Here is a 64,612-nt window from a genome sequence, read left to right on the forward strand (position 1 = left end):
GTCCTTATGTCACCAATTTGTAAGCTAGATTGTAATATTGATGGGCTTGAAGAGCAATAATTTAGACTAGCTTTGAGGATATAAAAGGCTATTAAAGTAGCAGTTTGAATTTTAGATTTGAGAGCAGATGGACTGGAAATTCCTTTTCATGGAATTTTACTCTATTTATCAACTGCCTTGTGATATATTGAGCTAATATAACCAAAGTTTGTATGTATAAAACTAATGTGTTAATATATGACTAATTATACCTACCTATTGTGACTCTAAGATGATTATGTGATACCTCAATATAAACTATGACATATTGATATATTGTATTATTTATTATTATTGATGGTAAGTCATTTTTATTATTTTTTGGAGGGTTTTCTTTTTGGATAAGGTATTCTGTTGACCAAAATGGCATACTTTATGACAACTAATCTGGAAATGGTAAGTATAAATTCTGATTAATTTCTTGCTAGTTGGTACTGGTAGTAGAGCATTTGAGTAGGTATTAAACACATTTGAATAGTAACTGATAAAATACTGATAAGATATGTTCTTGAATTGTTCATTTCTTAAACTTCTAATCAATAATGTATATAGTTGATTTTAGAGAAAAAAGTGCAAATATTTATGACAGTTGTTAAATTCCTCATATATTTTGCAATAAATCATTGAATTACAAAGGTGAACATTAACACATGTATGGTATGCTATAAACATGAACATGTATGTTCTTTGTGATAAACAAGTCATGTCCACATTCCTTAAATTGAAAAATATATTGATCATAAGGTCAAGATGTTCAACATCAAGATACAAAAAATATACTCTCTTTGATCACAGGACTAAATTTTTCTACTTTACAGTTTTCAAACAGACAAAAAATAAATATTGCAAGCTTGAAAAGGTCAATTTCAGATACCTTTATCCCTTCTTAAAATTAGAATATGACTCCTATTTCCCCTATAATACAATGAACATGCCTTAGAAATTGAGACTGTCGTCACGTTTTTTCTCTCCTGCAGTTATTACAGACAGCATTATAATCTAAAATCAAATGGTCTAGTAAAGCAAACATTAAGATTACAATATTCCTGTAAAAAACATTCATACAAAACTATTGGAAACAATGAAATGTTCTTTAGAAATGAAATAATACTCTATATTAATAAGGTTGACAACTATCAATGTAGTTTAAAAGAAGAATAGTATTTGATGTCAATATTATAACGGTATATTGTATGTAATATGATTAAAACAGATACCATGATTCATAAAGGGATTGTTTTATCATTAGGTTAAGTGTTAAATGATGTCACTTCAGTTGGTAATGAAATGTATCTGATATCTATCTTAAAATCATGGTGACAAATGAATTCTTACTCATTTGATGTACTTTGATACATAATGGATGAGGTGTGCCAACTAAGCAGTTTCATCATACCATAACTATTTTAATTCTTCAGACAATTTTTTAAAGACTGAAAATATATGAAGAGTTTTTATGTTAGAGAATACTTATTAGAGACAAAACAATCATGCATGGTTTGAATCCAAACTTTCTGAAAATGGGCTACTTTACTGAGGTAATGGTGTATAGATTGGTTTTAAGTATATCTTTTATCATGGTTTATTGCTTTATGCCATTACTATTTAAATAAATGATGAGGTTTTATTGTTAAGAATATTCATGGTACCTTGCATGGTTTGAATCCAAATTTTCTGAATATGGGTTACTTTACTGTGTATTTATGATTGGTTTTAAATCTTTTATTGTGGGTTATTTATACCGATCAATATTATTTCAGTAAGAAGTATTATTCATAAGTACATGAATGACAATTTTTGTCTTATATCTTTGTATATTTCAGTCTATTGCTTCTTTTGGCAATTTGTATCTTAAAACTATCAAGCTAAATCTACAGCATTGGGAATTGTATTGATTTTAGATGAGATCCCTTTAATTTTGAAAATATTCTGCTGAAATGAAATGTCAGTTACATGGCATGAAATGACTCAAATTTGACATTTTCTAATGATTCTCTGATCACCAATAAAAAATGACGTCTGTTAATTTGTGGTTGTCCAAATGATTGGAGTAGTGATGTTTGGACAGGATAGGGTTATCACAGATGGTCAGAAGTTAAATCTAAACCAACATGTCAATCACTTATAGCAGTGGTATTAGTGGGACAAAAGACTGGTAAAATGGACAGACATGAGAGTGTGAAGCTGCTAATGGAACTTAGAGAATATTTGTTTCTGATGAGGTGCTATGTAACTTTCATTAGTTTACATTATGCAAGACCTAAACAAAAGTGATAAACAGTTCAATGGAATATGTGCTTGAGTTTTACTTAGGTAAGGTCACTCAGTTTTGTTTGACAAATTTTGACCTCTTTTGTATCATATGGAGTGATTAACAAATTTGATAAATTGATTGGTAAAAGAACATAACCTAGGCGACATACGTTGGAACATACACTTGTTGAATGAAATATTTGTTGCTCTATTGGACAAGTAATTATCCTCAGATTTTCCAGCTTGATTCCCCCATTGTCAGTTAACAAAGAACTTTAACCATTTAATTGGGCAAAGCTTGTGTGCTATGGGGAATACCAGAAGACTTTGCTTACTGCATGTGTTTAGCCTCATTATCACAGTAAGCAGGATGTTAGGACAGAGAGAAAATTACAGCAAAAGCAATTCTTATTCATATTCCATGTGCTTGAAATACCAGTTATGTATACAAAACGTATATAAACTCATTGTTTTCTTATACAGACTTACTGTGACGAGGACTGACTACTATCAATCATACCCAGCATTCTACCTTTGTATCCTCCTAAAACCAGGTTGGAACAATCCCAAAATAAGATTCAAGAGTTGTGCTAAAAACTGATCATAAAGACACCCACAGACTACATTACCTTGTTTGCTTTTACTGCTTAATAACTTTCATGTAAAACTCAGTTTAATCTTGCATGTCAGTCTATTTGTTAACAACATTGTTTAATTATTATGAAAGTAGTATTATCTGTAGTTTATTACATGTTGAGCTATAATAATGTATGATATGAGCTGTAATTATTTAAAAACATGCTATTAGACATGATATGGTTAGCTACAGGCTATAGCAATAGCTGAAGGTCTTGATATACTGGTTTTATCTGTACATGTAACTTGATGTTATCATGATATCACTACAGATTGAGATCTCATCTCATTTTGTGACACATCTAGATGAGAGAAATTAAAAAAATTTTAAAATTCATTTTAAAATCACTGTAGGCCTATTTGTATCATTATATAGGCCTACTTGTATCATTATATAGGCCTACTTGTATCCTACTTGTATCATTATATAGGCCTATTAATCTTTAATAACTTTCACATTGAGCTCCAGTTTGGGCTTCTAAAGACAGGTAAAGTATTGTGGTGCGCAATTAGTGAAACTGAGCAGCATTATCCTATGTTTTTGGCAATTTACGGCTATTAAGCAATCAATTATAACTTAAGTACATGAATATGAAAGATACCACAGTGGCTTTATATAAACTTTTTTTGATGAACACTAAATCAAAGTTTTCCATGTGAAAATTTTACACTCTTAAACTGATACTGAATATTGGGAAAGAAATGATAAATTGATCTGCTGTTATAAAATGATAATAATTACATATTTAACTCTGAATTTTTACCTGACTAGAAAAAAAAAAACAATTGATGAATCACTCATTAAATACAAAAAATAATCTTTTTGATTTTACTTTGCAACATATGACAAAAATAAAGTATTTCATTTAGTGTATTATGCCATGATCAAAATATTGCCTATAATTTAAAAGAAAATCTATAATAGCTTTAGAGTTTAATTGTTTCCAAGTGGTTTAGAACTGGAATCCGAAGGCTGGAGAGGAAACAAAGTGAAATAATTATAGACATCTTGACTACTTTTCTTACATGATCACATTACAAATTGATTCAACAATTTATATGATAATGAAAGCATTAAAATATTTATTAAGTCTTCACTTTGAACTTAATGTGTGTGTCTAGAAACTTTAATTTCATTTTGTCAGACATTTTATGGAAGGTTAAAGAAATCAATTCGAAATAAATTTGACTTAAGGCAGGTAGGAAATTATACATCCTTTTTAAATACTTTCAACAGAATTGTTATGTGCATTGAGAAATGTTTGTGTCAATTTTGTTTTCAACGAACATTTCTACTGCTATCTACTGGTGTTCAATTGACCAACAACATTCATTCTGCTCATTCAGAGTGTCTCATTCAACTCTTTGAGCTTTCAGTCAAACTTATATAAAACTTCATATACCCTGAACTCAAAGTAACATTACTTAATGTGCACACTTAATGTTATGTGACATCATTTGGTAATGGCTGCTACAGCATGATATCTATACATTGTGTTTCTGTATTAGGATTATATGACAGGCAGAGTAGCAGCTATTGTTAATGGCAATATTTCAGAGTACCAGTACTAAACTTGTGTTGTTTTTTTTACCAATATTCATGCATTGAATAAGAACATATGGTATAGTGACCAGGTTTGAGGTTTTTCTTCCAAACCATCTGTCTTGTATAACAGTAAAAGAAGAGTTTTCTAATGAATTAAGGAGAAATTATCCAGAGAGTAGAAATAAGGTTGAAATGGTTAATTAACTTTTCTCACAATTTGATCTTACTAATTGAATTAGTGATTTAAGTTGTAATGGTGGTTTTCTTTCCACATTGACATGTTATTTGAACCTATTACTCATTATGATCAATATTCTATCTCCTGAACCTAGGTCAGGATTTGATACAATGACCATATTAGTCTCTAGTCATACACCAGTGGGAGGTACTCCATTACTTGTTACCAATTTTACCTTTTTGAATAATGATTTTGAAGCTTACAGTGTTTCTGTACAACAAATGACATTTACACTGAATATTTAAATGTGAGTCAAACTTAATAACTTGGTTAGAGCAAGATTTATTGCTGAATATGTTATATGTCTACTTAATATTCAGGGTGGATGCAATTTATCTTGAATATGAGACAAATTTCTTGAAAATGCAGTATTCTGACTTGGATTCTTCAAGAAAAGCTATCTGCCTCTACAGGTCTGCCACATGCATATATTTACTGCTTGAGAGTGTTATAAAACTAATTATGTGTTTAGACATAGTGAAGGGGGGTAGATTTCATTTGGTCTCCAGCCATTTTGGGTTGACAGCTATCTGTAGCTAGTACAGGGGGAGCAAGTACGCAGGTACTCTGTATACAGAATGGCTAAAACATCAGACATCATGATAAAGATATTGTTGAAGCTCTACCAAACCAGTATAATTCTCGGTGACTCCTGCAGGTTTTCTTGAAAGATTTTTTAAATATTGTTGAGAAATACTCAATGAGAAATGTTGAAATTTGAAAAAAGGTTAATGGGACTAGTACTGTGATATAAAACAGTGTCTGGGATAAAAAGGGAAGAAATTTGACCTGATACGATGATATTCATCTGTTTTCTATGCTGATTGTCTAATTTGCTATTTCAGTTGACTACAATCATGATGTCTGAACAAATTATCTTCTGAAACCATGACATTTTCCTCACGTTACCATATTATCCAATATTTCTAGTGTATTAATATAAATTGGTTACTCAGTAGTTTTTGCATTTTACTGAGAGATTTTTAATCAGCTATGAATAAGGAATTAGTTCATGTCTGCCAACGATAGACAAATTGACCTAAAAAATAATATCAAACCTATTGGGCAGTGAATTGAAACAAATTTTTTTACATATAAAATATTGCAAATTGTCTGATAAGAAATATAGAAAATCATGGCCAATTTAGCTAATTTATACTTAAATGGCATGGGTTTTATCGAGTAGATAAGGCTTCAATAAGTATACTCTTTATCTAAATTATAGATTATGTTCAACTTGAAATATCTCTCTACAATTGATGCATGTGAAAATATTTGTTAATGGAAAATGTTTAACTGTATATCTTAATACCTTCTGATTTTTCAACCCAGTTTCACCCTGTCAGTGATGCAGGTAGGACAATAACCAGAGGCCCCATGTGCTACAGGCTGTGCACGTTGACAGTTGGAAATAAAAAAAAGAGCTGGCTTATGTCTTTGTCCTGTCAAAATTTTCCTCATTGCACCCTGCATGGCGTTGCTCGTCTTCATTAGCCCACATGGTGCAGAAAAGTAGGACATAAAACTCTATTCATTTCATTTCATTTAACTGTGTATTTAACTGCAAGTCAAACTGATGATTAAAACCCTCCTTCCCCAGCTTGCTATATTCGTTATGTTTGGTATAATAAGACTATATTAGTATATAAAAAAATCAGTACAAGCAAGACGATTCTGTCAATAAAAATTTTATCCAAAGAATGGCAAAATTGGGAGTAACTGTAGTATTTTAGTAGTAGTATAACGTTTCCACAATCCAATTAAAGTACAGATTATAAATTTCTAAAGTTTGTAGATCTTTTGTATTTCAACTATACCCTTTATCATATTGCAACACCTATACAGCATTGCATTTGAATTGAACTCTTTTTGCTTATTTTACACTGTAGCCTACTATTTCTGCTTTATCACATTATGGAATTACATGTATTTGAATGCAATTAAAAGTAGTAATTCAAGGAAAGAAATACTCTGATGAGAAGACATGACTGGTAAATAGAAGCTACTGGAACTACATGTCAATGAAATGTATAATAAGGAGAGGATGTTGTAGAATAGTAACTAAGTCTATTTAAATCAGTTGCTCATGAAATACTTCTGTTTCCTGAAATACAGATTCTGTTTTTTTCCTTGTTTGAATCTGAGATCTTTCCACAAACTAAATCAATCAAATTGGAAGGCTCAAGATAAAGAAATTGTGTACATATTTGATCATGGGTTGTGATTAGGTTTTTACGAAAAAGAAATCCTGAACAGAATGTTTTTTGATCGGCAATTTTTTGTGGTTAATGCATTTTGAATTAGTTGTAAAGTTGAACGATACATTTGGAATGATTAATCACTTCCTCTGATCACAATCTAATCCTATTCCCAATCATGTTTTCAGAAGATAAGATTCACTTCTAATTTTCCAGTTCTGCCTCTTCATTACATGTTCTAATAATATAATAGTAAACCAGAGGCTCGGTAAAGTCAATATTGTGCTCTATAGATCTCTGCTTGTTTTTCTCTTGATCAACTAAATGACAAAATTAATTTGTAAGTATTGTATGTTCTTCAAAGGCATTTTCTGAATACATTCTAAAGAATTTGTCACAGAATTGAAACTTAATGGATAACGTCCACCTAGGCAATGAAGTCATGATGTATTACTATGTTTAAAGCATATGCACCCAAAATATATTTATGCCTGTGTAAAAATATATTGTCCTTATCTGCTTTTTATTGGTCCAATGAAGATCGCAACACCATGCAGTGTGCAATGAAGCACAGTTTACCATAACAGTGATATCAGTCTACTCTATGACAATTGATTTTTCAAAGATTTTCGGAAACTAACAGATACTGAAAAGACATGTTAAAATCTGATCCTCCTCCTTTAAATTAGTACATTCAGTACATGTGAACTGATGTATTTAGAAGTGGGACTGCTGCTTAAACATATCAATTCTGTATCTATATGTTTTGCCTTCAAAGGGATTTTGTTGAATCTTCTTCTTGGCATTAAACAAGGTTTTTCCATCTTAATACCATTGATATGTCAATGTATTTGAAAACAAATTGATTTGGGAAGGTGTAATAGTGAAATTTTAATTGAAGTTTATTATTTTTCATGTGATGATTGAAATGTATTTTATTAAAGAAAATTATGGTTTGTTTGGAATTTTTAAAAAGTTATTAGAAATGTTTGGTTAAAAGTTTTTTTATTATCTATATCTAAGAGTCTCAAGTTCACTTAGTGCATTCTACTAAAATTGATTGGAAAATAAAGAATGCTGACTATTAATATTTTTGATTGATTTTCATAGACACCATTCTTTGATTATTTTACAAATTGTTACATAATAGATGACTCCATTAGGTTAATTATTGTCATTTTATGTGCTGTAAAGAAATTTTCCTGAAATTAATTGAAACAAATATATCTTGCGAAGACAAATAGAGGGGCATGGGCCAATGAAGTGTCTCTAACTGGTCTGAAATCAGTGGCAGTACCAAAGTTTCCGAAATAAATGGAATTTTGGGTTCCAGAAGCATATTAGACTGTGAAAGGTAGTTTGATATGACAAAGGTTACTTAAATTGAAAACAGACCTTCTCAACCTAATCTGGTGGTCCGAAGAATCCATAGATTAATATTATATCTAGTACAAAATATAATTCTGTTTTGTAGTAAGTCTATAATGTGTAAATAATGGTATTAAATCTATGAAAGAAAGTGTAGATTAATTAGTCCCCGAGTGTTAATGCGTCAATTAGAAGTTCTGATTATATTCTATATACCATACTAAGTGATGCGATTTGATGCTTGTATGATTCCTTCGTTGCGATTTCCATCAATACCAAGCAATCTAAAAGATAATGATTATCTCTAGTTGTACGATCAAATATAAAGAGCACCTTGTATTGATTAATGATCAATAATGCTCTCTTAATTGAAGGTTTGAAACAAACTTGATAAATAAATTAGAACGTACAAAAATAAGTTGTTTAATTAGAGAGACAGGCAAATCAAGTCAGAGTGTACTGGTAGATAGAAAATAAGATAACTGCTGATGAAGTGTAAAATTTACTGGGAAATATCAGATTACCACTAGTTAATTAGGATTAGAAAAAATTTATTTATATGGTTTTCTATTGAGGTAATTTTTTCTTTTCCTTCAAGCTGGATATTACTGTTACAGATCTATGTTATCTGTTTCCTAATTTTGATGGTGTCATGCAGTCTTGACTTTAACAGTCCTTGTATTGGGGAATATCCTCTTGATGACTTGATGTCTTGAACGTGTTTTCAATTGAAAGATTTTGTTGATTTCTCACTACTGTTTAGTGTCATTTTAACACCAACATTTGCAAGAAAGCTTTTATATAGGACAATTTGGCAGCAGACAGAACTATGTAGCATGGGATGAGCTCATTATCTTAACTCTTCATGTTCATGTTCATGTACCAAGTCCCAAATATCTAGATCTCCAGCTCTTACAGCTGGTACAGATATATGATATCACTGTCAAGCAATTAGTCATGTGAATTGCATCTGCAGTTGAACAAGCAAGTATCAAGAGCACTTGCAAAACATTTGTCAAGAGATCAAAGTTCTAAGCTTCCTAGATTGTTGTCACTTATTTTTCCTTGCCTAAATGACAACATTTTGTATTTGAAATTTAAACCCTGTATAAGAACCTTCTAGAATATTTTTTTAGATTTGAGTGGTGGTTAATAAGAGAAACCACTTATAACAAGTTTGGAGTAGAAGATATTCTAATGTCACTTACTGTACATTAAGTGTAATGGGGATGTTTTTTGTATGAGAATTCAGCTATTTTAAGTCTGAATAATATGATATGAGAATGTGACAGGATGTGATCTTATACACTTTACATTAGAGGTTTATCATCTGCTACTCTCAGGTTATGATGGTTTCAAGTTGTCTGTGTCTAAAAGGTGTTACTTTTGTTGGGTACTGTTGAATAGAAATTGTACTCACCAGTTGAGAGGAGGGCATTTCTATTTTAATATCTCTCTAAAAGATTTGAGCAGTTCATCAATAGGTACACTTAAATAATATATTTCGGTGAAGAATAATGTCAGATGGATGATTGAAGTATATCTTAGGAATGGTGCATCACTTTAATTAGGCTAATAAATAAAGACAATTTCATGCAATATGCAAAAAATAACAACCTGGCAGACATTGTCTTCAGTTTATTCTTTTTCGGTATACAATTGGTTAGAGATGGGGCATAGCCGATGGCACACCACCACCAATGTCTCAGTTTCAAATTCTCAAATTTTCAAATTCTGGTTCTCCTTGGAGTAACCACAGCCCAAAAATACTTCATGAGATACATGTAGACCTATCACTGCAGAGATAGCATAAGTTTATATGATTGTATTTAGTGGAGGCATGTAACTTTAGATTTAGTTTTCCTTCTGAAAAGTTAGCCTATAACCTTATTGTTTCCTGAAATGAGGATTTTGACATGAAATCAACAAGATCTTTTATAAGAGAAAGACATTAAACTGGTGTGTATTTGATACTCTATCTCTATAAGACATTAAATATTACATGGCTTTATAACACTATTATACAGATTCTCTGGTAAATCTCTAATGTTTTTGAAGTCTGTAAAATGCAATTTACTAAGATCAACATTTATTATATTTTTATAAAAGAATAAAGTGAAGCTTTACTAATGCTTTTGATATTAATAAAACTGGATTCCTTTATAAACCACAGAGGTTTAAAAAGATAGATTCACATTTTTAAAACATCATTGTTTTCTTAGGAAAGCTTAGACTTCTGCAGAAGATTTGTTAATTGTTCATAGATTTGTAAGTGCAATTCTTTTTTTCGACAAAGGATTTTCTTAAATTCTTAAAATATAACACTTTTGGATTTTTATAAAATTCATTAGTTGCAATGAATGTATTGCCATTATGTTTTATTTTGAATTTTGAATTTCATTTTGCGGCTCAGATCTTTAGTACTTGGTTTTATTTTTATGTATATGTAAAGACCATCTGTTAGTTTTTTAAAAGGTCAGAAACCCTTTAAAATGTGCTTTGTGCAACAAGGTTGAAACGTTAAGGATAAAATTATTAGGTCCTGATGCATTATAATGGATATTTTTAATTAAAGATTGATACTATGATTTCATATTCACTTATAGACCTTCTACTTTAAAATTTTTCTTCTCAATTTCATCTCCTTCAATTTTCCCCCACGAGGAAATTTGTTTATTTTAGATGAAGATATCCTTTGTCAATATTGAACCTTATGTGAAATGTCATATGTAATTTCTTCAAGTAATCCTAAAAACTGTTGACAATTTCTACCAGTATCACCAAGATTTAAAAAGGTCAGAAAAGTAAATCAGTACATGTGAAATGCAGATAAAAAAAATTAGATTTTTATCTTCTGAAATTCAGTGTTTTTACAATGAAAATTTTGCATACACTGTGTATATTTCACAACATACAATATATAATAGTGCATAATATTTGGTCTTTTGGCTTATATTCCTCTAAATAAATACATGTTTCAATGAACTGATTAATGTTTCCAGTAAGATTAAGATGAAGATATTCTAACAAAGATATTCTAACTGAATAAAACTTCAAAGTGTCGTCTGAATATCAGAGTTGATGATTCAGTTGACCTCTGAACAACAGTTTTTACAAAATCTGTTTTGCTTTTGAAAAGACTGATGATTTGTCAAGTAGAAAATACAAAAGGTTACAAAAACAACTTCAATCAGTAACTAAATACAGAATAGAATCACCATTTATATCTGTTATTTTCAATGTACCATCAAATAAGAGCTCGCAGAAATCTGATTAAAAGAAAATGAAATTGTATTTATGTATGTTTTAGTGCAATAAGAACTAGCAATAAGATTTAAATTTAGTAAGATAGATAGAGATAAAGATAAATGATGTCTGCAATTCTTCAGTTTTCTCATTTCAAGTCCATTCCAGATTTAATGATATTTTTGCTTCTCCTGAGAACTGAGGTTATTTCCATCTTCAATCAAAAGTTGAAAATTTCATAACCACTGACATTTCCATCTGTCTTGCTCGGATACAGGATGAAACATTATATGTCTGTGGTGAGATGTATAAACTTTTTAATGATAAATTTACCAAAAGAGAGAGAGTTGTTGTGATATTTTAGATGATCAGGTCAAAGTGATGACAGTTTTAATAAATCACTGGCAGAGAGTTGTAGGTGATGTTATGACAGTATTATAAAATTGTCTGCAGATAGTTATTGAGATATATGCCAGATGATGAGAACAATGTTGAGAAATCATCAGCACATGAGCATAGAGTTGTGGTTAATTTGAGAACATGACATCAAAGTAATGACAGATGTAATAAATTAGGTAAAGTGATGACAGTATTATGAAATCACCGTCGTCGAGAGTTATGGTGATGTGACAGTCACCAAAAGGGAGTTGTTGTGATGTTGTCACCAACAGGTAGTTGTGGCGATGATTCAGTCTCCAACAGGAAGTTTTTGTGATGTTTCAGTCACCAATAGGGAGTGGTTGTATTGTTTCAGTCACCAACAGGAAGTTGTGATGTTTCAGATGAAGAGGTCAAATTGATGACATTGTTATGAAATTGTCAGAGGAAAGTTGTGGTGATGTGCAAGTTGGAGATGGTTGAGATGAAGTTAAGGCAGTGTTCCCAAAACCCCAGTGGAATTGGTTATGTTTAAGATGATGAGGTCAGAGTGATGACAGTGTTATGAAATAACCAGCAGAAATGGTTATTTTTGAGATGATGAGGTTGCCAGCAAAATTGGTTATCTGTCAGATGATGAGGTCAAAGTGATGACATTTTTGTGAAATCACCAGAGACTGCACCAGATATCATATTTACTATAATTGACATCTTAGAATATCTCATTTTCTTATTTGATTTTCTTATCTGATTTATTCCCATAGGATCTGCTACAGAACTTCTCTTCAAGATATGGAAAGTGAAGAAAATCTTTCAGAAAGCTTCAACTTCTTTCATGTCATCATATTCATTTTGCTTACTGCTAGGACTAGTTTGCTATGTCCTTTTGAATTTCATATTCAAGATGTGTATTTTTGGCATTAGTTGATCAAGCATTTGATGCCTCCTGCAAAAAGATATACAAATAGTAAAATCAGTAACATTTTAAGACTATATTCATTTCGATACTTTTCTATTTACTTTTGATTAAATATAAGATATCGTTTGATCTTTATTTATTAATTGATTGGATTGAAATATAATTTCTTTTACAAATATTTAATTGTTGACATGGTCTTTACATCAACATTCTATATTCAATACTCATTATTAAGTACAGTTCTTAATCAGGGTTATTCAAGGCATACAGTAACCAGGAGTTTGGCTTTATCAGTTAAAACACAACTTCAACTCTTTATATCACTTTTCAGGGTGAAATTCTGACATGTTATTTGTATTAAATTAAATAAGAGCAATAATAATGTTCCTTTTCCAAATTATAAACATTACCATGTAGATGTTAAGAATGGCTTATTCCAGAAATCAATATCCCTTAAACATGACTAAAATAAAAAATCACCATTTTGAGTTGAAAATTGAAACCATGTTAAGGACTGAAAATCTTTTCAACTTCATAATGAGAATTTCTGATTCAATCCTGCAGAGTTGATGCTAAGCATGTTTTGAAGTGCAGGAAAATTAAGTTGAGCTAATGGCACGTCTTAAAGCTGGTGGTCAAAAGTTGACCATACACTTGATGTGCAGAGAATTAAATAATGTCTAATTCGAGGACAAGAGATTCTTGATGTGTGATTGGATAAAAAGACAGGTCAAAGGTTCATATTTGTAAATATGACTAGACTTTGTGTTGATTGAAAACTTCCAGGAAGAAAAACAAATACTCAGATTTTCAGGAACTCATTAGGGAAAGTTTCAGTTAATGAATGATATTGAAAAAGATGTTTGTGTTTTTCTGTTGTACAAATATTTAAATCAGGTTCATGTCTAGTAACCTGACTGAATGAAGTTGCTGATTGTTAAAGGAGCACTGCCTCAAATTTCAGATTTGAACAGAAATTTTTAATTTATATTTGAAGTTATTTGTTATATTTTTGGTGCTTTAAATAAACAGTGTGACATTAATGCAACTGTGTGATACTTTAACAACAATTCCACTGGCTAGATTGTAGGTTTTGGTTAATATGATGCTTATAGAATAGGTATTGTAGCCAGCGTCAGTTGTTGTTGTTCAACAAGAAGAGAGTTCATTATTATAATTTCTGTTGCAAGTCAGTTTAATAACTTTTTAGAAAATATTTTAGTGGAAATATCTGTTTTTAAGTAGGACAATACTGAAATAAAGGTTTGGAGCACATTTTCTGTTAAAGCTTTAAATAAATATTGATATAGGCCTATGTATCAATGAATCAAATTACATAAAAATATATTGTGTTAAATGATTATTTACAGCTGAGTCAATTTATCTTTCACACAATATCGTATCATTGACTAATTATGCACATATTTTGAACTTGTGCAATAAAATTAGCATATATCTCCTACTATAAAATATAAAGTAATGTTTGTCATCTCATCATGGTGTTCAGAAAATGCAATCTTGTACAGATAGTGATGTGATATTAACCTTCTATGAATGACATTTTTTCAGAGAAGTTGTAGACTGTTATTAATCAAGCCTTACACTATTATAGTACATTATAATTATTATATTTCAGTATGATAACAGTATGATTGATAACAGTATTATTAATGACAGTATATCAATGGTATAATTATAAATGAAGTCAATATGAAGTATATGGATATTAGATATCTCCTCATTTATCACCATTTTATTGCTACCACAATCTATGGTAAGTTCAAGGTTATTTCCTTTATAATTTATTAAATGTCCGTCTGTCTGCCTCCTAATCAAATTTTATTAGCACAATTTATATAAATATTTTCTGCCAGACATTTCACTGGTTACCTTTGAAATACTAATTTAAAGAGTAATAATTGAAGTGTCATCAGAATGTGGCTTGATTTTCAGAAAGGAATGGTCTTAAATTCTGGATATCTCTCACTACAGGAGACAGAAATTGTAGTGGAAAAAAAATTGAAATTTGCTGAAATTACTTGCCCCTATTTTGAATCTTGAATCTAACTGCCCCCTATTTGTACTCTTAGTGCCGATAGGCTGGATCGCCCTCTAACAACCTATTTTATTATTTACATGTAGACTCAATGTTCCAAGATTCAATCATTCTTTATGTATATAGCGTTCTCTTGAATTGAAAATAATATGTAGGTTCACAGAAATCATTACATTCTGCTCTCTAACACTGGATTTCTGTTGACAGCAAATAAACAAACTGCCAATGCATCATTTTGGCGTGCTGAAAATAAAACTTCCATCATGCCTATTTTCTTTCACTTTTTTCCTTTAAAAATAAAAAACTATCAAAATAGATCTTGCATTAAATATATTTAAACTAAAAACAAATTGGACAAGTTTTCTATACGTATTTTGTAAATTATTGCTTTCACTTAATAACAAGATTAACTTGCAATGCTTTTCACTCCACATTGTAAGATAAAAAATCATTTAAAATACATTACTTGAGATTTGTAGTTATATAAAATCACTCTATATTCTAATAGAAACTTTTAATTCAATCTCTTTACTTTAACATTCAGCTTTAATCCTGTAAACACCATGCACCATCAGGAATATTGGCATTAAACTAAAGTAGCTAGGAATTTAAATCTTCTTTATTGGATTTAACTGGAAATCTGTTATTCCATATTGCTTTTCTTTGTTGCCAGTTATCGTTTACTTTCATTACAATTTCACCTCTATCAATGGATTTGTAGCCTATAGAAATGGAGATTTTGTACAATATTATTGACATTGAAACATGTTATATCAAATCATAACTTCAAACATGATTCCTTTTTATAAGAGTGGTTCTTATGAAGTGATATTGTTAAAAGCTTTGTGGCAAAGTTTTAAGAAAAGTGTATAATCTTAACAATCTGATATTTTGTGAGTCTGTTTTTACCACAAATAAGAAGACATTTTAAGTTTTATAATGATCTTGTACAGAAGTCATTTATGTTAAAAAAAAATAAGCAATCTTATGGTAGATACTCCTGAACGAGTGACTGTGTTGTTATGAATCTGATTAGATGTTACTTTCTTTAGAAAGCAAACTGAATGTTAAGCAGATGACAAATCAAACTAGTTTAAATTATTTCCATTTTTCCTGACCATCAAGGATTTTGATGAAACTTAGCATAAATGTTTGTTATTAAGAGAAAGGCTCAAATTTCATAAAAATCGGTGACGGTCGGGTTAACCCGGTTGGGTGAACTGACACAGAATTAACTCGGATGAAAAAAACAGACTGCACTTTCAGAATTGATCATATTATTTTCATGTAATTCATTTTTTATTAGCTTTGTCTAGCATTATGAAACTATTTTGTTTTTTCACAACTGAAAAGTCAGTTGGCTTGAATAGGTCACATCAATCTTCTGATACACATGATTCTTCTCCTTGACAGGGCAATTCTTTTTAAAGTTAAACATATTATTATTCAATATAGTTACATTTTTGGATTCTGAGCTTATTTCTAAAGTTAAGAAAATGCAGTGTGATCAACCGCAGGATAAGCTACATGGGATTTGAGAATGCCGTCTGGTTAATGATTGTTTTTTCTTTGCCCATATCTGTTGTCATTTGCGTAAAATGTCAATTAGCACATACAAAAAGTGTAGAGTGGGAATTCTGTTTTGTTCTGTTATTGGAAATTTCTGTAAACTAGAATAGTAGTTATGTTAGGCAGGTGCAATGTGAAAGGTCTTTGTCAATTAGGACTGGTGTTTTTATATTATAATGCTTGTCAGCAGATGTTTTGACAAAAAATCCTCTTTATAATGAAAATGTCTATGGAAAAGACCATAGGCTAACAATGTATGTTAAACTATATTGCAATCTTTAATGGATCATTTTTATTGAACAGTCTATACAAGGAAGCTTATACATCAAAGGTGTGAGGAGAGGCCATTTGTCTTCTTTTTTTTAAAACTTAGTTGAAAAGGGAAAGGGAAAGGAAACATAAAGCAGATTGTGTTTGACATTTGAAAAGCCATAGAGTCATATTCAGAAGTTAGACTATTGAACCAAATTTCTTAGTTATTTCCAATAATATAGTCTATGGGCTGTCTCCAGTATTAAGAATTTTGATAGCAAATGTTGGAAATTTGCTTGTTTAACATGGAATCTAAACCAATGGTGCCTACTTGGCTAACAGATGACAATTCAACTGACTATGGTGAGAATCTTAATATCGGCAAGTTAACATTAGATGACACATTGAATGAATAAATTATCATTTTGACTACTTGATACAAGTTAGTTGTTACAGGAATTTAAAGGAATGAAAATGGTATTCTTTGGCTATATTGTTGAAGGTTGTACACTTCAAATTGGATATGTTCTGAATTTTTAGTTAACAAAAATTATATGAGGCCTCTGTCATTAAGCTCATTGACGTCATTTAATGTATTTTTATTGTCTGCAAAGCCTTTAAAAAGAAGATTCCTACAAGAGTAATATCAAAGAAAGGTTTTCAAAAGATTAGTATAAAAATTAAAAGATCTAAGCTCATTAATTATTTTAAAACAATATATATAAAAAGAAATAAAAATCTTTGGGATAGCTTTTATAGTTTTGAAACCTTTATGTTTTTTTTTTGGTAATTTACACTTTTTGGTATAATTCAAACTCTCGTAAAAGTGCATATCTTTTTCCTAGCTTGATTGTAAATATACCAAAATCATACATAAAATAACATGTATACTAATGGTCAGTTTTAATGACTTGTAAAATATTATATGCAAGGTTCCAATCTTTTTTCACCTAAAACCCTGTACTATTGTATTATTGAGTGAGTAGGTCAGAGTACTTGAATTATTATACGAGGTTTAAAAGGACAGGTGCTCCATTTTTGGTGGGTTGATTTTAGTCTTGAATATATGTAAATAGTCTTCAGTACTAGAAATTACGAAAATCACGTAATTCCTATAAAAAAAAAACCCTACACTAGGAATATCACTGGACACGTATGGATTTGAAGGCTCAAATTTCGACTGTGAGCTGTGAACACTATTACTGATTTGCTCATCTAAAAATTCCAGTTTCTGAGACTAAAGTATGATTGGTCAAAAAATGGCCTACCTGTCCCTTTAAATTGTCATAGAATGAAAACCAATTGTAACAGTAAAAAACAATTAAGATTTAAACCTAAATGCCTACAAACCGTTTTTTGGCCTTTTTCTCGAAGAATAATTTCGCGTCATAGAAAGTGGTCACCTACGATATGATACTTGTATATATCAAGTGTGTCAGCTTTCGTCTTAATGAGAAAATAGTTGACAAGATAAAGTAATTAGCGGAAGACTCATAAAATCCTACCACCTGTGTGAAGTGAAAGAGACAAGAGACTGGAATGGTTACTTGTGTCTGGTAGATAAATGGTAGTAAAACTGGAAGACTATAAAACTAGCCACATGTTTCCTTCACATCTCTCATAATAAATAATACAATGTCTAGGATTCAATTGGATTTCAAATAGGTTGGTCAGTTTTGCCTTGTCACTTGCTGGATTAACTTGATATACAATACAACATTCATATGATGAAGACAATGTAAATTATAGATTGTTGGATAGGAAAAATACCCCAAAGATGAACTCATCTGAATAAATGTTTTCTATTGTTCTCTGAGCATTCAATAAATTTTTTTTAAAGAATACCATAAGTTCAACACTTTCAATTACCGTAATTTAGTTCACACATTACAGAAATCAAAATACTGTTGAAGAATTTTTCTTATTTCATTTGCCCATGTTAGCATGTTTCTGTTAATCTACAGTTACTGTATACAATTTGGTTTAGCAAAAACACAAAATTAGGCTATATCAAATGAATGTAAGGTAAATTGACACATAGATGAAATAGGTATCATTGATAAAAGGCAGTTTGTGAGAGTTGCATAAGCTTAAAAATATCTCTCAAGCAGAGAAAATGTGGTCAATACCTATGGAATTTTATAAAAGAAAAGTTCGATGATTTGAAGTTGATGAGGTAAAACAAACTAACCGGTATGAAATTGAACATCTATGTGTCTTTATGATACACTAGTGAATGTCATTAATTTGTCACCAAAGCTTTAGTAGTAATAATTGTCTTGTCCTGGAGTTTCTATTGGGTCTCGGCTGGTTCCATGCCACTGACTTATAATAAGCATTGGATATAAACTGGTGATAGCCTGGCATGGTCCTAAATCAATATGTCAGCTTAAAGGTGATGTGCAGCAAAATAATTTATAAGGGCTTTATTGGATGCAGTCATATTATAGAATTAAAGGGACTTACATGTTGATTTGTCATTTTTCAGAATGAAAATCTGACACCTGGTTTGTCTTCAATGAAATGAAAATGAACTGTGAAAAGAGAGGCAGTTTATTCTCACAAATATGTCAGACATCATTTCTTTCTGTACAGATTCCGAGAAGCCTGGTGGGCTAGGAGTGGCTTGATCTCTCCACTTTTGAATGCAAAAACCGTGTTTGTGTTCTGAAAATAAATCTTAACCAAATCGTTTAACTTTTGTGCTAGCACTATAACTCAAGTGGTATGTGAATATGTTATTTGACTTTTTTCCCCACAGATTATGATGTTTTTGTGTTTGTAACTGGATATTCAGAAATTAAACTCTGATGTCATGTCATTTTGTCACAGTCTTCCAGTTAAACTAACTATAAAGAGACATTGAGATATGGTGTCACGTTGTCATTCTTGATAAACTTTTATCAACTTTAAAGAGAACAGGTCATATTTCTAGGAGATCAGAATTTCAGACATAAGTCTTATTATTGCGATCCTAATCACATCTTGTTAATGTGCATAAAATCATTAAAAACCATTTCTTTTCTATTATTTTACGGTAGTTTTTAGCTAAAATCTGTTTTTTTTTAAAATAATTATTATCAACCTTCATCCTAATCATCTCTACACAGACAATCCAAGTTATTAGCTTAGGCACCCAATTTGCACTGTTTGACTTGACTTCCTGTAAGATCAGTGGGGATCAATCTTTAATTATTTCAATCAGTTCCGTGTTATAATATCACAAGAATATAATTTGATGATATATTGGAATAATCATTTTAACCTATAAAATCCTAACATAGAAAGTAAGTCATTGATGAAATACTATGTAGCAATTGAATGCACATTACATTGATCTTGCTAGCTACTGACTATTATATTGTGCTTAGTTCCAACTGTTGTATTGTTATGCTTGACAAGGTATAAAAGGTCAGATTATAATAACTTGTCATTTTCATAGAGAATAGAACTTATGATTATTATACTAGAAAATTAGACAGGATTGATCATTAGATATCACACACTGGGTTGACATTAGGTGAAGGACAAAGATAATTCCTGCTTTTAATCTTGTCATGTCATCAAACTGGCATATCTACAGGAATTTCTAGAATTTAAAACTCCAATACTTTTAGTTATTTCCGGTAGTGACCTAAATCATTATCTGACCCACATTGTTTTGGTGATAAAATATTTTCACAATTATCCAAAGAGTTTGTGTTAATGAGGCTTCTGGGTAATAGAATCTGTTACCTGTCAAGCTTTCACTGAAACTGATTGTGAAGTGATTAGAGTTTTAAATCCTACTCTTCTGTACATAATAGGGTCTTCTGGTGGAGAAAAGGTACCACACTGAAGTATCAGCCTTTGAATGTTTAGTGGTTTCAAGACATGAAAAAATTCTTTCATAGCCGAACTCTAATAGCCCAATAAGATCTTTTATAAAAAAAACTTTATTTTATTGCTTAAGTTGTTAAATTTAATTTTGTATGGATGGTCCAACAGCATCTGGAGTAAAGAGAAACCATGATAAATACAAACATAATAAAGGTACGAAACACAACAAAACATAATAACCTTTCATAACAGAGCATCAAGGATGAACTTAAAAAATCAGGAGAGTTCATGTTGCATAATAATTTACATCAAAAGAAGAATCACATCTGATATTTTTTCTAATATCTGAGAAAATGGAACTCTTAAATCAACATTTACCCAGTTATTCTTTGAGTGTAGTAAATTGAGAAATACAATGTAATTGAGTTTCAGCAGAACCAATACGATTTCCAGGAAATACAATTGAAAGGTTAGAAAAGAGCTTTATTCTACATTATCAAACTCTCTTGTGAGTTAAATTTCAATTTTGATAAATTTACTCTCCTATTTCAATTTATTTTTTCACTTTGTTCGATTTGTAACTACAATTTCACAAATGGTTTTCATCAAAGTCAAAATTGAAGGGCATTATTTTTGCGTGAAATTAACTTGTAAAGAACATGTATTTCACAAGAATTGATATTCTTTCAAATTATATAAGGTATTAAAAGTTTGTCTTAAGATGCTGTACCATCAAATTTCATCCAATGTTCAAAATATTAGAAATATATGTCATTACGAAAAAAAGTTTCTTAATTGCATGTTTTACATTTTGATCAAGCAAAGGGAAACATATTAAAAGGCTATATGCATCATATGATTTATCAGCAGGTAAAGGTTTATTTCAGCTATCACTTTTCAATATTTAAATCCAACACAAGTTCTCTTATATTTCAACAAAATCAAGCAGCTATGATATCATGATAGTGTTATGCACATGTTCATCTAAAAACTGCATGCAAGAATTAAGTAATTGGAAATAAGGAGAGTCTAACCTTTTTGGTAATGAAAGGAAATGAGACATCAAATTTTTAATTCTGACAGTTCTAGGAATGACTGAAGTAAGTTGATAATCAGTTGATAAAGTTGGTGGAAAATATCCCTTAAAATAACACAATGTCCAATATTTACAGTAATAACCTTTAATATATATATGTATAGTGTCCCCTAGACTTTACACTTAACATATTATATCTCTTCTGACAGTAATTTACATGTACATTAGTCATAATAGACTCAATTTACCTCCCAGAGAGAAAACTGTAAACAATGAAGATATATTAATGATAGAATTTTTAAATGACAGAAATCAATTATTGGATAGAACCCTACTGTGAATTTACAACTCTTACACACAGCCTGACTCTAGCCTTACCCTTGTTGAAGATATAGATTTCTTCATCAAGACTAATGTTGTCCTTTTGGTGTAGTTTTAAAGCGAGATGACTCTGCTGGCGTTTAAGATTGTTCCCGAGGGCGTTGTTCAACCTACTTAAAGGGATTGTAAAGAGGTTTTATAAATTTTGTATGTGTATTGGAGACTCTGAAAGCATCAATAAACACCATTGTAATTTTCAATCAGACATCTGTTGTTCCTGCAATTCCCCTAAAACAATGCGTTTTATGCATATTTGCGATAAGTGACATCATCAAACACTACGTTTTAGTGGTGTGGCAGAAACCACAAAAATCCGACTGAAGATCGGAATGGTGCAAATTGTTGCTAAAATGTCCCCAATACAAAAGTTTATAAAACCTCTTCACAATCTCTTTAAGTTTTTGAATCCATATACACTATGATAGTATTGGGAATTTTAAGTTGACATTTCAGTTAAGTAATGCTATTACTGTGGATCCAAAAAAGCTCAAATGCAGTTAAGTAATGCTACAAAATCACAGACACAGGCATGTAGGCATAGTGCAGGTGTGATTTGCTAGAAAGTGACGCGCTCAATCTTCTTGAATGCATGGTAAATATGCCTATGTCTTAAAAAGATGTTCATATCACGTTTCAAGTTAATACTTCATTTCAGTCTACTGAAAATGTCCACTAATTGGTCTTAATCCTGGATTTATTTCTAGATTTGTCCGTGGAATTCCAGACTGGGACTAAGATTTTTGTTCCTTAATGCTCACGCTGGACATGCTTTTTGAGGAAATTCATAATAATAAGCGAGGTTTAAAACCTTAACATAAGGCAGTGTTTAATGAGCACATTAGATGGACTGGTATGATAAGGGAATAAAATTACATTACTGCCATTAAAATCCATGTATTTCACTAACGTCACTTTCTGTCTGGTGGTTTACTCACAACTAAGTTTCTTACCTAATGAATTAATCAAGATACAAATTAAAGTCTGGACATACACAGACATTGGGTGGGTGTGAAAAGTAACCCACTAGCCATTGTGCAAGAATTTGGCATTTTATTTTTTGGAGTGATTGCTGTTGAAGGCCATCCTGGACACAAGTCATCATCAAGGCTCTCTTTGTCATGTTTGTTTACTATGGATGAGGAAGGGGCATTATAGAGACCATGTATCTGTGTTGAAGTTAGCCCTTTCAATATGCAGGTACTTGATGAATGCCCTATAGCCAGTTTTGTCTGTTTTGTACCACAGGATCTAAATATATTGTCCTATCTGAAGGATTATATGCTGTCAAACCCAGCAAACTGCATTCCACACAGAGGGAAAGTTCAAATATTTTATGGACACTTTTCCATGTCAGATCTGGAGACTGGGTTAAAAAATTGGAAGTTAAAATCTGTTTGTCTTTTATCAGTCTAGCTATAATGTATTTCTCAATCCTCAATGAGTGAAACTTGAAAGATAAATCAATGTAACTCCCAGATCTGTGAGAAGTTCAGACCTCATTAAGATTTTATATTCCACTGCTCCCCTGTAATCATCAGTTTCTCACTAGAAATTGATCAAGTAAACACAATCAACTTGCAACATCAAAAGAAGACATACATGTTACATGCCACTTTCAAATTTTTATCTTATGTCACTAACATTCATGTAGTTTTTATGGTAAACTAAGCAGGTCTTAAAAACAGATTGTAATAAGTTTTTGGATATCCTATCACAGTTGTTACATTTTATCACTGTTCAAACTATTATCTAGATGTTAATCACACCACTAGCAGTCATTTAATCACATTGTAGTCTGTAGCAATGTATATCTATATGACTTAAACCTTACTGTACTCTGGATGTTACTGTGAATCAAAAAAAAAGGAGCAAGGAATTGTAAAGTAGATAGTATTTTTGAACCAATGGTTGTTGGGAATTGAGGATTTGAAGGTATTTGATTCTATGCCACTGCTGGTGCTTTAAACAAATTATCTTAGCTTTATTTGGATAATCATATTTTTGCACAAAACTATCTAGACATGTTTAAGTATGTATATTGAAGTATGCTTTAAACACTGATACATACATGTATATCTTTTGAATAAAAAAAAATCAATCTAAATTCAAGAAAGACTGTCATCTATCAGGAATCAGTTAGCTATATCAGTTGATGACTATTGGTATAAAGATAAAGATTCTACGGTTTCGGACTCAAATCATTTAATCGTTATAAATTGAATACATGGTAACCTTTCATTAGTTGGAGTCTGTTTTTAAATGGCAAAGTATGAAGAGATTGGAAAAATCAATTGAAAATAGATTTGAGAAGTACATTACAGGGTATTGTAGATAGGATAGTATAATTACAGAATAGTTTTATTATATCTGTGTTAATTATTCATCAAACCATTTACCCACTCTTATTCTCTTATAGTATTTATTATACTAGTCTGAATTACTTTTAATTGCTTTTTCCTAAATCTTACCAAAATGCTCTGTGGGTCTTGGCACTTTCTGTCACTGTTTGAAATAAATTCTACTGCTGTTTGTCTTATAAGACGGGCAACACATTGCAACAAGGAACATATGGCCAGTACAAACCCTTGTATGATTTGCATCTGCCAAGTAATCATGCACACTCGGCCTTCTTCATACCAGTCACACCAGGTAGGGGAAACTGGGTTAACCGTCTCATGCTTGCTGAGTAAGAATCTGTACCGTTCTGTCACTATTTCATTGACTATTCTGTAATAAATTCCTTAAAAGTCTATTGCACACTAGAAAACAGAACATCATACCTTATGAGTTTAAAAATGCTGTATTTTTGTTGTTATTTAAGAAACTGGTTTTTAAGAGACTGAAATCAGATAATTATATTTTTCCAGTTTATTGTTTGGTGGCTTTTTTAGACATTGACTCAATTCTGCCAAGAAGCTATTTGAGAACTTGTTCAACGTGAAGAAATTCTACAAGAATTTTAATCAAAATCTATTGATTTCTGTTTTTAGTTTTTCTGGTTAAAAGATAAATAAATGTTGTAAATGATAAAGATGAAAGGATTTAGCACTGAACTATGAATTGTCACGACCTGTGTAATGAGAACAAAGGCAGTCATACAGTTGGTTGACGATAATTTCTACCCGACAAGACAAGGAATCTTTAATTAAGGCACGATAACTATCTTCTCCAAATTCCTTGACTTTCTTTGTTCTATCAAGCTAAGATGATGAATGAGAAAATGAAGTCTTGTGTGTATTGCAATGTCCAATTCTGATGCGGAAGGGTGTCTTAGTCATCGGACAAATATTGCCAATTTGGTCTGATGTGCTGGATTGTCCAATTAATGTCCTTTGTCGCAAGTCACTTTCGGAATTATCAGATTTTCCATCATATTCTTGGCATAATGGGAAGTTTGTAATTGCCGAATCAAAGTCATTTAGCATCATTCACTAAGCCTCTTCAAATTGAAAATTTTTCTAAGCCAATATTTCAACGATTTGAAAAATTGCAAAATAGATGTCTTTAACTGTCAAAGGAGTCATATAATTAATTGAGAGGATGATTCCATAGTTCAAAGTGACTTTACAAAGAAATGACTTCCATGTTTAAAGATTTGGTGAGAAACAGTTGAGTTCAACTTGAAAGCCGTATATGAAGATCCAGACTGAATTTTTAAAGAATTGTTGACAAATTGTTGCATCTCCATTTCAGCTACAAATATCTAGCTAGGAGTCATCTTTAATATTCTATTCTCATAAACACTTTTATTTATAAAAACTAAGTATGAGAATTAATAATACTTACTGCAACAAATTGTTCATTTTGAACGGACCATTTCCTTACGTTAGTAATTCCTTATATTTTACCAATGCTCAAGGCAGGATGTAAATTACAATACTGCTGACAGCTGGTGCATGTCTGTTGCTAATGCTACTTTTGTACCTGTATTTTTAACTCTACCAGACTAGAATAATGTGTACATTTTATTTGGATACCCTGAGCTTTGATCTGTTCTCTTTAGCTTAAGAGATGTAAAACCTTCATCATGAATACTTGAAACTAACTTTACATGGTAAAACCTTCCATGTGTTTTTTAACAGATTAACAGTAATTTTGAAAAGATCAATGAAAGTTAAAAAATGTGGTGTGTAAGAATCCTTCAAAATGTTATTTAAAATGAAATAAAGAGCTGTCATTCACAAAGTTTGAAAAGAAATGTATTGAAATGTTTTTTAATGTTTGTAAAGTCTTGTCACCTATTGCAATGTTTCTGAATGGTCTAATTAAGTCCGTTTTAAAAATTACCCGGTAAAGATTATCAAACTAAAGACTACAAGTTTGAAAAGGGTCTTTCATGATGTGTAAGCTTATTAGAACAGCTATTAGGAAGGAATTCTATGAATATATGCAATCTGTCAAGACCATTTGATTTGGTATTACTTCACATGTATTTATAGTATTTAGGTGACATTTCTTCCTCTTTGCCCTTTATTTTCAGAGCTTGTTTACATCAATCACAAAATAGTAAAATATCAAATGTTAAATATTGTGAAATAATTATAATTCATGCCACATAGACCACATGCACTCTGGTTTGATTAATTCAACCAATCCCTAATCTCGTAGGGGAACAAAATATTTCAAGAACACTTTTATCCTGTTATGTTGAATCTGAAGAAAATTTCATGTTGACATATAGATCTATGCAATCCATGAATAAGTTAAGATTTATATAAGGCAACGGTGACCCAAAACGTGAATGATCAGTTAATTTACAGATAGAAATGCCGTCATCTTGTAAGGGGAGATAACATATATTATCATGTTATGTGACCTTGTGGTAGGTTGGTTACAAATTCTTTTTTGAGAACTGGGTAATTTCCAGTTAACTCTTTCTGGAATTGCAGGAACTGCAGGCACCGGACGAGAATTGGAATGTCCAAAATAAAAGTCAAATGTGTCCCCAATACATATAAAAAGAATGTTAGAAAACCTCTTTACAATCCCTTTAAATCAACAAAATGTAAGCCCACAAAAAAGAAATGATTAAAATGCAAAGGAAACAATTCTCAATCTTTATGTGAGGAAATTGTAGGAAAAAGTGATGAGATTTTTTAATTTTCAATCCAGCTGCACAAAAAAATTGCAATCAAGAGAATTTGAAATGTGAGTTAAGACTCAAATTTAACACCAATATAAAGTGAGTCATCACTTATAAATTTCAATTAGAATAACACTATCCGGTTAATCTCCAACCATACTGTTTTTGGGGCAGTATTATAGCTTTGTCAACAATTATGGCATCAAAACAAAAAACAATACACCCTTGTCAGTAGTTGGGACCTTTGTTTAATTTATCCAAATAGCTTATGTGACAGTGTAATTTAGCCAATCTTCAAACCATTTCATACCAGAGGGGTTGCATGTACATTACATTCACAAGTCTAGTGCATGTGTTCATACCTTCAAAACAAAACCTATAAATGACACTGGGCTAGCATGTTGATTGGCCAGTTTGAAAATCACCATTATGTATATTTTTTTTATTCCGGTTCCCAATGCAAAATTTACCTGCTTAAGGGAAACACAATAGACTTTTGTAATATTTTCAGACATTTTGAAGAGACAATACAGTCATGGATGCCTTTAGATAAAAGAGATGTTAGTTTCCTCAAGGCAAGGCCACATCTCTTATGCCCTGACCAGTACTTTTGAACTGGTAGTCACCACTGAACAAAGGATGTAAACAAATTAGTTTTGCGATTAAATAGTTGAATTTCTTGAGCATTCTCTGAATAATGTTTCATTTTCTGCTTGATCTGTTTTAAATCTAAACTGCCAAATTACACACAACATGCCACCTTAAAGAATCACTCATTTACCAAGCAGTTGTATTAAATTGAGGAAGATTTGTTGTAGAATTTTCTAAATTAACCGATAGATTAGTTGTAGTGTAGTCAAGAAACTGGTAAAGTATTAAGAAATAAAAGTATTATAGTAGAGAAATAGCTAGGGGCTATGTTATCGTGATGAGCTAAGCCAAACTAAGTCATGTCAAGAACCAATAATCTCAAATATTACTGAAAAATAACTTCAGGAATCCAGAAAATTACTGAAAATTTCAACATTTGATTAAAACCAGGAAGATATATTTTTTTAAGAAATATAAATTTAAGTCAGTTTTCTTTTAATTTATTGATTTTGACATATTTTGACATGCAATGGTATGTATTTGAATTGAGATGTACTGAACTCTTCAGGTTGAAGGTTACAATATGAAGTTTTAAGCTTGTACTTTAAAGAAGTGTTATATGTTTTTGTGAATTTGTGTACTTTAAGCCAAATAAACAATAAAACACAAATAAGCACAGTAAAACGTAAAAATGCTTTGGAGGGGTCTAACAATCAAGTGTATTTAATATATATATTTGCTAATTGTATCGCTATTAGCCTTATAATGCAGAGAAATTTTTGAACAAAAAATTCATTTCCAATAGAGGTAAAGATATGTTAGCTCCCATGTAAACCTATACTTTTGACAATTACAACAATTATAGGCCAAGATTGACAGTTAACTCTACCATGTAACTTTCCAGTATATTTAAGAAAGATTCCTTTACATTAAAGTTAATAAGTTTTGTAAGAACACGCTTGATATTCCCACCACGCTATCTGTCAATCATTATAAAGCTTGGTGAAATTAAGCTTTAAGACTATTTTTTCTATTTATACAGTACGTGGCTCCTACTTTTCAATGTGTTAGTAATGAATTCTACTTGCTTCCAACTGAGATTTACATTTTCGTGCCATCATTGTTATACTAACAATGATAGAATAGTTAATAATCAAACGATTTATATTCAATATACTTTATTTTGCTTTTATCAATATGGCCGCCACGTCCCAGAAGACCTGACTCAAACAATACTCTCTCATACACTACCTATCTCAGGATTATTTACCTCATTACACAAAAACTCTTTCCCTTTGTTACCGATCTCGATGTCGTCTGCTAGAAAGATTAAAAGAGACCACTTGGACATGTCGTAAGCCACAAAGTTGTACATTTGTTTACAAATGTATAGTGTTCGTAGAGAAATCAATTCTTTTCCATCTAAGATTAATCCATTGATGTGCTAGTCAGACGTAATTGATCTTACAAACTTGAAAGCACAGTTTACCACACACTAACCCTTCTCTTGATCAATAAATCTATTTTAATTTCAGCGCCCTTTTCTAGATCGAATAACTATTATCTTCCTCTTACACCAGCTCCCAACATCACAGAGACATAAAAAAACAGTCTTGTGTTTTGCTTTCAATGTCGATATTGTGTGATTTCTGTCTACTCTTTTGGTATTGAGGGTGATAATGATTTCCGATTGTTTCGTACATGTAGATAGCCACAAGAGATAGCTTGAACTTTATTCCAAATTCAGATTGACAGTTAATCTTGTTTTTTAGTTGACTCTATATCCCAACACATAAAACGAGTGGAAATTGACATTCCTCGCAGCATGTCAGTTTGTTCAAATGTCACATGTAAGGCGTGGAGTGGAATTGAGTTGGGTTTCTCTGATAACAGGTTATCTTTTACAGGTTAGACTATACTAAAAGTCTGCATACACTTGAAAATACATGTGATTTGAAAATACCAGACACTTTACTGGAAAAACAGGAAGTTTCTTTGAATTAATCAAATATTATAAGATGAGGCTTTATTTTAAGTATGAAAGTCTGTAATATGTGGTGTGGAAGAGTAGAATGTTGAAGTTCAGAGTTGTATTAAGTGACCCCTCATATCTCTTTGGAAATTTCAAATTTCAGAAAAAGAACTCCAAATATCCAAGTATATTTTAGCTTTAGTTCCATGTGAAGGTTTATACATTGAAATCACCAGCCCTTGTAGTGGTAGAAAGAATCTGTTATACAACAGTATCAGAAAACACTTTACTTGATTTCTAGAATACTGTCACCATAATGAACTCCAGATTAAACACTATAATATAGATCTAGACAAACACTAGACAACTATCTTCCTTTTATACCATTCTCTTTATACTTTTTCCAATATGTCTGCTTACTAATGGGTGATTCACCTTTCTTATGTTCGTGTTTTTCTATAACCATCTGTTAATAGTGCCAATATTGGAATTCTTTATAGCATGTCAATATGGATTGCTTAAAATACACTTGATGAATATTGGAAAATAGAAGATTCTTCCACTTAATGTTTGTTTTGAAGCTTTTATGATGTTTGTAAATTGTATCCTTAATAGCACAAGGAAACTTTTTATATGTATTATGGAAACCTATATATACACCTACTGCAGCGTTTTACTTTTACTATGACTATATACATATATTGAGGTGCTAAAAGAAATTTAAGGAGACAAAGAAAATCGGCCTGAAAAAAATATCCACATCTTTATTCTATAGGACATAGAGGAAAAAATAAATCACACGTGCAAACAGTATGTAAAAAGTCGATACAATTAGAGTAAATGTAGCTACGTTTTGGTACGAATCCTTTTATCAAGTGAAAAAAAAAAAAAAGTGAGAAAGGCGCTATCTCTACAAAGAACAACACTAAACAGACAATTAATGTCACATTCAGCTTAGTTAGATGAAAGAAAATAATTTTTTCAAGGGAGATAATAAACTTAAAATATATAGGTCACAGAAACATGAGATATGTAAAATAATTTAAGTATGAGAACTGGTCTTAACAGTCTCGTGATGCTTTTTGAGGAATTTTAAAGATGATCATGTGACACAATGCTATATTAGAATCTGTTCACTAACATGGTATCCCTGTTTTGCTGTCACATCAGAAATTCATTGAACTCATTGGAGCATGAACATCTTTTGTGGAAAAACACAAATCATTTTTGTCCAAATCAAAAGGAATTGCAGGGCCATTTATTTCATTTCCTCTAATCCCTGAAAGACTGGAATCAGGTTTCCGTTAGGGAGCTGTAACGTCGGTAAATTAAACATGACAATGATAGAAATCTGTTAGTTAAACTGCTAACAATGGCCGAGATGAATTAGAGTTAAAAGCCCCATTCTTTGACTGGATTGTCGGACAGATGTGACTCGAGTCAATAAATTTTAAAATGGAAAAGTGATTTTAGTGATTGTCAGGTCATATTAAAACCACACTTTACATTTATATTAATTGCTAACTTTAGATTAGGAATGGCTTTTCACTAATTGTTAAAATTCCTTCACATCTTTATGTCTAAATTTAAGTCTTTGATCAAAACTCCCTGATGAATTTTGTGTAGTGTAAACAGGCAATCGTTCTCAGAACCATTACAATTGGGGTCCAGCTAAAGGAAGTGGTGCTGTCTAAATTGTTTGAATGTCTTGTTCATACTATTGGCTCTAGGAAGTGGTGAAGCAGTTTATAACAATCAGTATATTACAAGATGATAACAATATGAATATTCATTTTTTTTCTTCAGTGGGTGACCTATGTCATTGACTTCCTCTCTTCATTCATTTTCAGAATCTTACCACTTAGACAATTAGAAATAAACACAATTTTATTCTTCTAGAATATTACCAGCTATAGCGCAAATTGTTCTTTGTCACATAATATGACTCTATATATATTGATACTTGTCTATAACTTGATATAACTTAGCCATTAGCCTAATTATTTTGAACTCAGATTTAAGTATTATTATGAAGACATCATAGGATTAGAAATAGTCATTGGAAGAATATAACCTAACCTAACCTAACCTAACCTATATATTCTAATAAATATTGACTATATAATTTGTATCATTGGTACATTCCAGCAAATCAGTAGCAGCCAAACTCTCATGTATATTATGGTCTTACAGAGTAAAATTATCATACTTGCACTGATGGAATTCATATGATACAGAATGGAAGTGAAATACTAATAATTAAGTGACATAACTTCTCTAGGAGGTCCCTAGTTATATTTGTTGACTAATGTGAGATAACATATTACCTGCTGATTTTTCTAATTATTCAAATTGTACACAGTTTTTATTATACTCACATGCAGGTATGACTAGTGACATCACAATATGGAGTAATCTGCACACGATTACCTTAACATAACATCCTGGAAATGATGAAATGAGGCATTGTTGTAGAATAACAAGATGTCATATTCTAAATCTGAACAGTGATAAAGAACGCTTTAATAACTTGTAAAGCAAATATTAAGATGACTCTTGAATATCCCTTTAAAGAAGAAATATTTTAGTTAAAAAAATCCAGAAACCACACCTGATCTGCCATTCAGATACAGGATTAGACCAAGTATTGTTGCTAATTCTGGATAATATATATTATAATGATTAAAAAGTTTACATTGTATTTGATTTTCAGATAATCTACCTACTTATTTGTCTGTATTTACTTATTTCATAAACAATATTGTTTATCTTTGTCATTACTAGGGACTTATAATATCATGATATTTAAAATATCTTTTTTAAGATGTATTATCTGTGATCAGAAATAAGATGATACTGTAATTTATTGGGTTAGGAGTTCAATAAGATCATTTGACAATTCTGTGATAGTGGTAGATATTCAATGATAAACATGCCTGGTGATATCAAACATCGAATTAAAAATTTATCTTAAGAGTAACATGTTTATTGAATTGATTAAATATCAACGTTGGTAGACTAACTGGTGGTGAAATATTAAAATAGAAAGTAATGGCAAGGTTCATACCGGTCCAGTCATTGTTTTATTGAAACACTAACTTGTGTTCTAGAATTAAATGTCATGTAATTGTGTTGAAATTGCTTGTTAAAATTGTCCACTATAGAATACATAATGAGATATACTACAATTGTGATATTGAAGAAATTTGGAAATAATTAGGAATATTATCAATGTCTTAATAGCGAAATTGGAACAAAGACAAAGATATGAAAGAGTTTGACTTGACAGAGTGGCATCAGGTGCTAGTTTATGGAGAATTATGACAGAATTGTTTATTACGTTCATTAAGTGACAAGCAGGAAAGTCACATTTCCATTTAACGTAATGAAGTGAAAAAATCCCAATGATTTTATGTTAAAATAGTGAAGCTATTTTTTTATTATTCCGTTTTGTTATCAAGGTCAATTTAGTGTCGTATTTAAATGCTTGTCGTGCATTTTGTCTGTATTGATTTTCCCTTTGCGCTTTTCTTTCAAATCAAATTTTATTGCTATTTTCATAAAATTCCGCGACATTAGTTCTGTAACTTTGTATTTTCATTGGTTAGCAATCAATAAAGCCAGGATGAATTAGATATGACATTTATTCGGTGAATAATTTAAGGAATCAATTCTAACTAACACCTGCTCCTCCAACACAGAAGAGCTGGTTGTCTGCCCAATCCTTATCTTGAAATAGATTGATTGTGGCAAGCTAGGGTCAGTTTATTCTGTAACCAAACGCAGATGTCTTTGTTGACTGATTTCATTAGCCTCGCTTTGGAAGTACTTCATGTAACGGTTTCATTCATTGGTCATGTTTTTAAGTGACATCGATTGTGGTTTGGGTTTGGAACAGAATATTAAGGTTTCTGTGAGGTTTGATTTAGTACAAGACATTATTTCTGTGTCATTGATCATAAACATTTTGAGTTTATATGATGTAGTTGCTCGGCAAGTTCAGAGGTTCGATCCCATCATTTGTTTTAACGCAGGTTCTAGTAGCAGACTTTGAAAGACCTTTCCTCTATGCATATTAATGATGTTTTTATATTCATATTGAAATTTCTTTCATTTGTATGCCACAGAAGGATCAGATTGTCATAAGAAAAAAAAAATGCTTGAATTGTAAGACCTTAAAACTGCAATTCAAATAATTCCATTTGCATTCAATCAAGTTTAACAATTGAATAAATGAATCAATTCTTTATGTTTGGACTTAACACATTTTGTAGTGAAAAGTAATGGCAAAGGTTCAGGTGGTTTCTAAAGATGTGCAAAGGTCAGGCATGAGAAGAACCTTTGACGGAATAAAAACTAGTTATTTTAGATGAAGTAAGATAAGATGATTGACTGCTATCATTATCATAGCCTGAAGCACTGAGAACAAATACACTCAAATCATTACTGAAGCGTTTTCAATACTAGAAAAAAAATATCTTCAATTTCTTTTATAAGATTTCTTTACAGATACTAATTAGTAAGAGTTAACATGTTATTTTTTTTTCACTTCCTTAATTATAAGATAAAAGTATTAATTCTTACATACTATTCTTTTTTGAAAGTGTTTTGGATTTGATAATATGAAAGGCCATGTTGGTTGAGAAGCACGAGAAATGAAAGAACCAAAGGAGCCTCCCCCACACACTCTCAGCAAGACATGCCAGAATAATACAATTATGAGACATATTCGTGATAGATTAATTTATATTTAGAGGCCAATTGATATCCTTAAATGTCCCCCAAGGAAGTCCCTGATTTCATGTGCAGCAAATCTATAAAAAATATCCAAAGAAAATATCCTGTAAATTACGGCATTGACCTATTTTTATTGCCACTGGTTTTAAGAATTACAGGAATTAGTTTAGCTCTGACAATTTAACAACTTCTCTAAGTGAATAATGAAAATAAATGTTGTAAAAAATCTCAACAGCCATTAATAATGAAAGATAGGAAGACATCAAAACTGAAAGCTTGTTGCATTACAGGTTATTGTTCTAAAAACATGCTTCCTTCCTACAACCTTTCTCGGGTTTAAACTAGTGTATTTCAACCTGTTTTTGATAGTGTTCCCAAATCATATAAGTATGAAAACAATGTCTAGAGAAGGAAGCATAAAATTCAGCACATAGTTGTTTTTTTCCTAGCCGTGACACATCAAATGAATATGTCCATGTGATTAAAAAAAGGTACCTTTTAAACCATAAGGAGGGTAGAAGTTTATTATGAAAATATTTCCTAGACCTTCACAGGGTTTTGAAGGGCAGTAGTCCAGAAACATCAGTAGAAAAAAACATTGTATTACATTGAGAAAGCATGAAACATGATTCCTTTACTAAGTTCTTTTGGGCCAATACAGTGTTTCATGTTTCTTCTTTGGAAAGCTACAAATTGAAGTGTTATAGGTTGTGATCATTGAAGATCCTTCAACAGTTGTTAACACTGGTGTCTTGGCAAAAGTTCCATTCCAGTCAACGTGGTGTTATTAATCAATTGCAGAAAGAATAAGATGGGAAATATCAGTATATTTTAAATTAAAAGTATGAGTTATTGGATATTTTGTGGTCAGTCTATCATGTGTGATGTTCAGAAACCATTAGACTCTTTTCTTTTGATGAATTTCCTATAAAGTCAGCAATATAAGCCACAGACTGTTATTACCATGATTTATGACCCAGTCATTAAAAGCTTTGTAGACAATGGAATTAAAGTCAAAATTTATTTAATAATATTAAAGTAACTACATGTATGTCTATTTATTGATGGTCCTAAGATGGCATTTGATATTCCCATACTACTAATACAGTTAAAGCAACATTTCTATAGAATAAGATATTAGAATTTGAGATAATTTAATTTTTCTCTCAGATTGTCAATTTAAATGTGTGCGTAGGCCCTCTATGTACATGTAATTATTTAAATTGAATAATGCTAGACTACTTCAAAAGTTAACTCATTACAATAACATCATCATCATCAACAACAAGAGAGATTAGACACCACCTGGTATAGGTACATGTACATATGAAATGAGATAAATAGTCATCCTGGGTCATTCAGGACGCTTATGGACAAGACCAGATAATGTTGGTATTAGAATTGAAACTTTTATTTCAATTTTCTTTTAACATGTGATGAACTTAAATAAATTAATAAAATATGCCGTACTTTACTTTAAAAGACACACGTTTTCTTTAAATGTATGCATTAGTTTAATTACAAATGTCAACAAGATATAGTAGATTTGAACTGTCATACGAAAGTTATTATTAGAGAATTTTTTCCTTCGTTACTTAATTTCTTGCACTTCTGTGACCTTTAGATGCACATTGCATAGATTTATGTTTATTCTAAGGCATATTCTAGACATTAAGAAATTAGTATAAGTATTTTTGTTCTTTTTTTCAGGCTTAATCAGAATAGAAGAAAAGTTAAGAAGTGTGATAGTAGATAAAGGGGAAAAAGCCAGATTTGTCTGTAAAATAGTTACACAACCATCAGATAGTGATAGAATTCATTTACATTGGAAACACAATGGCAAACTCATTAACAAATCTAATCATGCAAAATACGTTTTAAAAACGGATAAAAATCGCAATACTTTAGTTATACGTAATGTAAATCAAAATGACAGTGGTGTATATATGTGTATTGTATCAGTGGGTATTGATATGGACATGTCCAGTGCTCATTTAACTGTTAGAAGTAAGTATAGTTTTCATTTTATTTTTTACTATATTTTTTATTAAAGCATCTTTAGATTATTTCCATTGTTGTGTTCAGCACTGATTCAGATTGTCAGTGGTGCCAAATATAGGAAATCATCCAGTTCTTGAGCTGGTGCTTCATGTTTAAGTGGAAAATTGCATAAAAAATCAATGCCTCTGATTGGGCCAAATCCACACTGCATGGAGTTGTTTTTGTTCCCTTTCATAACAGGTCCAAACAAGTTTGTTTACTACATAATCATAATTTGCTGCCACCAAAACATTTGATGAAATAAGTTAAGTGGACTATCTATTCTAGTCCAATGTTCACTTAATGAAATGAGATAAGGAGGTGGCTATTTAATTAATTAGATTGTCCAGTCAGATAGAACAGATCTTCAGTACTGTATACTGTACATCTTCTAATCTTTTACAAGTACATTATCAAATTAATAATATATAGTAATTGGTACAGGGCCATATGGTCTTCAGAACTAAACATTATCACTTGTAGCTAATTTGAAATCACATTTTCATTATTAGATTTACATATTTACTAATAACTTATGTTGAACTCAAAAGGGGATAACAGATATAACCTATCCAAATCTCAATCAATATGTTCAGATCTTAAAGCTGTACATGTACTTATGAAGTGAGTCAAATTCAAGATGAAAATGAATGACAAAGCCAAGCATAATCTTGGTATTTGGATTGAATTTCTAAATAAGACTTTAAGGCTTCAAGATTCCTTTTTATAGCAATTCCCAATGTTAGATTTAGTTCTTCAAGCTTTCTGAATAGATATACATGTATTTACAAAACTTGAAGCAAACCACTTTATTGATGGTTGTTGTTAAAGGGTTTGCTCATACTGTCAGAATCAATAACGATTAATATCCCATACATGTTTTCAATCAGAAAATTTTCAATAGAAAAGTATTATATTAAAATTTTATAAGATTTAATGGACCCATAATAGCCTTGGCTGTCTTCATTTTTGCATATATGTTTCTTCAAAATCCAAATTAATACCTTCTCATGCATAGGCTGATGACTTTAAAATGTGAACAGATAGGAAGTGAGTACTAATAACTAATGTCATGCAGCTTTAACATTAAGTTAACCTAGATTGTACAGACAGACTGTAGATTATATTGAAAGGAATCTGTGTTGTATCAAGGGACATCTGAATTATTTTACTTTTCTATGTTGGAATATATCACATTTAGATCAGCTCAACTTCCTTGCCACAGTCCCTAGAGGCTATTAGTCTTCTGCAAGGTCCGGTTATGAAATCTTGCTTCGTAGAGACTGTGTGAGCTAATACAAATTAAGATGAATATGCCTGTGCAATAGTGACAGAACCTATTGATAAAATCACATATCTGGCAGATAGAATATAAAACTAGACAGAACCTTTTGATATCCTTGTAAAATCAGACATCTCGCAGATAGGATCTAAAACTAGACAGAATCTATTGACATTCTAGTAAAATCAGACATCTGGTGGACAGGATCTAAAAATAGACAGAACCTCATTCCATTTAAATAAAATCAGACATCTCGCAGACAGGATCTAAAACTAGACAGAATCTATTGATATTTTAGTAAAATCAGACATCTGTTGGACAGGATCTAAAAATAGACAGAACCTCATTCCATTTAAATAAAATCAGACATGTAGGGGACAGGATCTAAAACAAGACAGAATCTATTGATATTTTGTTAAATCAGACATCTTGTGGATGATGAAATCAAACATCTGGTGGATGGTAAAATCAGACATATGGTGGACAGAATCTAATATTAGTCAGAGCTATGGCTATCTGTTAATATCAGCAGCGTAGTTCAATGGATCTAAAAGACAAGGAATATATTGTTATCCTGGTAAAACCAGATAAATGATGTCTAGTTTGTTATCCTGATAACACCAGACTGATAGACGGGATTGAAGTACATGAAGCCCAAGTTGCTATTCATGTTGAAATATAGATGATAGATGAATACATGAACTAATAAAGAAGAACTAGATTGCATGTTGTCACACAGTAATGGCTATATTTTTTCTCCTGACTGCATTCCAGTGGGAGCCACACTCTCTCAAATTTCTCTAACTTTTCTACTTTATCATTGATTGGTGCATTAATTATTTATATACATGTATGTTGTTTAGTATACTGGGAAATAGTGTTATATTTTTATGTACTGGAGATAAAAGATCGGTCATTTGTCATATTTATCATGGACTTGAAAATACCAAATACACATTATTAGCCATGTAGACTTCTCTGAAAGGATGGACATGTTGACATTCCCAGTAACAAATTAATTATTCATGGAATGAAGATACCAAACACACATTATTAGCCATGTAAACTCTCCAAAGGTACGCATGGTTGGAATGAAATACCAAAATAAATTGGCTATGAGTCTCTCAGAAAGGCTATGTGTCTCTCAAAAAGGCTATGTGTCTCTCAGAAAGGCTATGTGTCTCTCGAAAGGGCTATGTGTCTCTCAGAAAGGGCTATGTGTCTCTCAGAAAGGCATTATGAGTTGATAAACATGGTAACAAAAATGCATCAGGTGGTCTACTATACACCCAAAGGGTAATGCCTTTGTGAAAATGGAATAAGCAGAGAGAGAAGACCTCAATCAGCACTCTTTGTGACAGTAACCATAAATCATAAATTGAAATTCGTTATTTTTATGAGTACATTACATATTTATGTTTGTTTTTTCCCCACATAACAGTTTTTACTTAATTAACAGAATCTTTTTCCTTGACCTTTAGTAGTTTCAATTACATATTGTATTTATAACCAAATTACCAAACCATATGGAACCTCACCCACAATATATCAATCATAATATCAGAACAGACTAATACTAGTTATTTGATTGTATAGATTTCTGCAGGTGACAGATTTGATTCAAGTAGAATAGAGCTAACATCTTTACAACATCTCTTATCGATTATTTGATTAATAATATATTAATAACTAATTTGGTATGTGTAACTTGACATTAGTTCGTTTCTAAGATGTTTGCAGATTCAGATTGTGCAATATTACATATTTAATCAGTAAATGTTATCAAATACAAAAGCTTCTTTCAAGTAAACTTTGGTTCCAATTTCAAGACTCTTTCACTTTAAGCATGCAAATTGGTCTTCAATAAAATAACAATAAAATATTCAAGAAATTAATGATATTCTATAAAGTCAGAAGTCAAACAACGATTTATTTGTAAATCATTAAATCATTATTTAACTATTTTTTTTTATTACTATAAAAGTTGACAACTCGAGCTAAACGTAACGTAATTATATAGTCAATTTTCTATTGTGTTTTAACATGTCAGACCTCAAATTATAGAAGAAAAACTGACAGATTCTAAAACCCTTTATTTATGTGAATTGAAATATTTCAAAGTAACTACTTGCATACATTTCTATAATGACATAAATTGATCTTTTTAAAACTATAGAAGTGTGAAGTTAATATTGATTCAGTGCTGAATTCAATTATACACTATTATTTTTTTAAATATATATCTACTTTTTTGATCTATGTCAAAACAAAAAAAAGATTCAGATTCATTGTTCTAGATTGGAATATGATTTACATGTAACTGAAATGCTGAGTATTTTAGCTTAATATGCTACAAAATTGTTGTCTTTGCCACTGTAACCTGTAAACCTGTTTTTTGGGCTAGCACACAATCAGATATTGAGGTTATTGTAAGATTAATACTACCATAAACCACAAGATTATACGCCACCATGCCAATATTTATGTCTGATTTTAAATCTAGCCCTTGTAGCATTGTACAAATGCAATTTCATGTTGTCATATTTATAAATGATTATTTTCAGGTGTTCCTGACCCCCCAGTTAATGTTAGATTGAATACTTGTCATGGTCACTCCGCAGAAATTACCTGGCAACCAGGACCCAATAATGGTGACCCAATCTCAAAATATATTGTGCAATTTAACACTTCCGAAAATAAAGACCATTGGTTTGATTATTTTGAAAAATTTCCAGGAGATATGAACAATGTGTTTGTGGAAATGTCTCCGTGGGGGACATACTCTTTTCGTGTTATTGCTAAAAATAGTGTTGGACAAAGTAAACCTAGTGAGTCAACTGTTGGAAATTGTACCACACCCCCAGATAGACCAGACGGTAATCCCAAATCTGTTCGGACCAGAACTGATAAAAAAGGAATGTTGGTTATACAATGGGAGGTAAGTCTAAATCAAATAATGTTTTATTGCAATTATACACAATTTAATAATTAAAATAGGATGTTCCTTGTCACATCAAGAAGTTCAACCGTATGAAATCCTTGGCAAATTCTAGTTTCTAATCAAAAACTAATTCTAATGGTTGATAATGGTATTCATTAAGAAGTTGGGAAGTTTTAGTGATCTAGAATTGCTAGAAGTAGGAATGTTTCAGTAAATAATGACACTACAGTTACAGTCTTTTTGGGAAGGTCTGCAGAATTCTGGGTGCAACATATGCTTTTGGAATCCTTAAATTATAAAATTGAACTAAAGACTGCTCATATAAAACTCAGAACAAGACAAGTTGCATAACAAAAAATAGAATAAGGTTTGGCAAGAATTTAGATGCACTTTTAATGAAACAAAACTGACATTTGTCAACTTATTAGTTCTGTAATATTTCTTCATCCTCTCATTATCACAGAAGCGTTTGTTCTTTAAAAACACTTGGGGGTAACATGCAATATTTTAACATGATTACGTCTCTGATGTCATCGATGCATTGTTTCTTAAGTAAACATGGCTGACACAATTAAAAACAAGAACAGGGATCGACATATTAAAATACAGCTCCAATAGAAATTCTCTTAACTGGGTCATAATTCAACATGGTTATCCACTTAACAGAGAGCCTCTAGAAAAAAATAATCTCTTAGCTAGTCTAAATATTTCACTTTTTCTTCAATGATTATTAATAGAATTAAATTTAATACGTTTTGAATATTAGTGTCAGAAATTAAAACATGCCATGTCAAGTGCATTCTATTTAATAATATTATTTCAAGTTAATTTGATTTCCAGCCAAAAGATAATATGTACAGATGGTGCAATAATTAGTCAAAACATTGTTTCTATTAAATGACTTGTCAATCTTTTGGGAGGAGATTAACTTCTTCTTTTATCATTTTATATTAAAAAACAAATTAAAGTACACTGATGTCTATTGAACAAATTAAAATACACTGATGTCTATTGAACAAATTAAAGTACATTGATGTCTATTGAACAAATTAAAGTACACTGATGTCTATTGAACAAATTAAAGTACGCTGATGTCTATTGAACAAATTAAAGTACACTGATGTCTATTGAACAAATTAAAATACACTGATGTCTATTGAACAAATTAAAGTACACTGATGTCTATTGAACAAATTAAAGTACACTGATGTCTATTGAACAAATTAAAGTACATTGATGTCTATTGAACAAATTAAAGTACACTGATGTCTATTGAACAAATTAAAGTACACTAATGCCTGTTGAACAAATTGAAGTACACTGATGTCTATTGAACAAATTAAAGTACATTGATGTCTAGTGAACAAATTAGAATACACTGATGTTTATTGAACAAATTAAAGTACACTGATGTCTATTGAACAAATCAAAATACACTGATGTCTATTGAACAAATTAAAGTACACTGATGTTTATTGAACAAATTAAAGTACATTGATGTCTATTGAACTAATTAAAATACACTGATGTCTATTGAACAAATTAAAGTACACTGATGTCTATTGAACAAATTAAAGTACACTGATGTCTATTGAACAAATTAAAGTACACCAAAGTCATGTAAATGAATGTAAATTGAATTAAAGTACACTGATGTCTGTTGAACAAATTAAAGTACACTGATGTCTGTTGAACAAATTAAAGTACACTGATGTCTATTGAACAAATTAAAATACACTGATGTCTTGTAAATTGGTTTGTACACTAGTCATGTAAACAAGTACTTGTACATGAATATCTTGTAAATAAATTAAAGTTCACCAATGTCTTGTAAATAAATTACAAGTTCACCAATTAAAGTTCACCATTGTCTTGTAAATAAATTATAAGTTCACCAATGTCTTGTAAATAAATTACAAGTTCACCAATTAAAGTTCACCAATGTCTTGTAAACAAATTGAAGTACACCCATGTCTTGTATACATGTTTTGTAAACAATTTGAAGTATACCAATTAGCTTGTACAAGTCATGTGAATAAATTGAAGTGAAAAAATGCCATATAAGTGAATGTCATGTATATTTAAGTGCAAAGTATATCAATTTCATAAATAAAAGTACATAAACACAAGTCATAAAAGCACATTTATGGTCTCATAATGAAATTGTCAAATTACATCAACATCATACACCAATGTTATATATAAGTTAAATTAGAATATCTGAGTATTGTTTGCCTTGTTATCAAGGTATATAATAGGAAGTAATGTGCTGAATATTACTAGCTGAAATGAACTTAAAACTACATCAATGTGATGTAAAATATATCTATATATTGAGCTAATTGACTGCAAAAATTATTATGAAAAATCCATTTATGAACTTGAGTGCTCTATAAAATGGCACAGTCTCGAGAAAAGACGAGTAAGGATTAAGTTTAAAAAGCAGATAGCTATGAATTTCTCTAATATTAAATACAAATAAAAATCTGAAATAATTAGACATTTTTAAGAAAATCTTTCTACTTAGATATAAAATAAAAGCCTTTAGGGAATGGACTTAATGACCATCGCTCTGTTCTTAAGAAATTTAATTTTGAATAATTTTGTATTTAGTGATCTGTATGATAATAGAGAATATAATAAGACAATTAGTCCAGGTCAATTAGTCCTATGACAATTGATATAAATGTGTTTTGTCTGGAGCATTCTGGTGTCAAATGATCAAGACTATCTTGCCATAGTTTGAATAAGGAAGTAATTTTAGTGGAAGATATTTTTATGATGGCTTTAAGGATTTTACTAGAACCAGAGGTTTAATATGAACATTTACTAAATATACCAATATAACATATCAAATTATAAGCTTATATCAACAAACAATGAAAAATAACATATTCTTGAAAAAAAAAGAGTAGCAATTCTCATGTTTCCAGAATATGCAGTGTATAGACTTAATGGTAAATGACTGATTTACAGATATTGAGACGTGGGGAATTTTACCATCCGTTGATTGTCCTGACTAAGCAAGAGAAGTTTACAAGAACATATTGAAGTACAAGGACTCAAATGTTCTTCATGGAGGCTCATGACAGTGGCGTAGAGAGGAAAATTACCATTTAAGTACCTCACTGTTCATTGTATCTTTGTGGCATATGGGACCAAAATAATCAAACAGAAAAAAGGATGAATTATTTAAAGTTTATCATTTACTATTTTTAGCCTATGCATCGGTTATTACACCATGGACCAGCATTCTGCTACCATGTCTACTGGAGACCAAAAGGTAGCACCTACTGGGAGTCTGCAGTCGTAGCAGATCCATCTGTCAGCCATTTTGAAAAAGAAGTTGATGATATTTATGGGTTATATGAAATACAAGTTAAAGCTGAGAATAATCTCGGAGCATCATATCAACCTGCTTTTATTTATCATGGTCATTCTGGAGAAGGAGGTAAGTTTGGTACTTATTTCAAGCACAAGCTTTTATAATTTAGGACATGTGTAAAGAACTGAACTATACATGTACACCAATCAAAAAAATTGATAATGATGTAAGCTGATCTCAGTGGTGGGGCAAGGGGGATGCCCTATTCTTGAAGGTGGGCACCAAAAGCCCTCATTTAATACTTTTAGATATTTCACAAGATATCAAACCTGCATATATTTGAATAAACTGTAACTTTCTTTTAATTTTATTCCCATTATTCAATTTTCAAGGTTGCCTTGTTATTATCCTCCTCCATTTTTTTTACGCATCCACATGTGAATGGCGACGGCACCATAATTTTCTGCATCCTTCAATTCTCACTTGGATGAGCATTTTTGTCGTATTTTTTTTTAACAGTTATTATAAAGAATTAATTTATCTCAGCTACCATAAGTAGTATAAGTTAGAAGTTCTTTTTCGAGTTTTACATTATTGACTAACATGTGTCCAAATATTTTATTTATATGGGATTGTACAAAAGGCAGAGTTGTATAGGGGAGCCATTGGCTGATCTTGTAGTTTACTTATTTCATACTGCTCTAATAGAAATCTATTTCAGTTGTTCATCAACAAATACAAGATTGGATTGCCATGCAGAACTAAATTGTTAGAATGTATTTTGCATATAGATTAGAAAAAGAGGAACTTATAACATTTGATTTTTGCAATTTCGTTATTATCATGATTATAGAAGTTAAATTTCAAAAATATAATTTTCAATTTTTTACTTTTAAAATTAGGTTTATTATCGTGCTTATTGAAATTTGTGATATTTTTCAGAGCCATTGATATCACCTAAAGATTTTCGTGTAGACCCTACATATTCTGTTGAACCTCATATAGCTCATTTTATATGGGAGGCTGTTGATACTACAGAAGATAAAATTCGAGGACATTTTCGTGGTTATCAGGTAAGTTTACAATTCTGAAAGAAAGACTTAAGAATTGAGAATTTGTATACTGGAGTGAAGATATTTATACATATCTGGTATGATTCAAAACAAAAGCACAAACAAGACTATCTATCGATACTGCCACCTCTACTGCTTTAACATTCAGTAAAATTACTCAGGACTAGCAGTTTGTGGAAGGTTTCCTTTAGTTTCCATTTAATTTGTCAAACGTTATTGATAGAGTACTAATATGGAACATTAAAGTTATAATATAACTGATACTTCATTCTGGTGAGAAATGTATCCCTGTGCCAATAATACAGTTCTTATTAGCAATACATGTTATTTTTTCCAGTTGAGATATTGGCGATCTAGTGAAGGTCGTTTTAAAATGAAGAAGATTGATATATCGTTTGATTTGAAGGAAGGAGACCATGGACCTGATGTTCGTGTAGCGTTATCTAATCTACCAGCCTATACTGCTTTACGTGCTCAAGTTACCGTCAGAAATACTCATTATACTGGTCCACCTAGTCAAACTATAGACTTCTTCACACCAGAAGGAGGTAAATATAGTCTAATAGTTTTATTGATCATAAGGAGAAAACGATCTTCATCACGATCAATGATCCGTCATGATCCACTATTCAAAGGTAAAGTCCAATGAAATAAGTCCAATAGCCATTCTAGGATATTCAAATGAATGATAAAGCCAAGTGACAGCCAAAGTTTTGGCTTTCAAAAACATCAAGAAGAATTTGTGCTCAGTTTCTCCCTGTTTTGAAGATAAAAATAAAGGGAGATAACCAAAAATAACAATTTCTCTTATTTGTAGAACCTGGTCCTGTGAGAAATTTACATACAGAAGCTTATGGTATGACATATGTTGTATTAAAATGGCTACCACCAGATGAACCTAATGGTATATTAATAGGTTATGGTATAAGCTATCAAACAGGTATAAAAACTTCAATTTCTGCAGTAAACAAAGTGATCACAATGTCCTTCACAACTTCAAAATATCTGCGGAAGCCTACATATAGTGTGTTATTTGGATAGTAAATAACAGATCACAATTTTATTAGTAACGATGACAAAGATAAATCTTTTGCTAAATAATTGAATGAATGTTACTTACTTTATTTTCTTTTTTCATTTAGTTTCAGGAAAAAAGTTAGGAAAAATAAGAGCTCTAAAAACACAGATAACTAATCCCTCAAAACTTGGTGCTCGTATCACTGGATTAGTTGCTGATAAACAATATAGATTTTATGTCTGGGCTCGTACAGAGGCAGGGAAAGGGGAATCCTCATATTTAGATATTAAAACAGCCGATGGAAAAGGTGAGTGGGAAATGTCTTTTTTGGTTGTTGATATGACTACATATAGAAGTATTTTGTTGCAAATGTAAAGTTGACTATTGGTCAAATTAAAATTGGTTGCCTGTGATAAAATATAAATGTAATGAGGTAACAGATTGGCACTTTTAATGTTTTCCAAAAACTTTCCCTATTGTAGGAATTTGAAATTTGGTAGGTATTTATAGAACTGGTGCATCACATAAAAAAATACTTGTTCACATTTTAAAGTATATAACAGTTTTAAAATTCGTTTTATTTACAGGCGCCCGTAATTATTATAGATCTGAAAATGGACAGTTAGAAAGTGCTTATTATCATGAAACATCTGGTTGTTCTCGGAATATAGTGTTTATTTCTTCATATGTGATATCAGTGACTTTAACATTCTACTTTGTCTTCCATCACTGATCCTTTTATTCTGAACTTCTTCTATCTATTATGTGGTTGTGACATTATTTTTCAATTTGCTGAGACAATTTGTAAATTAAATGTGTAGCTGAAATTTTGCATGGTCAAATTTCCATGGTTTGTGCATGGACTGTTTTTTTTTTAATATTGTATTCACTGACCATCGCACTCTCGATTTAAAAACTAAATAATCTTGCTATATGTAAATCATGCATTAAAATAATCTGATTTCTATATGTATGATAGATAGAAATTATTTCCTTCATTGTTCATACAAAAATATTAATCATGCCTAGGTATTGACCCGTATGCACCATCTAAAATTCAAATTAAGAGGAATAGAATTATTTTAAACCTTAAATAGATTTAGTTAAATGTATTTAAAGATAATTCTATTTTTTGTATGCACCAACTAACAATTAACCAAATATATTTATCTGTACTGTAATTGAAATTCTATTTTCCATTCAAACCACACACTATATACACAACCTATATATGACAAAAGAGTGTAAAGATTGGTCACTAAGACATATTTCTTATTTAACATTTTAATCACTGCTGTATGTAGTGTGGATGTCTTGTAGTTCGAAACTCTATAGACTCTCATCTGGTGTCTTACGGCTTTTATGACAATTATCAACAAAGTAAGATCAAACGATATCTTTGAATTTAATTCTTTCTATTCTTCGAAGGAGCAATTAAACGTCATAATAAATTTGATATGGAATCCATGTCATGTTCATTTTTGCAAACTATTAGTGATATTCAACACCGATTGCTTATTCAATCTAATCCTTGCTTTAAATTCCTCCTCTGAAAACCATGTGAAGGGGTCCAGGCGATCCCTGACATGTCCATTGATGGGAATAACACGGTTGATTTCATCTAAATAGTCGGAATAATCGTCCATTTTGAAACATCGAAGAGCCACAAAAGGAATTTCTACTGATTTACAAATAGAATTAAAAGTTAAAACTGGTCTGTACCAACTTTAAGTTTAGCATTAAATTAGCCAAGTTTTAAATACATTTAAGGTAATTCTACAAAATATAGAATTAAATTAAAAGTTAATGTTATTCGGGCAGAATATAATTAATTTAGGCTTAATTTCATTTGGTGCATACAGGCCATTATCTTGTTTCTACATAAATCTTGTTTCTATATGCCTCATGTACATTGGTATGATTTTGTTTCTACAGAGATCATAATTTTGTATGATGTATAGAAAATGAACCATGGAAATTTGACTGAGATATTTTTTTCAGAAAATATATATGATGAAACGGGGAAATAGTGAAATATTATGGTTGTGATCATATATCCCACAAACTTGTAAATAAAATTTTTAAAAACTTGACCAAATGGTGGAGTATAGAAAAGCCTCAGTTTTATTCTGTGCCATGTATGGAAGGAATATATGTGATAAATTTGAGTTTTTTTAAATCAAATATTTATTATTTCCATGATATTTATAATGTATTGTTATTTTTGTTTATTTATTTTTGCATTAAATTGCTAATCTGAATGTGTCATATATAAATTGTTTACATTCCCTTTTATTTTTGACAAAAAAACTTTTATTTTTAATTCAATATTTATAATTTGAATATTATTTGGTATAAAATGTGTCATACAAAGTAACTGCTGTTGACTGGGTTGAATTTTGAAAATAATTAGGAATTCTTCGTATTTTTTAATTCTAAGACAGTTCACTATGCTATGCCAATACTTGGGTGATTTTTAAATTTCTCAATTAATTAAGAGAACTAATTTGGGTTTATTAAATCATATATACAGATATATGGATATTTACTTAATTACTTAAAAATAATTATGAACGTAAATTATTTTGTGGAACAACATTGAAGATTTTTTTTATCAATGCAACTGTCTCTTAACTACTAGTCTGGCTTTTTTTATTTAATTTTACAAAACAATTAGTCTTTACAGCAATATTCTGACTGTTGGCCACAAACTGCCCTAAGGCTAATAATATTTTTTCAAATTTTGATTAAATGAGGCACCATTGTAATAAAAGGTCATACTGCTATTTGGATTATTTCTGTAGAAATGAAAAGAATCTCAATTATAAACATATATTTTGAGAGTTCATTAAACGTAGTAGAAAATATTTCAGGTATAAAATTTCAAAGTAGCTTTTTTTTGCGCAGAATCACTGGCTTCTTGTTGTGAATAAAATTCTTTTCTGACAGTCAGTGTGTCCACATTTTAATGCTCATTTAATTGCCATAATTTTTGTTTTATATATTTGTATTGTTTATTTATTCATTGTTTTCATGTTAAAAAGAAATGTTCATACTTCATAATAATGGGAATGTGGATGTAAACATTGCAAGTACATGTAATAGTGTTAAGTGTTAAACACTTATGATTTGTACAGAGTAGGTGGCTACCATTGGAAGCAATGATTTGATTTGTATCAAACCTGATGTTTATTTAATTTAAAAAACTATGAGGAAAATTGTTCATGTTTCAAAACAATGATTCTGGGATTTTCACTTAATTCCCATAACAATGATTAATCATTGAATCTCCAAACAATGAACTATGATTAGATTCTCAAAACAATTATTTATCATTTAGATTTTTTATTATGATCTCTAAACAATGATTTATCATTGAATTTCAAAACAATGATTTATCATTCAGGTCTGAAATCAATGATTATTCAGGTCTCGAAACAATGATTTACCATTGAATCTCAAAACATCATCCAGGTCTCGAAACAATGATTTACCATTCAGGTCCTAAAAAAATTATTTTTTTTATTTATTTGAATCTCAAAACATTATTCAGGTCTCAAAACAATGATTTATCATTCAGGTCTCGAAACAATGATTTATCATACAGGTCTCGAAACAATGACTTATCATTTAGGTCTCGAAACAATGATTTATCATACAGGTCTCGAAACAATGATTTATCATTCAGGTCTTGAAATAATGATTTATTCGAATCTCAAAACATCATACAGGTCTTGAAACAATGATTTATCATTCAGGTCTCGAAACAATTATTTATTCGAATCTCAAAACATCATACACGTCTTGAAACAATGATTTATGATTCAGGTCTTGAAACAATGATTTATCAATCAGGTTTCTAAACAATGATTTATTTGAATCTCAAAACATTATTCAGGTCTCGAAACAATGATTTATCATTCAGGTCTCGAAGCAATGATTTATCATACAGGTCTCGAAACAATGATTTATCATTCAGGTCTTGAAACAATGATTTATCATACAGGTCTCGAAACAATGATTTATCATTCAGGTCTTGAAATAATGATTTATCATACAGGTCTCGAAACAATGATTTATCATTCAGGTCTTGAAACAATGATTTATCATACAGGTCTCGAAACAATGATTTATCATTCAGGTCTTGAAACAATGATTTATCATACAGGTCTTGAAACAATGATTTATCATTCAGGTCTTGAAATAATGATTTATCATTCAGGTCTTGAAACAATGATTTATGATTCAGGTCTTGAAACAATGATTTATCATTCAGGTCTTGAAACAATGATTTATCATTCAGGTCTTGAAATAATGATTTATCATTCAGGTTTCTAAACAATGATTTATTTGAATCTCAAAACATTATTCAGGTCTCGAAACAATGATTTATCATTCAGGTCTCGAAACAATGATTTATCAATCAGATTTCGAAACAATGATTTCTCATTGCATCTCAAAACATTTTTCCGGTTTTGAAACAATGATTTATCATTCAGGACTTTTTTTACACCAACTGTACCCAAGTAAAATGAAATCACCCAATCCAAAATCAAAACCCATTCTTCTTCATTCCAAATTTCAATAATTTATTGAGAAAAGACTATTCCCTAATTACTTTTATTCAATATGTGCTATGGTTTATTTGAAATATGATCATAATGAGAATACATTAGAATATTGCAGAGTTATTAGCCTGTAGATTTTGCATGTTATTGAGTTTCAAGTAAGCTTTTCATATTTCATTATTACATTAATGTATTGGACCGAAATATTTGACATATTGATCAAGATATCAAAATATTTGATGAAATCATTGATATTTAAGTTGTCTAAAGTATACTCATATATTCCGAGAGTCTAGAAAATTAGCAGACTATAAGACTTTTTATGTGACTCGTAGGACATGTAATACAGTTCTCTGCTAGACTAGATGAATTATTACAAACACAAGTAATAAATGTTGAATTCGACGAATACATATTTAGTAGATTAATAAAATACATACAGTATTGAATTATTGTTTATTATTATTTGTATATTTGTTATGTTTATTTGTATAGTATATGGTTTTTGTTTATAAATCAAATGTTAGATTTTTTAGTAGTAGTCAGGAGTGTATGCAGCACAAAATATTTTTTTAGTATTTGCAATACGAGTGGAAGAAAAAATATTGACACTTAATTTGACATATATTCACCAAATACATTAAAGTATTTTCAAAGCCTACTTCAGGGGGAAATTTACACCCAAATTAAACCCACATTTATTGGACAGCAAATTACCCGATTACATTTGTTTGTATGTATAGTTGTGTTTGTTGGAAAGAGTTTTGTAAATTAACATTTAATATTCACACACTTTTCCCTGAGAAAGTTCAATCAAATATGTCAGAGAATTTGTCTGAGAAATGGCCCTGTGTAGAAGCAAATGTCTATTTGAGAGTATATTTTTATTACAGCAAAGTCATTTTTAGTTTTGAAACTGATGGTACAATTAACATGAAAATTATGCACATATTCAATTTACCGAAAGCAAAAAAATTTGTTTTTAATTTCCTATTTGCTGTAGACATATTCCATGAAAGGTACATCAAAATTGTCTTTGTTGAAATCATAGCTATTAATACCAAAAATACAATTGGTTTGGAGCTCGTTCCATTCAAATTGATATTTTTTATACTCATACTCTTTGACATGAAAACTGTCATTGGTTACTGATTTATTAGTTTGACTATAATTAGAAAAGAAATAGACCCTTTTTCCCAAAAAATAAAAGCTTGAAAATTTAAACATCAGACAGTTTGAGAAGCAAAGCAAGAGTGTTGATGAAATGAAATAAATATATTAATTTTTTAATATTATATAAACTTGTGCAACTGAATGGTGCCAGATTAGAACTGCTAATATTTTTGGTAATAACACATCTAATATGTTTAAAAGTGACCATGTTGTTCATTTTGAAGTGTATTTGTTGTCAACTAAGTTGAATGTCTCACCGAAAACCTAGCTAGTATATAGTTAGATAGTTAAATTATGCATATTTTGTATATATTTTGAAAACTACCAGAAAAATAAAGTAAAATTTATTGATTATATATTTTTTCTTCTCCCAAGAACAGTTTTCCTCTTAGAAAGGGGGGGCGAGGCATTAAATATCTCTAGGGGGAATCTCATACAGAAATTCCAATCAGATATATGACGATGATTAATTATTCATGAAGCATGGTTTAGAACTTGCGTAAATTTGCATCTTTTGAATGAAATTTATTAAATTTAGCTGAATGTAATGTCAATGTGAATCTTATAAAAATGGGTTGCATTTATCTTACTGTATTCAATGAATTGAGTGGATACAGCAGAAGATTTTTTTTTATAGAAAATACAAGTTTGTTTACTAAATTTTACTTCACATTCATACTTCATCATATAAACTTCTCTATTGACACAAAGAATTAATTAACCTCTCAAAAACATGATTTTTATTTGTGTCTCTAAACACGAAAATATTCAAGCACTTTTTAAAATTAACCACAAGCTATTACTGTAATCTTATGTTCCAGTTTATTTATATTTTGATACTCGGTGAGAATTGTATTTCTTATATAAATACCATAGTCTTTTATTGAGATTTTTATGAACAGTTGGTTTCTCTAATTTTAATTTTTTGCCATCCAATCTTAATCTTCGACTTATTCTCTGTAACTCATTACCATTAAAGCCAACCACCCACTTAGGCCCTTGAATCAAATCAACAGGTCTGATATTTTCATCTCCCAGTATATCTGAAAATATACAAGGCTTCTATAGCAGTTTTGGAAAATTTCTAAGTGGACAATATGGGTACTATTACAACACTGCACATTGAAAAGTGAGCCAAAATTGTGAAAAAATATACATTCAATTTAATACATACGAAATATGTGATTTTCAAGAGACAAAGATTATGCTCCATAGTCAAATTCCATCAGCTAGTAGAAGTTAAATGCAAATTCAACTATTTCCTATGTGGCAGTTACAGTTTATTTTAATAATCTTTAGCTAGATGAAAAAAATAATACCTATATAATCATTTTGTCCGAATAAAGCTTTTTCTGAAGACCAATTATTTTTTGGTTTATACTTCAATCTACTATTTTTCACACCTCTTGCTAACATACCTGTCATAATATACATAATATAAGCTTATTATAATAGCAAAACTGACATTGATACATGTATGAGCCTAGAATTTGTTTATTTTCTTTTATATATCAAGACAGGATGCTGGCACATTAAAACATGGCATGGCTGTCATTTTCTTATATAAGCCAATCACTCAATCTACAAACCTCATAATGTTGTTTCAATGGCATGTAGTGGTTTCCTCCCTTTACAAGTTCCTCCCTAGTGGTTTCCCCCCAGTGGTTTCCTCCCCTAATTAACTCATAATAAACTAATTAAAAACCTGTTAATCTTTATCAATTATTGTGATAATCAGGAAGCAATGGAATAAATTGCATTGTTATTCTTAGATAGATATAACATTTTATCTAACTCTATTCAAATTTGACTTCTTCAACATTGCTGAATTGTGTTGAAATTGCAATATTTTTGTAAGACCAAGGCATGCCATGATTTGAGGTGAAAAAAGTCATAGGAAATGTGATACAGGTGTATTAATAGTAATTTATCTTATATACTTTCAATATAATCCAATACGGCTTTGCAACAAAATTGAATCTTTTCATTAAATTAGTTAAATTCATCACAAATTAGAGATTAGGTGGTTGAAAGATAACAAGTTATTCTTCACAAGAAGTCACTGACACAGGATGAAGTACTTCTCACATAGACCTGTCACAAATTAAAGTGAGGTAAAACCAGTTCTCATGTGATGTGTGAGAAAAGAAAGACTATGTGGAGGTACCTTAATTAATCTTTTAATTACAATAATTTACAGTTATCAACTTTTTTAATTGGGTAATTGTCATATTTTAATGATTGTCATTAATTAAACCCTTCTTGTTTGCTATTTGCTAAGAATAATAGTAGAACCACTAGGGTGGAAATTGTAAAGGGGGGAACCACTATGGGAGGAACTTGTAAAGGGGGGAAACCACTGTAAGCCGTTTCAACCGCAACCCTTATCAGTACCGGTAACAGACAGAACATACATACCTCCCGTTCGCAGTTTTGTTTCAAAGCCATAATCTCTGGGTCCTGGACGTTTATATGGAGAAGGTGTATCAAACTCATCCGGAGAGTATGGTGTTTTGGTCGATGAATAATCTCTTACAACATTGTTATCACTCAGTAATTTCGATTTTAACATTTCAATGCAGCTATACAAAACCTTTGAATTTGATTGAAACAATTTCTGTGAGCTTAAAGCTGAAAACTTTATTGCATTCAACATTTTACCAAATCCTGCAAATAAGAGGAGTAAATCTTAAGGGGGAAAAAAATCAAATACAAGAGGTGACCGGTGCCGAGGTGACCTACTCTGTCACCGAGCCACTGTAGACTCGTAAATCAATTCAACCGTCGTTTCACAATACCACTGATATAATCAAAAAATGTGAGCATCAAACAGGTTCATGTTTTCTCATTTTATCTGGTCTACTTTGTCTTCCTGTCACTTACTGTATTAAAATCTATGAGTTCCTCAAGAAAAATTAAAATTTATCCACAGGGGGCAGCCATTTTGTGGATAGAGTTATGTCCCTTCGTCTTTTCACAATCGAATACAAGACAAAACACGTAAACAATGTAAATTAATCCGAAAATTCGACGGGTACATTGCCCAATTAAATCTTGCCCACAGACATTGAGTTAGTGTAGTAATAAGAACTATATATAACTCTATGCCCACAGATCACTGGCAAATGCTTTTTTTTAGGATAACATCATTGAAACAGTAGCCGACTCAAATAACGGCCTTCGTAAAAGTTACGCTAGCGCTCTGCAACAGATGCAGCTTACGGATACTGCCGAGAATGGTGTAGCCGACGTTGTGTATTAATTAGCATCTCTAAGAATAATTAGGCCTCTAAATCTTGAAGTCAGACTATATATTGGATGAATAATTAAAATCAAATTATATTGTTGATACAGCGTAGAACGCCAACCTAAATTAATGAAGACTTCAATACCTATTATCAGGCAATCTCCGTTATGTTCAGGCTTCATGTAATCCACCACGAAATAACGCCTATTTGGAAAGTAACGACTGGCATTGCTTTAGCAGTATCGGAGTTAAGTACCGGGTAACCCAGATCATGGACAGGTGCAGGTCTTCATGCTTCTGCCTGTATCAAACTCCATTTTCTAGAGCATTCTGCAGTTCTCATCATTTTTGCTGGAATTATAGGCTTACCCCTAAGAAATCAGGCTATGGTGCAGACAGGTGGTAGCCATAGCCTACAATATATGAAATACTCTGAGAGAAACTTAAATCTTTCTGAAACACTTTACTGTAAGTCCATATCATAATTGTTTAGTGTATGCTGTAGAAAGGTGGATGTTGGGGTATAACAGGGATAGAAAATCTCTATTGTATATGTCTGATAAGAGATGAAAGAGAAACGTAAGAGGATAACAAATCTTAGCTTACTTGGTTATTATTGACCTTTTTAATCTCATTCTTCCAATCAAATATTTATGACTCTTCCACACGAAACGTGATGATTTTATATTCGACTATTAGTCAGTTGGTCTTTAGAGCTGAGAAGATAAAATACTGTTTCTCGGTTTCTGATTTTCGGTGATATATGAAAGAAATATTGAAAACATATCCATTCTGTGACTTTTAATGGGAACTGTATGCTAACCAGTAACACAATTGTAAATCCTCTAAGAGATATATTTTAAAGTGAACAATGGGACCATTTTTGTCACCGAGAACAATACTACACTTGACATTTATTCTAATGTGAATAATTATTTACAGAAAAACGGTCGGTTATATTTTGTTTTGATTACAAGCTTATTAGACTGCCAAAATGCCGACCGCAAGTCAATGGCAGATTATAAGGAAGGTGACTAACCCAAATTTGGAGGCCAGATCCGCAATAGAGGTACCGTCTACTTTGGCAGACAAATTGAAATCCTTACAAATCAAAGATGAGGAAGATGATCCTCTGGGATTAAAGACCTTGAAGAACAGAATAACAGAGGGCAAATCAGGGAATCATCACAAGAAAACCGAAGACCCAGCACCAGAGAATAAAGATTGTACAAGGGAAACTCAGAGAGTTCTAGAAAAATTACCAAAACGATTACAGAGCAATCTACTACGTCTTGGGTTCAGAAAATCAATGAGGAACATGAAACGGTAAGTGGCCTCTCTTTTTGTCATAATGTTGAATACGTTGACATAGATTGGTCCGGCAATGTCGGGAAAATTGTACCTTCCCACTCTTGAACTGAAGACAGCTCGTAGGATTACATGAGCTGGCTATTAAACCGTCTGAAGATATCTTTGTTACTGTTTTATCTGAGGATAGCTTCATTATTTGTTCACAAAAAGTTTTGTCTACTAAGGAGAAGCTTTTAGCGAGAAATCTAAATTAGCTGAAGAAATGATTGTGCATAAACAGATTTCAGATTTAAGATACACGTACGTGTACATGCTAAAAGTGAATAACTTAACACCGAGTTTGATGTACAAAATGGATAGGAAAATGGCAGGATGGAATCAAGCCAATAACTAAACCTATTGTCTCTATCATTTCAGAAGTTTCGGACAATTAGTCGAAGATGAAATTAAAGAAGAATTCAATGAAACAGACGAACTTATCAAACAACTACAAACCCGACAAAATATCGTTCCAATAAAAGACATGAAACCACCAGATCTTAAACCCAAGGCCGTGTGTTTCTCTAGTCTTGGTATTGAACCTACACATCTTGAAGTGAAAAAGGCCGTCGATCGCTTACTGACCACCTACCCTGAAATCCGACTAACTACTATCGAGTTTCAACCACGTTTTAAAATGGTCAAAACTGAAACCAGCGAGAAAATAAGTCGCTGGGTCATATCTTTTAACACTGAGTGGGGTAGATCTAGGATGACAAATCAAGAACTGATATTAAATGGTGAAGAAATTGTTTTAAAGCGATATGACGAAGTAGTAAAGTCGGAATTCAAACAAGCTCGTAGAGTAGCTGAAATAATGATGATAGTTAAGAATGCCTAGAAAAAAAATCATCTTTAGACTTTCTACTCTGGAATTCTGGCAATTTATTTTTGACGATCCTGCTCCAAAAATGTGATATCTGAATTTCTTTAGGTAGATATATACACAGTGCTAGGTTAAGTTTGACCAAAGGAGTTGGATTATCTCTCCTAGGTAGATTCTTTTGGCATGCCAAAAGGACCATTGCTAGTGCCAATATACCAGTCCACTGCGTATTTCGATATACGAGTTGTTCGCTGCGTCTGATCTCCATCAGTTTGGCTCATGAATCAACTCTTGAGAAAATGTTATGCACTAGTTAGTATCGTATCATGTTTATTCTGCGTGTATAATTGCATGATTAAATTATCAGTAATAGCTTAGTCTCTTGTATTTCTGCAGTCGTTGGCTTTTAAAGGCTACAACTTGATATATAAGTTTTAGACTATTGTTTTCAATTCGATAAGGTAGGACCCAGATTTCCATATTATTTTATTTTTTCAAAGAGATAGAAAAAGGCATACGACTTGTGCTTGTGAAGAATCACTCCCGATAATTTCCTCTATAATGTTAGTTTAAGTTACAATGATACAAGTTCATAATAGCGACAACCTTACCAATTGCGTAATTCAGTTTCCTATATCAGATAAAAATGTATATCAATTTACATCGAAACTATGTCAGTAGACTTTTTACATCCAAACATTATATCGTGGTGCGACACGGAATAGGAATAATGCTCCAACGAAATTTTGTGCACAATTTTCTACGGGTATTGTTTGGAATTACTTTGTTAAATATGGTAAGTACGAACATTAGTACTGTAAAGAAATACCGATTGTGATCCAAACGATTTGCTTTATTAGAATCCAATTTCTTGATTTTGAAAATGCTTATAAACTTCGGCAACAACTTATCGACCTTTTCTATAACATTGCATGTGACTGTCATGAAAAGACGAGAAGCCTGCTATTGAGCATACCAATCTTTATTATATTTTTTTTAAAGGTCAAATGCAATGCTGATGTTAGTCCATTAGAGTTATCAATAACCAGATTGGAAAATAACATTACAGCACAATATAGTGTGGTATTTACTTATTCTGATGTTGGAAGAGTTCAGCTTATCTGGTATGAAGCAGACATAGCAAAGAAGGGTAGGGTTCTTTTTCAGGCACTAATGCTTTAACTAACTAGTGGACATACTCATGCAGTAACTGTAAATAATGAGAATGTGAATAATGATCTAGAGTCACTTCATACATTTTAATTCAATTGTGAGAAATCGATTCTATGATCAACAAAGACTATGGAGACTTCGTCATACCAAACACCACATGCACACAGTATCAAGTATCTTCCGCGAATCACATCACTTCGTTCCTTTGACAGTTAAATATACGTCTCAACACCAAATAAAACACAATAAAATGTCAAATTTGTTTCAGATGATCATCAGACCTTGGATCCCGAAGGATCCAATGGTACATCTTTGTTCACTACCAATTCTACTGAGACTGTCAAACTGGAGGTGGTCCTACACAATTACCTTAGAATATACTACTTCCACCATCATGATGTGACCAACACAACTACATTTTGTATACCATCAAAACAGGTAACAGCTGAACCGTCGGATCTGAGATACAGATTTGGAAGCATCCTACCTGGAAACCTGCTAATTCACCCAAGCAAAGATCCAGATTTTGAAATGGAAATCAACTGGTCTTTGTTGACTGTTGATTATTCTCAAGAACAACCGGCCATACAGGTCTACCATCAATGGAAAATGAAGAGGACGTTCAATCCACCTATTGTGTATATAGATAAACGAATAGAAAACAATACCACCAACATCCTCTACGCTTTGTCAACAGATCAACAGCGGCTTGATGGTACTCTGATATGGTCTGTTTTGTTTGCAAGCACCAACCACGGTGTACCATTAGATCACATAGTGTACAAACTAACACTTCCGGTTCTAGAGAGAATATATACCGAACCGTATGATGAGAATGTATTGGGTTTTGTTAATCAACATCAATCCAAATACCCCGATTGTTTGGATATGGAGTCTTGTGTGATTACGTGTGAAGTTGTTGGGTTCTATCCTTCAGATATTACTTTGTATCGCAATGACAATTTTACAAATTTCCAAAACGTTACCTTGTTTTCCAAGATCGTTAGGCATCACGAGTACGGGATACTGGCACATTTTACCATCCCTTTAATGACACAAGAACACGAAGGACTGTACAGATGTGAGGCTAGGAACACTGTTGGTGTATCAACGAGTATTGGTATTGAATTATTTTCCAGGAAACCTGTAAATATTTTACATGATGAATCAAGTCTGGTTGATTTTGAAGACGGGGAAGTTTATGGAGTAAGTTACCAGCATCTGCTTACCTCCGAAATCAGCATTATACAATGATACGGTGCCGTATTGATATGGTCAATGTCATTTGATATTGATATCGTCACAGTCATATTGACATCGCCACTGTCGTATTGAAATCACTACAGTCATATTGATATCGCCACTGTCATATTGAAATTGATATCTTCACTGTCCTATTGATATTGATATCGTCACTGTCGTATTGATATCACCACAGTCATATTGATACCATCAATGCCACATTGATATCATCAATGTCACATCGATATCATCGTTGTCCTATTGATGTTGATATAGTTACTGTCATATTGATCTTGTCGCTGTTATATTGATATCATCAGTACCATATTGATACCATCACTGCATTATCATATTGATTTTGATATCACCACTTACATATATTAGTGATATCATCGCTGCTATATCATATTGATGTCATCGCTGCCATATTGATATCATCACTGCCATATCGATACTGTTACTATCATAGTAATATATTAATAGTATCTTATTAATATCATGACTATCATATTGATATCATCACCTCGATACTGAAATTATCACTGTCATATCCATAGAAACATCATCACATTCATCATTCATCATTGCTATCATCATCGTTGTAAATTCGTCGTCATTTGTTATGCGTCACAATTATAATCATCATCGTAGTAATGCTATTTATCCAATGTTCCTCTTAGTCATCAGCAGCAGCATAAACAGTGGTAGCTTCAGCATCGTCATCATCGTCGTCATAGTCTTCATTACGATTATCATTGTCACCACCAGTCTTAATTATTATTATTATTATTATTTTTTTGCAGTTCACCTTGACATGTTTAGCAAGAGGACATCCTGCACCTACCATGTCGTTTAGAAAGAACGACCCTCATGGACAGACAATAAGCAATGGTACAAGTTACACTGTTGTAACGTCATTTGAGGATGAAATTCACAGTATAGTTTTAACGATTCGACAAGTGGATTACTCTGTATTTAGCTATGTTTGTGTGGCTGTCAACCAATTCAATAGGGACTATTATTCATTTTATCCTTGATTTTCGGTATAAAATGACATAAGTATGTAAGGGTAGCTTGTAATGTAAATCGTGAGTTTGAATAGTGAATTGTAATTTTGTAAGGAGTATTAAATTTACCCTTTCCACTGTTCACATTTTATTTTATTTTACTCTTTGCACAATAATGCTTGGTTGTATATTTTTAAAACTGTTCGGGAGAATCATTATAACTGTCAACTGTTATCTTCCGTCTGGTTTTCTGAAATTAAGTTCTATAACAGTGCAAAAAGCCACCCTTAAAGAGCCTTGGCGCTTTTTTTCACCGTCACTTCCATTGGTTTGTATGAAGTGAAGCAACGACGGGAAAAAGATGTGACATATTATAAGGATAAAGGAATATTTTACTACAAAGATATCACTAAAACGGATTTTAATTATTTTGAAAATGAAAAAACAAATGAAACTCTTCAATGAGAGAGATTAGTAAGGTTGTGGTGCTGCTCCCGTACGTCCGTTTGGTGACATGGGAAATATAGCTCTATTCAGTTGATCTCCGATGTTAACTAACTCTGATTTGCTGTTGGAGGCCTTGAATTCCTTGTATATGTTGTGTAAAATACCCCCAGGTCGCATCATATTGTACAATTCGCCACCAGGTTGCAACATTCGATCAAACATCGTGAAAAAATCAGGATCTCTCGGTCGTGCTGCACCTTAAAAGGAAAGATAAACATCATATGTTTTAATAGCATATATAGCATATAGAATCCCGCTTGACGGATAATAAGTTGCACGATCAGAGCCAGGCATCTTATTCCCTTTTCATGGGAGTTCCTGTACCCCACACTGTACCACAAAACAACTCAGGGGTACGGTTTCTCTCCTTCGTACAATTCCGTAGTTTTTACAAGAATTTCGGGCTATCTTTTCTAGAGATAAATAAAACTGCATTGTCATAATTATATTGAAGTGGATCAGATGTAACAGCAAAACTGCCTTCCAATTTAACTAAATAGAAATTACCTAGCGACAATGTTAGTCCACAAAGTGCTAACAGAATGGTTCCGATAATAACAATCGACGTTTTCATCCTGGAATTATACCAATAGTAGAATTATTTCACTTTTTTTTTAAAAAAAAAGAACTAATAATGTTTCTCTCAAACATGGTATTTGAATTTGTATTTAATAGTATCAATCTATAATCCTAGGTTGTGTGTATTTATTTATTTTTTATTTTTTTTTATGTCAAAAATAGTAATTTAATTAACATTAATATCTGTAATGGAGTGATCAAAAACCAATACCAGTCATTTCAAATTCATTGTAAGAATATTTCAACTATTAAAACCAAAATGTCGAAATTTCTGAACATAGAGATGTAGCATAAATATCCGTATAAGCAAAACAAGTTAAAAAAAAACAAAGAAAAAGAAAAAAAAATAATATTTTATACCCTCACTTTATGGGAAGGACTTTGTCATATAAAAACATGCTGTCAAGGCAAGACATACAGAAGTGTCATTAACTATCTAAATGATATACAGATCAAGTAAATCTCCATATAAATAAATATATGTTTGTACAAGATAATTAAACGCGCATAAAAGAAACGATGTGCTTATTTCTTGCAACTCTCGCACAAAGTATGACAGTGGCTACAAGAGAACTTTGGATGGGGGAGAGAGAGAAAGGGGGAGGGGGGAGGCTGCCAAAAATGCTGCCATCCTCGGCACTGTATGTTATTAATGGCGTCCTAATAGGTAAGTAAGTTGGAAAAGATTTAAGGCACTTAAAGAATATTATTTAAAGGTTTAAGGTGATAATCTTGCCTTTTGCTTTTCCAAAAGATAGCAATACATTTTAGAATGTAAATACGTCGTTTGGTTCGTCCACAATCACAGAAAAACGCAACAGCGATTCAACATCGTGATTAATTTATACTACTACTACGTGCAGCTGTAACATTGAATGTAGTACAAATTACATAATTATTAAGTGTGTTGTAACCAACGGTACGCTTATTAAAATGGACAGACCAAGATTTTTCATCCAGAGTGGTGACAAGCTAGGAGAGCTGAAATTGAGCTCTGCTAGTGCCAAAAATCAAGATGACAATATCCGTTTAAGATGTATATTCAGCCGTATCAGAATTCTTTCTGTAAATGTATAAAATTAGTGTATCTTACCTGAAATACCAATAGAGACCACAATATCAACTGTATACCTGCACGATTGTCGTCTGAATTTTAAAATCCGACTTTTAAAACAGTAAATTATGTCACGTTATATCCACACAAGTGACAAGTTCAAAGAGTGACAGGTTAATGTTCTTTATTTAAATACAGACTAAAATTCATATCTGCATATTGTACCTATTTTGCATTTATGGTATATCTCATATCTCATATTGATTTTTTTTTCTTTTTATACACCCAATTTTTATTACGTTTATTCTTTCTATTTTCTTCTGCTTCTGTTTATTTTTGTTCCCTGTCATATAGAGTGTGGTTACTGATTTAGATTTAGTGCAGCGAGGATCTAGTATTTGTACATTTCACCTGACACCTGTTGTCAATTTGATAGATTTACAATCACAGATGGAGTAACTTATTATAGTTCTCCAAAATCTTAAAATTGATCAGCAAGGTTAATAGGAGGTTACTTCTATCTGCTTTTATTTCATCTTCTATCTCCTTCAATCTTATATTCTATCTCCTTCAATCTTATCTTCTATCTTCTTAACTCTTATCTTCTATCTCCTTCAGTCTTATATTCTATCTCCTCCAATCTTATATTCTATCTTCTTCAATCTTATATTCTATCTTCTTCAGTCTTATATTCTATCTCCTTCAATCTTATATTCTATCTCCTTCAATCTTATATTCTATCTCCTTCAATCTTATATTCTATCTTCTTCAATCTTATATTCTATCTCCTTCAATCTTATATTCTATCTCCTTCAATCTTATATTCTATCTCCTTCAATCTTATATTCTATCTCCTTCAATCTTATCTTCTTTCTTCTTCAATCTTATCTTCTATCTCCTTCAATCTTATATTCTATCTCCTTCAATCTTATCTTCTATCTTCTTCAATCTTATATTCTATCTTCTTCAGTCTTATATTCTATCTCCTTCAATCTTATCTCCTATCTCCTTCAATCTTATATTCTATCTCCTTCAATCTTATATTTTATCTTCTTAACTCTTATCTTCTATCTCCTTCAATCTTATCTTCTATCTCCTTCAATCTTATATTCTATCATCTTCAATCTTATATTCTATCTTCTTCAATCTTATCTTCTATCTTCTTAACTCTTATCTTCTATTTCCTTCAATCTTATATTCTATCTCTTTCAATCTTATATTCTATCTCCTTCAATCTTATCTTCTATCTCCTTCAATCTTATATTCTATCTCCTTCAATCTTATATTCTATCTCCTTCAATCTTATATTCTATCTTCTTCAATCTTATCCTTCTATCTCCTTCAATCTTATCTTCTATCTCCTTCAATCTTATCTCCTATCTCCTTCAATCTTATATTCTATCTCCTTCAATCTTATATTCTATCTCCTTCAATCTTATCTTCTATCTCCTTCAATCTTATATTTTATCTCCTTCAATCTTATCTCCTATCTCCTTCAATCTTATCTTCTATGTCCTTCAATCTTATATTCTATCTTCTTCAATCTTATCCTTCTATCTCCTTCAATCTTATATTCTATCTTCTTCAATCTTATATTCTATCTCCTTCAATCTTATATTCTATCTCCTTCAATCTTATCCTTCTATCTCCTTCAATCTTATATTCTATCTCCTTCAATCTTATCTCCTATCTCCTTCAATCTTATATTCTATCTCCTCCAATCTTATATTCTATCTCCTTCAATCTTATATTCTATCTCCTTCAATCTTATATTCTATCTCCTTCAATCTTATATTCTATCCCCTTCATTCTTATCTTCTATCTCCTTCAATCTTATATTCTATCTCCTTCAATCTTATATTCTATCGCCTTCAATCTTATATTCTATCT

The 64,612-nt window shown here is 31.2% G+C and overlaps 6 protein-coding genes across 6 annotated transcripts; 4 read left to right on the forward strand and 2 right to left on the reverse strand.

Annotated features, from left to right (window-relative positions):
• Nucleotides 1-29,433: 29,433 nt before the first annotated feature.
• On the forward strand, nucleotides 29,434-46,729 carry LOTGIDRAFT_153779 (hypothetical protein; the record flags this gene model as incomplete). Its single annotated transcript, XM_009059790.1, has 9 exons — nucleotides 29,434-29,515; nucleotides 36,028-36,324; nucleotides 40,204-40,577; nucleotides 43,800-44,031; nucleotides 44,848-44,978; nucleotides 45,316-45,526; nucleotides 45,796-45,918; nucleotides 46,127-46,303; nucleotides 46,584-46,729. The coding sequence occupies 9 exons, from the start codon at nucleotides 29,434-29,436 to the stop codon at nucleotides 46,727-46,729; spliced, it is 1,773 nt and encodes a 590-aa protein (XP_009058038.1).
• Nucleotides 46,730-49,481: 2,752 nt separating this feature from the next.
• On the forward strand, nucleotides 49,482-49,691 carry LOTGIDRAFT_105673 (hypothetical protein; the record flags this gene model as incomplete). The annotated part of the gene is made up of 1 exon (XM_009059791.1): nucleotides 49,482-49,691. The coding sequence occupies one exon, from the start codon at nucleotides 49,482-49,484 to the stop codon at nucleotides 49,689-49,691; it is 210 nt and encodes a 69-aa protein (XP_009058039.1).
• Nucleotides 49,692-49,867: 176 nt separating this feature from the next.
• Nucleotides 49,868-50,335, reverse strand: LOTGIDRAFT_105534 (hypothetical protein; the record flags this gene model as incomplete). Its single annotated transcript, XM_009059792.1, has 1 exon — nucleotides 49,868-50,335. A coding segment is annotated over one exon (468 nt), but the record flags the coding sequence as incomplete, so codon positions are not given.
• A 2,224-nt stretch (nucleotides 50,336-52,559) lies between these two features.
• Nucleotides 52,560-54,309, reverse strand: LOTGIDRAFT_153781 (hypothetical protein; the record flags this gene model as incomplete). Its single annotated transcript, XM_009059793.1, has 3 exons — nucleotides 52,560-52,780; nucleotides 53,057-53,155; nucleotides 54,156-54,309. The coding sequence occupies 3 exons, from the start codon at nucleotides 54,307-54,309 to the stop codon at nucleotides 52,560-52,562; spliced, it is 474 nt and encodes a 157-aa protein (XP_009058041.1).
• A 1,669-nt stretch (nucleotides 54,310-55,978) lies between these two features.
• On the forward strand, nucleotides 55,979-57,175 carry LOTGIDRAFT_153782 (hypothetical protein; the record flags this gene model as incomplete). Its single annotated transcript, XM_009059794.1, has 2 exons — nucleotides 55,979-56,310; nucleotides 56,713-57,175. 2 exons carry the CDS (start codon nucleotides 55,979-55,981, stop codon nucleotides 57,173-57,175), a joined length of 795 nt encoding a protein of 264 aa, XP_009058042.1.
• Nucleotides 57,176-57,806: 631 nt separating this feature from the next.
• LOTGIDRAFT_153783 (hypothetical protein) lies at nucleotides 57,807-60,612 on the forward strand (the record flags this gene model as incomplete). The annotated part of the gene is made up of 4 exons (XM_009059795.1): nucleotides 57,807-57,956; nucleotides 58,163-58,310; nucleotides 58,602-59,539; nucleotides 60,379-60,612. The coding sequence occupies 4 exons, from the start codon at nucleotides 57,807-57,809 to the stop codon at nucleotides 60,610-60,612; spliced, it is 1,470 nt and encodes a 489-aa protein (XP_009058043.1).
• Nucleotides 60,613-64,612: the final 4,000 nt, after the last annotated feature.

Source organism: Lottia gigantea (genome assembly GCF_000327385.1).
Source record: "Lottia gigantea unplaced genomic scaffold LOTGIsca_4, whole genome shotgun sequence".
NCBI lineage: Eukaryota > Metazoa > Mollusca > Gastropoda > Lottiidae > Lottia > Lottia gigantea.